Here is a 72089-nt window from a genome sequence, read left to right as displayed (position 1 = left end):
ATCTGTCTCACAATTGTATTTCATAATATCATAACTATATTCTAAGTGTAGACCATCACTCCACCCACCTGATAAGCTATCATGAACATAGCTGTAAGCAATGAACAGGGTAGCAAAGCCAGCTGTAAATCATTAATCTGAGCATTCAATTACTAATCCCATCAGCCTCATTTAGAGCATTTAAACTGACAGTTGCATATCCAATTAACTGTTGCTATAGAAAACGAAAATGCTTAGAGGTATTTGACAGACAAATCTTTACTGGCCCAGCAGGGATTTAGACTGCATTTGTTTAATTAGATTGTGACTTTACCTCAATTGAGCATTTACTGTAATCCTTGCTGAAACCATGGAATGAAATCTCTCAAGGTTAAACAGTCATCACAAAAGCACATTGCTCTGCTAAACGGTTTGTTAAAAGCACTGCACTGCTTCTTCAAGGAAAAGGCTGGCATATCCTTGCACACAGACTATGCGCAGTAAACCTTTCCATAGCTATCCACGTCTGTAAGTATACAGGGGCATACATGACTTTTCCATCTCACTTTTCTGCCGTTACTCCCTTTCTCAGTACAAGTGACTGCAAAAGATCCTACCAACCCTGTAATTCCCTACTAAATTTAAATGTATGCATTGACTTGCACTCCAACTGCAAACCTCTCATCAGACTTCATTTCAATTCCAGTCCATATAAAATTACAGGACACTGAGTTATGAAAACTATTCCTACACTCCTATGAGAATGTGCATCTTAACCCTTAGACTTAATGCCTCTGGAAAATATTCTAAATCACTTATACAGGTAATTGTTTTTCTTTCTCTCTTGAGCAGAAGACAATGGCAGCAGTGGTATAAATAATAGGTGAATTTCTCTCATAAAAGCACTTGAGGCAGATAAGCCACATAAGCCTTTCTTAGAACATGTACACCAGCATTTTTCAATCATGACCTGCAGTATAAATAGGTTTTATAGTGGGACTTTCACAGTTCTTCACACTTCCATCTTCATCTCTGCAAACAACTGGCTGATAAGGGTAGGAAATGGGGCTGAACTTTCAACTGCACCACATTTCTCCATCCAGAAAAATATTACATAGAAAATATTATGATTATTTTGTGAACACGGCGTAGCTGTCATGCTGTGACTGCTGGTGACACAGTCAATGTGACAAAGTCATTCTCAAAAAGTGATTAACTCATTCTTTGCCCATCAGCCAGAAAAATAAAGAAGCTGTCAGCTTCCATCTGAACAGAAGCAGTGGAAACTAGTCAAAGCAAAGACCTTCCATGGGAGTTCATGCATGCTTAAACTTCACTTACCCATCTGCAGATCAACAGGCTCAGGATATGGGAGGTGTTTTACTCCCAGGTATCCATTATACTGAGTTTCTCTGTAGTAATGGAGATAAAAATTACTTAAACAGGTTTCTCAGGCTAGATTAAGAGGTTCAGAAGTAATAGCTTCCCCTCTGAATTCCTCAGAGATCCCTTAGATTCAAGAAGTTTCACCATCACTGCATAAAATGAATCTGTTCACAGCGTCACTACTGTTCACAATGCATAGTGCCTTCAAATGCCTTTTAAACATACCAGTCTTCACTGTCCCAGCACCAATCCTCGTGGGCCCTCAAAAGGCTAAAGTCACTGGTGAGGTCTGGCCAAGAAAGATGGCAGCATGCTGACACGTCTAGTCTGCCTTTTTCTGTGTAAATGTGAATACCATCATCATTCAGTTTTCTCAATATCTTAGTGAAAGGAGCAATTAAATCACTAACTAAGCTTAACCTGAGGTAAAATGAATGGGTGTAGCAGTAGGTAAAGAGAAATGCTTAGAGAAAATAATTTTCTGAATAATATTCTTCACTACTGAGGACACTTTCCCCTCCAAATCCTGCACAGCTTTGAGATCTTCTTAACGATCTCTGGTTCCCTTGCACTGTTAGGTCACTCCAGATGTTTTGGTCTCCTGGTTGCACTTGTTCCTGGCATTGTTCTTCTTTCTTCGGTGATTTTCAGGCTATTTGATTTCTCAAGCTCATTAGATGCATTGAGTCATGCCTTGAGAAAGCTCCAGCTACTATAAAACATAGCAGTTTGTCTGCCTAAGTGCCCAGACACCCATCAGCACATCCCCTTTGCCTTCTGCCCTCTACTGTCACACTACTGTTGGAGTTCAGAGTCCCTGAAGGCACCCCAGAGGCCCTGATCTCAGGAAGTGATCTCAGAAAAGAGATCCTTCCTGAGCAGGAGCACCATATTTCCTTCCCATTACCCATTACTATTCGGCTCCACAGTGGCACAGTGACACTGTGTACTGTTTAATAAGGCTCAAAAAGATCAGACAACCCACCTCTGTAGTCCTAAGCACCACTGTCACTAATGTAAGAACCCATTTTTTCAGTATCCAAGAAAAAAGGCAAATTATTTGAGTACTTTCAAGTGCCATTGTACACACATGCAGATAAACAACCCATCTGAGTGAAATAGCTGAACAGCCCAATTGCTTCTTATTCAAGCTGAAAAGGGCTGAAGAGAGAAAAGAATATACAGTTCCACAGTCATAAATAATTTTAGTATTTTCAAATAATTGGGAGACAGGGAATATCATCTGACAGAAAGAACTGGTCAGAGTACAGAAGAAAAGACTTTCTGTCTGACTAACTCACAGAAGACATCATTCTGCTCCCCATCTTCTTCTGGAGAATATAGACATTCCACCCTGGGCAGCAAAGCCAGATTATTTCGTTGGTTTTTTTTTCACCACCTTTTTCTAACATCTAAACAGAATACGCAATGGTAAATTGTGCATGGAAGTACATCACTTCCATACAATTATTAACACTGACAGCATAGACTTTCCCTCCATATTTCTTGATGTAAATTGCATCAATTTATGTGAACTACCATTTTATCTCAGCTGAAATGAAGAATGTCCCATGATTCCCCATAAATTGAACAATGTGGACCAGAACACAATGTGACCTCAACCAAATTCTTTCCTTCTATGACCTGCTGATGAGCAAGAGAAGATATTTAGTATTGCTTATTCAAAATGCAAAGTACAGCAAATTTGTACATTTGCCTTTCTAAGGAAAGTATGTGGAGGATGTCACAGTGATCAAGACAAGCTGAGAATATAACAGGAAAAGCACAGTCTTACAGGCCTAAGAGGGAACATGGCTTTCTGTTCAATCTTGGAAAGAAAAATACAGTACAGTGGTGTGGAACTGCAGTTTTAAGGCTGGATAATGTATGTATGAAAACTGAGGAACCACAACTGTTGTTTTAAACATGTGAAACAATGGTAATCAGGTGGTTTCACTGGGGAGACATCTATGATCAGCATCTCCCTTTTCATTCCCATTCCAGCAAACAGGCAAGCTGGAGAACAGTGATTTATGACATAAACTAAGAAGTGTTTAACTTCATAAGTACAATCAAGTAGCAGCAGAGGAAGGGAAAAGTACTTGCTTTCCAAATCCATACCCAGGTCCTTCCTCAAGCAAGATGCTACCATCCTGGCTTGGGCAGTTAGGGCACAGGAGGGAAGGTTTAACTTTTAAATTGATCAATTTGTGCATTTGCCATGTTTCATATATTTAAAAGTTTTGTTATGATTAAAACTAATGCCAGCCATCAGAAAACTTGTTACTGGAAGCTCTCATAGATAGGTACATATAGTTGGTTTGGGGGGGGGGGGGGGGGGTGTTTGTTTGTGGGGTTTTATTTTATTTTATTTATACTTAACAAGTCCAGACGAGGTCCACAAAGTTGCTCAGAGGCTGGAGTACCTCTCCTATGAAGACAGGCTGAGAGACCTGGGTTTGTTCAGCCTGGAGAAGTGTCCGGGGAGTACTTAGAGCAGCTTCCAGTACCTAAAGGGGACCTACAAGAAAGCTGGTGAAGGACTTTTTACAAGGGCCTGTAGTGAGAGGACAAGGGGGAAATGGCTTTAAACTGAAAGAGGGTAGAGTCAGATTAGATATTGGAAGAAATTCATCACTATGAGAGTGTCGAGGCCCTGGTACAGGTTGCCCAGAGAAGCTGTGGCTGCCCCATCCCTGGCAGTGTTCAAGACCAGGTCGGACGGGGCTTTGAGCAACCTGGTCTAGTGAAAGGTGTCCCTGCCCATGGCAGGTGGTTGAAACCAGATGATCTCTAAGGTCCCTTCCAACCCAAACCATTCTGTGGTTCTGTGATTTTATACTGTTTTAAATAGCGCTGATTACTGCTCATTTAACCGAGCAGCACCGCAGGTTCCTAACGCGGTAGCAAGCGGCTCCTCCCGACACCCGACTCTGGGAAGCCACCCAGGCTTGACGCCTCTTCCCTACAGCCGGGCCCTTCCGCACACGCCCGGCGACGAAGTGCCACCTGCCCCAAGCCGCAGCCCCAGCCTCTGCCCCGCTCCCCGCAGCTCCTCGGGCCGCCTCCACCCTCCCTATAGCCAATCCCCCGGGCCGGGCCAGCGGCTGTGGCACGGCGGGCAGGCCGGTGCGGGCGGCACGGCGCGGTGGTGAGGGCGGCGGCTGCGGGGCATGGGGGCAGGCGGGGGGGGCGGCGGCGGTGCCGGCCCGCGGAGGCAGGGACAGGGGCCGTGGGGAGGGGGCCGCAGGCAGGCAGGAGGCACTTCCCCGGGCCGCAGCCCGGCTGCCTGAGGCCGGCGGGTCGGTGATGGCCGCTCTTTCTTATCCCTGCCGTTCTCCTCTATAAAGTGCTGTACAGGAAGTGGTGTGGTCTAAATGCGGGGTGAAAATCAAGGCTCATAACTCACGGGCCGTGCTTTGCTCTGTGGTTGGCAATTTGCTTTCAAACTGATACAGTTTGTGTAGTTTTGGCCGTACAGCATTGGAACATACACACGGTGTGGATATCTTCTTACTTGACTTCTGAAACGGCGGATCATACTTTCTGCTAAGGAAGACACCCTCCTTCCTAAGGTTGATACCGTGCCACCGTTTTCAGTCCTTTTCCTGGTCAGCTTATACCACCTTGCTATGAAAACAAACCATTTAGAGCCATTGCCACAACATACCTGTATTGTGCGTTACTGAACCTTAAAAACAGAGAGAGAAACTGAGCGCTCTGGGACAAAGCAGCAGGTGTGTAGGGTCTAACAGGAGGTATTTGCTTTAATCCTACTAGTACGAAGCTGGCAGCTTTCACAGAACCATCTTTAGTAATGTATTTTGTACTTGCGCAAAAGAACAGCGTGAAAGAAGTTGCTGTTCGAAAGTCAATCTTTCTTTAGTTAGTGTGTCACTGTTTTGGAGGGCCAGTAACAAACTGTATTTCTGGGTTTCTGTGACAGAAGAACAGTGTTCGTGCCTGAGAAATCATGTTCAGAAGCATCCTGAAGATACTGCAGTTCCTGAAATTACTGATTTTTTCCTCTCTTGAGAAGTTAATCTTTCTCATATTTCCTCCATGCAAAAAAAGTTTTGCTGGGGAAATAGTGCTCATTACGGGCTCCACAAATGGGGTTGGAAGACAGAGCGCCTTAAATTTTGCTCCTTTAGGAGCAACCTTGGTTTTTTGGGACACTGATGATGAAGGTAACAAAGAAACATGCAGATTAGCTCAGAAAAATGGAGCTAAATGAGTGTTTGCCTACCACTGTGACTACAGCAACAGGGAGGAGGTCTGTGAACAGGCAGACAAGGTAAGATACAGTTTCTTGCTTCTGATTTTTTGCTTCTTTTTAATAGTGTATGTTATTGATATTTTTTAGAATCTTTATCTTTTTGTCTCTAGAATCTGTGCTGTTCACTAAAGGTCAGTAAACACACAGGGCAATGACTTTCATTTTTTTGACAAGTAGCTTCTAGATGGAACTTAAACTATGATCACCATAAAGTGACTGTCTTTTAATTTGTTCTGTCTAGATGTATCCATTTCCAGTCTTTCTTGTGAGATTAGATTAAGGGTATAGTAAAAACATGCAGGAGAGGTTAGCTCCATGTATTAGCTTGTTTAGGCTTTAAAATTTCTTTAGGATACCAATTTTTTAAACCCCAAACAGTGGCAATTTTAAGGGGGAGGTCCTTTGTCCATTTGTTTAGAAAATTGTAGTTCTGTCAGGGTGATGCGGGGTCATGGCTTCAGAAATACCATCAGTACATGGCTAGTCTCCAGTCAAATTGATGAGTCAGCTTCAGTTTAATTTTTGGTCAGTCCAGCTGGAAGGTAAGGTAGAGAGAGAACCCATTTTAAATGAGACTCTTCTGCTGTGCTGACATAATGCTTTTTAAACTATTATTTTTATTATAAGAGTCCAGAAATGGGACATTAAATTACCATTATTAATTTTTACTGGTCTTTAAACTACATACTGCCTGAAAACATTTCCCAGTATAACCTCACCTGTAATCCAGTTAGCTACTCTGCTGTTTTAGCCAAGGATAAATTCTTCTTATGTTAAATTCTCAGTGTATGTACTTAATATACATGACTGTCAGGTCACATCTTCGACATTTTGTGTCTGATGGCATACATCAGAGAAATTGACTAAAATATTTCATGAGACGTGAATCTTGATAGATTGGTTTGGGATAACCTTGAAATGTAACGTTAATTTCCCATGAGTTGTCAGGGGCCTCTTTGTTTTGTGGTTGTTGCTTTTAACTTTAACTAGAACAGATTACTTTTTTTTCTGAACATGGCTATGAAAATTTGAAATAAATGGTTTTGCTCAAGAAATGTTCCCAATGAAAAGTAATTCTAAAGGGTAAGTTGGATTCAGGATCTAAGTTGTCTGGAACCACAGTTCTTATGTTTGCAGTCAGCAGTGTTATTTTACCTGTTCTTTACAGGCACAGCCAACTAACGGTGCACAGAAAAAATCTTCATTTGGGGCCATTGGTACTAGATGTTAAGAACCACAAGTGGTATTACAGCATTACCTGGGCAAGGATATATCATACCATAATAGTATTTCTGCAGACATGAACAATTTGTTGAGTGTTCTGGCCTGTTCTGACCCAAAACACAGTGTTCAAGGAGCCTGGGCAGTACGGAAGACTGTGTAAGACTATGATTATGACTCCTGCAGTTTTGTGGTCAGTACTTAAAATGTGACACTTGATCTTCACTTGAAGTGATACTATAAATCAAACAGCAATTCTTTCATAATCCCCTTTTTGCAAGGAAAAAAAATCACTTTCTAATTTACCAAGATCAAATCTCTTAAAAAAAAAAAAATAACATTTTCAGTTGGCATCAAATCCCTGTTCCCAGTTGGCATCAAATCCCCTTTCTGCTTCTTGCAAAGACATGCTCCAAAATTATTAGTTTAGGTAAGTAATTTCTCTGTTGGACTTCCCTGTCAGTGATGAACATTTTGAAATGATTTGGTTTTTCTTCATTTAACAGTCTCAAAATGTTTGTTTTGTGCACTCAAGTTACTCTCAATCTCCAAACACGTTAACTGAATCAGCCACAGAGCTCCAGCCTGCAGAATTTGCTGTGCCCATATCAGCAAAGAGCTGAACCTTTGATCTGATGCCAAACAACAGTTCTTACATACTTACATTTCCGTTAGAGAAAAAGAATTGCAAATAGCACTAACATTTTGATAAGTGAAACACAAGAGGCAAGGATACCTTCTAAAGCTTTCTGCTTATCTTTTTTGTTCAGGTTAGAAGAGAAGTTGGGGATGTTACTGTTCTAATCAATAATGGTGGTATACTGCTTGGGAAAAAGTTCTGTGACATTCCAGATGCAGATTTTGAAAAGACCTTAAGAGTCAACTTCCTCTCTCAAGTCTGGGTAATGTATTTTTTTTCCACTCCTGTGTGACTGAAAGGTACAGGCAAGTGTTTTAGTGTGAACATCACCATGGTGGCACCTACCTGGGGAACGCAGTTTGGAACAGGGATGGGAAGGACCTTGAATGGGGGGAGACACATATTTTTATCATCCTGTAACTGGAGACACACCAAATTGGCAGTCGTCCCCCTGTGCCTCAGTGATGTTAACACAAGCCTGCCTGGGGGCTTCGGTAGATTAAAAATTTATGGCAGTGTTGTGGAACATGCTCTGTCTCTAAGAGCTGTGGCTAAAGTTAGTGCTGACATGGCAGCTCCTGGTGTCTGCTGGCATCAGACTTGTAGCATCTGGGGAGGCACATCCATGGTTTAGCCGTGGACTTGGCAATGTTAGGTTTACAGTTGAACTCGGTGATCTTAAAGGTCTTTTCCAACCTAGATGTTTCTATCTAGGTTGCATGTGTCAGTCTTCAGGTTGTATTTTCATTCCTAGTCACCGTCTGCTTAATCTACAGAGAAGACTAATCTGGGCAGTATGTATTATCTTTGCTTTGTTTTCATAACTCTGAAGGAATTTGCTGTTATTTGGGATCTCAGTAGATCTTTAGGAGGGTTTTTGTGAGGGAGTGTTACTCTTGCCCCCTCTTGCATTTGTTGTTTATATGCCTGAGTGAGCAGCCTGCATCAGGGAAAAATGAAGCATTGCACTCCCTCCCTAAATGGCATTTCTCAAAGGAAAATCACTGCAGATAGAAGCTCTCTAATAATTTCGCAGCCCACAGTGCATCATTTATCCAAATACTAGAGGCAGAGAGACTGGGAGAGATGTTCCTCCTGACAGGTTTGAAGAGGTATAGGGCAGGAGGACAGTGACCGTGGGCCCTCCACCAAAAAAAAACATTTACTAGGCACACATATTTGGAGTCAAATAGACATTGCAGGACATCTCAGCTATTGAAAAAAAATTCTTACTGCTCTTGTCTTCTGCCTTATCTTCCCCTTCATAAAACATTAGAGTCCTCCTTATATAGTTAGCATCACCCACAGCAGTGATCTGAGGTTCTGGTGTTTCCAGGTAGTTTGGTTTGTAGTAGGGCCTAAAGACCACTGAACCATCCTCTTGATGTGTTGACTTCTAGCTCCCTCTTGTGTACCAAACCTTTGGTAGTAGTCTTGAATAGACAAACCATGAGGAAACAGGAAACAGAGAAAATACAAACTTTGCTGCTTTTAATACTATGATTTTAATGCCAGCAGATCTTCAGATAGAGATCAGTCAGTCAAGGAAATGCTGTCTCATTTATAATTCTAGGAATATTCTATGTATGTTTATATTATACCTACATTTATATCTATATGTATTTATGTTCTATTTGATGCAGTCTATAAATAAAGAGATAGGAGGTTATTTAGGCTTCTTGTATATTGAAGCCCCAGAAAGCAAATCAGGTTGTAAAGCCTAATTTGTAATGCAACGTTTTTGGCATGTCCAGTTATAAAGGGGTTTTTTATATGTCTCCTAAACTTGCAAGACCTTTCTTCCAGCCATGATGACCTGTAACTGTGGACACCTGGTTAGCACAGCCAGTGCAGCAGGACTGTTGGGGGTCTATAAAATGTCAGGTTACTATCCTCAAGTGCTGCTATAAATTAGATGTACATACCAGTAACTTTTCTTGGAGATCCCAACTGCTTAAGTAGTTGTACTGACATACAAACACTCGGGAAGAGCCTGCAGATAAGAATGCTGGTGCTGTATTGAAGAGGATGATGGTGGCATGTTGCCTGGGTAGTGCAGGGAGCTCACTTCAGGTGTTACTGTCTGACTGCAGCCTGCTTCCTCCACAGAGGAAGGACAATACTTGTACATGTGCATGGAATGGAACCTTGCCTATCAGTTGTCTAGTACTTCTCATGCCAGGTTTTCTGAGTCATGAGATATACGTGGTTTATACCTGGAACTATAGTTGGAAAACAGTTTTCAGTTCCAGAAGGATTTTGGGGAGAATTTCCATTAAAATTAATTTTTAAATCGACAGCAGTTTAAGCTATTTAACAGCTCCATATTTTTATCTGTTTCCCTCAGGAGAGCTGTCTGCTACAGTCCTGAGTATTTAATCAGCTGGGTCTGCTGCCCAGTGTATCCTCCAGCTTCTGTGCCATCCTGATCTCATTATCTCATTAGGTCACCTACCCTATGAGAATGTGAACTTAAGTGTAATATGTATCTCACCATGATTCACGGTGTTACTGTAGTGTTTATTTGCCTGTTATCATTGGGTCAGATTCAGTTTTGAAAAGAGGTCGTGTCCAGTTTTCATTATTTAATTGTAAGGCTCATGAGAGTGGGCCTGCCTATCCATGCATTATAACTTTTACACCTTAGCTATGCGTTTTCAGGTTGTATGAAATTACTCTCTTAGGAAAATCGGATTTTGTTCTGTCTACATTTGAAAAAGCTTTAGGAAACCACGTGTACATTCCTGTATTAAAATAAGGTTCTTAATGGCTGCAAAACAGTGGAATAATTTGGGTTGAAAGGAATCTCTGGAGGTCATTTGGTCTATATCTCCAAATAAAAGCAGACCCAACTTAGATCAGATTGCACAGGGCCTTCTGAGGGCAAATTTTGATTATCTCCAAGGATGTTCCATATGTTCATCAGACAATAAAAGTCAGACAAGATTCAGTCTTCCTGGGAAACAAAATGCATTGTAGTTGCAGGGCAAATCAGAAGAAGTAATAGATTGGAGCAGCATTTATAAGGAGGGTATTTAGATTTTACCATCAGAATTAGTTCTTACTGAAATGTGACCTCTGATATTAAAGGGTGAAGACGTTGTGAACTGAAACAATATCTGAGTATCTGGAAATAACATGTTGAATAAGCTCATCTTCTGTATCTCTCTATAGTGCACTGAAGAAAGTCCTCTGGAAAGGATTAATCTTACCTTACACAACTGTAGAACAGTCATGGGAAGAGCCTTTAATATTCAGAGCATCACCAAGATGCACAGCATTCTTAAAATACCAGTTACAAGCTATATAACTAAGTAATATCAGGGCTTAAATAATATTCAAATACATTAAATCCTGTATATGACACTTAAGAGTTTTGCTTTTGACATATTTTGGATAATTCCTCTTTCTTCACTTTTCAGATTACACTGGAAGTAAGTATGCACTCATTGGAATGATGGAAGCCTTAGCTTCGGAACTGTATCATGCAGGAAAACAAGGCATTAAAACCACAATTACTTGTACTTCTTTTATCAATACTGAATTAGCTGAAGATTTTCAAAGCCAGTAAGTAAAATTTAGATGCGTACTATTTCATTGTGAGAAATAATCAGTATCCATATTCAGTCCCTAACTATTATAAGCTTGATTTGCTTTTCAGGTCAGTATTTTTGCCCTACTGGCACGTACAACAATGTCTCTTGACGTAAGAAATCCAAAACTTGTATACAGTTAATAACTGATGTGCTATGATCTTGCAGTTAAGGAATGGTTAGGGATGCACAGCAGTATTTAAGGCAGCGTTGTCAGTAGAATGGGAAATGTTGCGGTTCTCTGCCCCCAAGTATTTCTGGCACAGTGATTACAGTTATGGCTGTCAAGAAACCATGATCTGTCATTAACAACTATGCCTTCCACCTATATTAGCAGGTACTATACTGCTCTGAATGAGAATAGCTGTTGTGGTAGTATCTGGTAGGTGGCTCTATGGTTATAGCAATGGGAGGTACCAAATTTGCCATTGCAGTAGCGATCTTGTTTTTTCAGCTCTCTGCTCCTCCTTTCAACACTTACCATCCTGTAGTAGCAATATTATGTAGAGCACAACCTTCCTCCTCACTGGAAGCAAGCCTGGTTCTGGCCTATTTAGCTGTCACCTCAGTAGCTCCAGTAGAGTCAGAGAAAGTGTGTGGAGGGCAGAATTATTATGCATAGAATAGCACATAGTATGGCTAGGCTTGGAAGTTTACAATGCTGCAGTCACTGTGGGCATCACTTATGTTGGGGTCAGAGCAGGGCTTGCACAGAAGTCATTAAAAGTCACACAAATCAAAGTGTTTTGAATTTATTTTAGTGATAGCAGGAACAAAGAGATTGGAGACTCCTTTTCAAGACTACTTACAGGGAAGAGGGAATACTCTTAAATAATTTAATTAAATTATTTCTGTGTTAGAATGCATTTCAAAAGTAAAGTTTTAGAATTTCATAATGCTTTTTTTCTTTTTTCACCAGAAACCACCCTTTTCTTCCTGTTTGTGATGCAGAGTATGTAGCCAGCAAGATCATAGATGCAATTCAAAAGGAAAAGTTTTATCTAATTATGCCTCTGAGTTTACGCTTTCTTGCTTTTAAAATGTAAGAATGTGACTTAACTTCTAGCATTGCCTTCCTTCCCTTGCCATATGCTAACATATATGCCAGGAAAGTTTAGATTAAACAGTCCTTTAGTTAGTATTCCTGCAGTCAATCCAGTTATGTCCAGTCAATCCAGTTATATATATATCCAGTCAACACAATTATGAAGAAAGAGAGGGTTTAACTTTTAATAATCTAGGTGAGTGCCATTCCTATGGACACTTCTATCTGTAATATACATCTTAAGCTATAGTTGGGTATAGAAATATTGCTGGGATGGTGCACTGGGAGCAATGCCTAGGCTAGAGCTGTCTGCTTCCAGCAGCTACTTCCACTGCTGGTTGGGCTTCCACAAAATGGCTTGGTTTGTCATTCATTTCTCCCATTTATAAGACTGAAGTGCCAAATGTGTTATTGCCAGACTTAGAAGGATTGAGCACGTATAATAAATTTATCATTTCTTTATTAAAACATTTTTCTAAAAACCATAAAGCTAACTTGTTATTTGTCTCAACAGTCTCATTCCTAGAAAAATGGTACTACTCATTCAATCTTTCCTTAAGATTGCCAACAGCTTGGATAAAGCTTTCAGTTGGAAGAAAAAGGATTGAAACTAAAATACTCTGAAGACCTCAAGTGCCATCTAATTGAAAAAAAAAAATCAGTAAAAATTTATTTTTAATCATGTTTGTTCTTTGACAGAAAATGTGCTTCTTGTACGCAACTTTGAAGCACCCTGCTGAGGCCAGATAACTGGGTTCAAGCTGTTGTGTCCCAGTTTGGGTCCCTAAATCAGCAGCTGAATCTGGACCTGCAAGCTGGTCCACACAGTTCTTTTTAGTTTCAGTGACCTTAAATTAGTAAAATTAGTTAGAAGATTATTTTCTTAAGAGCACTGTGAGGAATCTGTGCAAGAAATCTTTGGCAATTTTCTGAGTAACTTCTGGAAAACCATTAAAATTTAAAATCACATAATTCGTGTGTAAAGTGACTTACCAGCTTTGCAGGGACTCTATTACTTTCAGACACTGAAACTTCAATCAGGTGGCCTGTTAGTGTGAAACGTAGCTCTGCTGTAAACCATGGAAAAGGCATACAGACAAGAGGAATACCTCACATATTCTTGGACAATTATGGCCTGGTTTATAGGCAAAATATCTTCTTACATTTGAAGAGAAGTCACACACGTGTCCTTCAGCTGTCTTTAAATGTAATTGCAATGTAAAGGGTCTAAAGGAAAAAACTCCCCAAGGACAGGAGATCAAAGATTAGTTAAGCAAAAGTATGTGCTTGTTCTTAATTGATGATAAAAATCAATCTTCATGCAAATTTCCAGAAAATCCTAACATAAAACATTAATAATTTCCTTAATTTAAAAATAAATACATTTCAGACCAGTATAGAGAATCTACAAAGCATAGTTTATAAAACTCTACTGTAAGGAATTAGAGAACCTTGAACAGTCTTCTATTGCCCACATTTGTCACTGTATTTTTATTGTACTTAACTAACCCCATACTTACAAGCTCCCTTCCAGCTATAAATGCCCATAAGAGTGGATGTTCGAATTCAAAACCTATGTTTTTAAATCCCAGTGTTTTCAAAGTACACATACCCTCAGTAAATTCTTTCATGTGCGCTGTAGATACTACAGTGGGAAAATGTTGGCTGAGAGAAGAAAACTATCTGAAGTTTGGCTCTTTGGAAAGCAAGGTTTATTGATCTGTATTTTGAAAAACTACCTAGATGATCTGAAATTGAAATCTGCTTTTCTTCTCTAGACTGAGACAGGAACAAAGTCTAAGTTTACCATCAATATATACAGGGGATGAGAAAATCAACAGTAACGTAAAGGAAACAATGCTTTGTTTTCTAAGCCATATTTCACTTACTCCGCAGAGTCACATTGCAGAGCCTTATTCTGTATTGCTGCAATCTCATCCCAGAGCACTCTTCGGATCTATTTCTTCTGGCTAATCTGCTTGCCTCAAGAGGGAATTTGTAAAGCTTATACTTTCTAAGTCTCACAACGATCTGCTAGAGCTTCGTAATCAGCCCTAGAAATCAATAAATCATTCTTTTAAAATACCAGGAAAATATTTCAACTTTTGTTTGTGCAGAAAAGAAGTGTGATGGATCCTGTACCACAATTCTAAAACTGCAAGACAAAAACTTCCTGTTAAAGTTCAGGAGATGCAATTAGATGCTGTTCATGGTTTTTAATATAAAATTATCTTTTGTGTTTTGAAATATAATGTGCCATATAAGAGGTATTTCAGAGTTACTGACAACTCCTGAGAAATGTGTGCTTTCCTTTTTTGAGGCTTTCAGCTATTTGTGAATTCCTCCACACAAAACCAGTGTTGCAGGAGAAATTGTTACCACTAAAGCTGCAGATGGGACTGGAAGGCAGTCTTATTTTCATTTTTCCTCCTGTTTCTGTTTGGCTATGCAGTGTCATAGCCAAAGCAGGATAACCATCTGAAGTACACAGCTCTAGTGAAGACAGCCACTGCATGGGGATGGAGATGTTACATATGTTCTCCTATGTTTTTTGGTTCTTCTTTTACTTGAGAGAGAAATTTTTCCCAACCCAATCAAATTCATTTTATATTCCTGTAAGTCATCATTGCAGTTTCTCATATTCATATATGCATGAATATGTACCTATATTCATGCATATATGCATGTAACAACAGCTTAGAGACACTGAGATGTAACTTGTAGCAGATCATAGAAACAACTGGATTTTCCCATACATTCTGACAGCTTGTTTAATCACCTGAATTGTCATTATCCCATTAAATTATAAAACATTTCCAGAACAATCTCAGCCTTTCCAAAAAGACAATCACCCCCCATAAATGTCAGCCCAGAAAACTCGGTAGTTTAATGGGCTTGTTTGGATCCCAGTTTTGAAGAGTGAAAACAATCTGAGAGAGTAAATGATTAGTACAGTCAAAAGGAAGACCAATGGAAACAGATGGGGAAAGACAGCCTTACACTGAAGACCTCTGTGTGCAAGGTTCAAGATGCCAGTGTTTGCAGAAAACCCAGCCAAAAGTATCAGGATACCAGGTAAGGACAGTTCATTTCCATCAGATGTTCCCAGCCTGCACAAAGGTTGCAGATGCATTTGCACACTAACCTCTGAGTAGCATACATAAGTAAGTACTGGAACACGTTACTCACTGTGAGGAAGATCCCTATTAAATTAGTGTTAAAACATGTGCTACAGGCATGTTGCTTATTAGATACTAGGAGTTCTCAGTGTCACCTTCTCCTATTTATTGAGTGTTAATAGTGAAACTGGGAAATCTGCAAGATTGCCTAGAGTGTGAGGAACAAAAGAAATTATTTTAGTAGGACAGCTTTTATGAAAAGAGACTTCCAAGATGATAACTCTGAGCTAATTTGAGGCTAGTTTTGCATACTAACAGTGAAAAATGTATTTTTAAGTCATGCAATATCTGAAGTCTTGTTCATGAGTAACTTGTATCTTTGTCTTAGCCTCTATGTGGAAAGATGTGTTACTCACAGTTCCCACAGGTAATGGGACAGTTGTGGAGAAACAAGATTGGAGATGGAAAGCAGGAAATTCTCTGTTCTTCTGTCACTACCTTTGTCATTGACCAAAAGGTTTAATCCCACTCTTTTAATATCCCTATTTGTACACCGGGAAACACAAAGACATAAAGTATGTATAATTTTTCAGTATTTTTCACTATTACAAACTATGGAAAAAGAGGCTTCATGCTTATGCAATTTTTCAAGCTAACTCGAAATAGAATCCTGATCTCAACTTTTACACCTAGAAAAATGTTACTACTTTCTGTATTATCTCATGTTTTTTCAATATATAACTATCTAATCTTATGAGGTCGAAAGGCCTGAATCAATACAAAGAGCTCAGCATTGGTTAATATTATGGATTTTTTGAGTCTGTTTCTTCAATCAATACAATGTCTTTGTTCAATATTTCAGGATGCCACAGACTGGTAATAAAGAATGACTAGTTTAATTTAAAAAATAATTAATACAGATCTAATTGCCATTTACCATTGCACAGAACCATTGCTGAAGCTAAATAAATGACCAGGTGGCCATCCATTTCATTAACTAACGTCAGCTGACAGCACTGCCTGAGGCAACAGTGATTTAAATAGTCATGAGGCATTGCTCAGTGCTTTCATAAACTCCATGCTTCCCTGGTGTGCATTGATCAAATGTATTCTGTTGGTGGAAGTGGCGTTCTAGCAGTTGGTCTGTCAATTCCTCCATTGCTTCCTTCTCACAAATGTTATTAACACATTAACACATTAATATTTCTAATATGCATTTTGGGTGCTGTTTAAGTCAGCAATCGCCTGATTTCTTATTGCTGTCTGGTTTAGATGAATCATACCCTTGAATGCTTTCTCTGTTGCACTGTCTAAGGTTGTCTAAGTGCCTTGTGTCTACAGGTGGTCTACTTTGGGTCAGCTTAATTCCCCAGATAGTAGGGCAGCCCTCCTGTCTAATAGAAGACTCAGAAATCTCAAATTCCATTTTTTTCACTGCACCACTGTAGCAGTACTTCACTTGAAGCTTTGCTTGCCATCCCACCAAGCCGTGGGCTTCATGAGAGACAGAAAGATGTAAGGATGGAAACTGCTGTTTTATTACTCCATTTTTCAATTGCTTAGTCAAAAATCCCACAAACCTTCAAAATTCATTATTGACAGTTATCTTTTCACTGTTAGCATTTCTAATTACATATTTATGGGCTCACAAATAAAATCTTTGATGTACAGGCAAATCATCAGTTCTGTATGAAGAAATTACTCAGTAAATGTCTTACATTGTTAAATGATTTAACTTTTATCAAACTCAGCTCCTTCAAGAAGAAACATTTGTAAAGTAGCTGCAATGATGACCCCAGTTACAAACAACAGAGATGTTGATACACAAAAGACAAATCATCCAGGAATAAAATTCAAATCTTTTCCTTTATCTAACCCGTCATACCTGGTAATTAAGAACTAAGCAAGTCTTGTGAAATACTTAGATGTTCTAAGACCCTAAGAGCTCTGAGGCTCTTCAGATGCTGTCAGTTTTGCCCATGGCTTAATTCTAGGCATCTCCATATATTGCAATTTATTTTTTGTTTTAATTTTACTCTTCCTTTTGACTGTACAGTCAGACAAGTTGCATGTGCCTTGCTAAGTATCTAAAAAAAATGTTATGAACATGGTTTTAAATCCCTATGTTTTTCATTTTAGCAGGAAAGACCTAATATAATTTGCAGCAGAATCATAACACACTCTAATGTGCTTCTTGAGTTTTAGACATTACATAATGCACACAGGATTCAACTGTCCTGTAAGGAATGATACAAGGGATTTTAGTCTAGTATTGAAGGAAAGTGCATATATAATTAAAGCAAATCACTGTCGATGAAAGAGGGGGATAAATATGAATTATATGGTTGTAGCTGCTAGGCTGTGTATATCAGAAAAAGAGTTTCCCCAAACAACTTAAATTCCTTGAAATTTCTCTAGCTAAGTCACACATACTAACCTTTAAGAAGTTAATGATTATTTTCTCGCTTTTTTTCCCCTATAGTTAGATGAAATACAAATTTCATGCAGATACAAGCATATATAGTCTTCTCTTACGGTTGCACACATAAAGATACTTTCTTTTCTGCAATAGAATGGGCTGAGTAGAACTGGGTCAAGTGTCAGGAGCCTGTCTGACTGGGGTGATATGCTAGGAGGTTAAAGGAAATCAGGAATTAGATACTGCTTCAGAACAGGAAAGAGTTTGAAAGAAGCCAGGGAGTGTGATAGTCCTGAGAAAGGTCTTTGAAAGCGACTTAAAGCCTGACAGCAAATAAGCTTAAAAGTAAGAAATCAGGCTAGACCTGATGTCTGCTCTGTTATCTGAAGTCTTTCCTTATCTATAGCTTACGTTTCCCTGGAAGCTGTAGGAATAGCAGTGCCTTCACTGCTAAAGTGGTAAATCTAAGAGTCCCATATAAATTAAGAGAAAAGCCATGCCTTTGAAATACAGATATGTTTACCACCTGATAAACTGGTGGTGTTTCTCCTATACATACAATTCTTTAATATACATAGTTTCATGACAGCCGATTGCTTCCTATGCCAACTTTACAGTGACTGTCGACTAATTATTTCCTTCAGTGTGCATTTTTTAGAATCTCCTTTCCAAAGAAGGCACATATGTTTACATGAGAGTCAGAAGGCACTGCAATAACTAAAGTAAGAATCAGGAAAATATATGTAATTTATATAAGAAGCAAGTTTGATATATATCAGTAGAAGCAAGAGACCGAATTCCTATATAAGGGACAACCTCCATAATTAAGGAAGTGTGGTACACTTCTCACAGTGTAAATCTTAGGTTACTTCAGCCATACATAACAGCAATTGATGCATTGCTGGGATAAATTCTTGTCGCACGCACTTTGTAAAAGGCTTGTTTCCATCTTGGAGATAGCATCATATCTAATGATGTTAATTGATTAGTCTTAGTGGTTGTACTCCACCAAATGCAAAATACCTTTAAAATAGCCCCTTTCTTATTATTGCAACATAGATGCATTAAGATGCTTATTAACATAACCTGTTAAAATATCTAAAAGGAAAGTGCAGGAGATTAACATTAGGGGAATTTGATAACACTACACGTGCGACATTATGTTTCTTTTTACATGTCATCTTTTGGGGAAATACAAGAAAGAAGCACCCAGCATTAACTAGCATCACACGCAAAACAGAGGGGTGGTACCTATTTAGCTCTTTTAACGCACAAGCCCTCTTTTTGTCCTGGTATTTTTTACATTTCAATGAAATATTTTTTGCTTCTGGTTTGTTTGCTTTCTTATTAGAGAATTACCCTCTGTGTTTTTCATGTGCAACTTACAAACTATTTCTGAGACTCTTCAACCCCTGGGAATCTTCTCTAAGCTTTTATATCATCTATGTTTCTTCCAGACAGAAAAAGTGCTGCTGAAGAAGCAGAACTTCAGATGGGATTGAAAGGCAGCTTGCCTTCAACTGTGATAAAGATGGAGATACCCTAGTGCTCTATGTCACTGACAAAGAGAATAAAAAGAGGGATTTAATTTAGCTTGAGAAAATGCAGCTTAAGGAATGTTTGCCTACCAGCGTGGCTGCAGGAATAGGGAGGAAGGCCACACAGAAGGGTAGGATTTCTTGCTTATGTGTTGTTATTCCTTAGAAGAGTAAATCTTCCAAGTTATGTGTAATTAAAAATTGTGACATTTGGAGAAGGGGATTAAGCAAACAGGAGTGTGACCTTCTTCTAATTCAACAAAGAAGTTGTAAACACTTAAACTGTGTCTGTAATAAATCATAGAATCATAGAATAGTTAGGGTTGGAAAAGACCTTAAGATCATCTAGTTCCAGCCCCCCTGCCATGGGCAGGGACACCTCACACTAAACCATATCACCCAAGTTTACATGTCTTGGAAACTGCTTCACTTTAAAATTTCACATAAACCAGATTAGCTGCTTTAGACAAAGATCAGAAAATTGAAGTTTCCCCCTTTGTCTGTCTGAGATGCAAAGTTTTCAAAGGGTACCAAGACAGAGTAAGAAGCAGGAAAGTTACTTCTGTTTTGTCCTTTACGTTTAGTCAGATGGGTATCAGCAGCAGTGCCTGGTAATACTGTGGTTTGAGGTGGGAGGAAAGAGGTATAAACTCTTGGGTGTGTTTTTGTATCTTGTCATGCCTTTCCTTCTTTAGATACCTATCTGTAATCCGGAGCTAATAATTTATTCTGTCAACATCCACTGACAATGCTCATTTAAATTCAAGTATATAACATAGAATTGCAGCACACTTTGACTGAAGATCTCTGAAACACTTCCTTAGTTATACTAAAATCTGTTTGCCCACCTGAATGATCCCACAGCAGTATGTGATCTGTCTCAGTTAATTTTGGTTGTTTGGAAGCAAGGTGGCAGACCCATTTCATTGCCTGACTGGTTTCTGATAGCATGAATCACTTCACAGCAATTTATTTCTACCAGCAGATGAAGAAATCTGAATGGACTTCCTATCCTGAGATGTCAATTTAAATGTTTAAAAATGGAGCAAAGGAATTCCACCCTATATTCTTAGGAATATTAGTCTAAATATTTGGACTTTTACAAAACAGACAAGAAGGATATAGCTTATTTATATCCAAGTTTAAACTGTTATTAAAAACCCACATATACATTATAACCAAATACCATGCCAAAACATCACAATGCTGTTGATATGTTGGATTATTCCTTCTTTCTTCACATCATAGATTAGCAATTATTTTTAACTAATAAATTCAAACTAACTAGGCAAGCTGGAAACAATAGAAGCTGAGTTGAATGCAGCAGGCTATTAAAACACCAGGTGTCTTTCCTATGATGACTGAATTAGCTACAGGTGTTCAAATCAGTATTTTAGGTAAATGGCCTTTCTCTGGTAAAATATGCTTCACATCATTCATTGTCTGTGGAGAACAATGTCATGTGAAAGATTTTTATGCTTTACAGGATATTATCCTCAGAAATGCTATTGAAGATTAGGAATGAGCAGTTCCTACTTCTAAATAGCCTTAGTAAGTGTGGTCTTGGCTAGAAGAATTGCTTCCCTTTTCTTATTCACAGTTTCAGAAAGGCAAACGTAATGAAAAATACTGATGAAGTGGTGAAGTTTGGGTTCAAATTCTGTATTTTTTATATTTTTTTTTTTATCATACAGATTCCTAGGGTACCTTACCCCATTCTATGTTAATTAAAAATGCTGCTTTTCACTTACGAAAACTAAGCTGCTATGGAGCAGAAAATGAAGGTCCTTGTATAGATAAACAACTACCTAAAAGGTAGGGACAGCAAGTAAGAGTGAAGAGCTGATCTCCAGAGTGGACGGGGTGCTGCTTGAGGTACCCCAACAGATCTGTCCTGGGGGCCATCCTCATTTCATACATTTGTTACTCGTCTGGAATAAAGGGTGAAGTAACAAAATCATCTGACGATATTATGGACACTTTAATAATTGATTTCACTCCCTCCTCCACTTGGTACCTTTGTGCCTCAGGCATCCACAGTGCAGAGTTAGCTATCAGCTAAACTAAGGCAAACCAACTGTTCTGGGGGCTTTTCCCCAGATGAAAACTGGTCAACATTTTCAGGTTAGTTCACTGAAGGCATGGCTCCCCAGGGGTGGTGTAGACAGCGCTATGGCCAGAATATAGGAGAAACGAGGAACTCAGTGACCCACTGAAAGTCTGAAAGTAATTTAAAGGTGATTAATCTGGCAGGGAAAGCTTCAGAGGCCCTAGCTATGGCCTGCCTCCATTTACAGTGCAATACCACAGCGCTGAACAGCAGAGGGCTCAGATTTGGTGGTGGATGATTGCTATCCCTGCATTGCTCAGACTTCATTGCTGCAGTGATGGCCAAGCTGTACCCATTCTGAGTTTTTTATCTGAAGCACAAAGATCCTAAACTCTGTACTCACTATTTCCACCTACCTACACACTGGAGAGGTTCAAATTAGAAATGTGCAGTTTATTGCCAGTGATCAATATGTCATCATGCATTTCGATGACTGAAATTCTTTCCTGTTAGGGTGGTGAGGCACTGGAATGGGTTGCCCAGGGAGGTTGTGAATGCTCCATCCCTGGCAGTGTTCAAGACCAGGTTGGACAGAGCCTTGGGTGACATGGTTTAGTGTGAGGTGTCCCTGCCCATGGCAGGGGGGTTGGAACTTGATGATCTTAAGGTCCTTTCCAACTCTAACTAGTCTATGATTCTGTGATTCTAAGTACATGGGCAAAAAGGAGGAACCATATTATTTCCCCTTTGAACCTAGTACCTGGACGTAGGCCTAATTCGCTCAGCTTTACACAGGTATAGGTCGGTGCCTGTATACCGAACTGCAGAGCATGCTCTGATACAAAGGCATTGGCTGTAACCCTGCATCACACACATCTGTACACCAAGGGCATCCTCTCACCTACTTGCAGCCTGGTACCCTGGTTTCTGTCCCACATACTGTCCCATCTTCCAACAGAAGGCAGGAGAAGCCACAGCCCTAGCCTAAACCTAAACCCGCACTAGTTCCCCTGGTACCTGGGGTAACTGCCCCCCCGAGCCGTACATCCCAACACCAGCTCAGCAAGGGGTCTGGCCTGTGCCCGACACCTGCTGTAACATGCGGCCACTGTTCCCTGCTAGGCCAGCTGTGCCATGTGGGCAGCAGAAGGCATGGCCAACCCTCCCTCATCCCCTGCCACCACTGCTGCAGTGTTCTCCTCAGCTGCCGTGTTAGCCCGGCATTCATCAATAGTGGCCACTTTGTATTCCTTACAAGCACACTATATTCATAACTATTTAATTCTATTAAATCAGCATCGTCTACTCAAGGAATTTCATCTACTAATGTAACACCATACAAATGCTTGTATTTTTGTGTTTTCCCCTTGTCCTGGGTTCAGCAGTAGCAGTCATTTTTCTCCTTCCTAGTAGCTGGTGCAGTGCTGTGTTTTTGAGTTCAGTCTGAGAACAACACTGATAACACCAATGTTATAGTTGTTGCTGAGTAAGGTTTACCCCGATCAAGGACTTTCTCAGTCTCATGCTCTGCCTGTGAGGAGAGGCACAAGAAGCTGGGTGGAAGCAGAGACAGGACACCTGACCCAAACTAGCCAAAGGGGTATTCCATACCACAGCACGCCCAGTATATAAACTGGGGGGAGCTAGCCAGGACAGGCTGATCAGTGCTCAGGTCAGAGCAGGTATCAGTCAGTGGGTGGTGAGCAATTGTATTGTGCATCACTTGTGTTTATTGTTGGTGGTTTTTTTTTTCTTTTCCCCTTTTAATTTCATATTCTCTCCTTGTTATTTCCCTTATCATCATTATTATTGGTGGTAGCAGTAGTGGTTTGTGTTATACCTTAGTTACTGGACTATTCTTATCTCAATCCATGGTGTTTACATTCTTTCCATTCTCCTCCCCATCCTGCCAGGAGGGGAGAGGGAAGGGAGGAGTGAGCGAACAACTGTGCGGTTCTGAGTTACTGGCTGGGCTTAAACCACAACAACCCCTAGCATATAATTCCTAGGACACATCAATTACTTGGAAAGGAGAAAATCCTTAGCGACTGGCCAAAACAAACATACATAGTCTTCGGTTGCAGTACTCATTCCCCGAAGGAAGAAGAAGGATTATCCCAGGAAGGCACTGTAAACGAGGGAGTGCCTTCTAGTGAATAACAACATTTGTATACTGAAAGCAATACCTTTTCATGACTATTTCAAAGTCTACATGAAGTTTTCATGATTTTGAGCTGAAAATATTTTTTTTTGTATATCAGAAAAATCAGGTGCACCTTATAAAGCATCTTGGAGTCATTCATATGCTTGGGACACTTTTTGTATTCCTTCTTTAAGGTTTTTGACAACAGCCTTAATAATACCTTAATTAATTGCAAGCCTGTCAATAAGAAATGACTGTGCACACAAGTGAAATTGAGAGGGCAAATTGTTACGAAAGCACAGCAAGATATTTAAAAAGAGATGTCCAGAAGACTGCTGGATCCAGAAGATTAGACAGGGGACAGAGTCAAATTTGGAAACCTTCGGTAACACAAAATAACAGAAGTCAGTGAGCTTGCCCAGTGTTTACAGGCGTAAAGAAAGATGAACATAGAAAAATGCAAAAGTTAGGGATCACGTTCGCTGCACATCAGCAATACTAGCAGTGATGAAGATAGTTAAGAGCACATAATAGAAATAATGTTCTCCAGGGCATGTGAAAGAGGCAAATAAATCACTGATCTAATTTACATTGAAAAGTCATGTATTTAGGGTCTACTGCAGGAGACCGTAACTATTGTGCTCATTGCAATGCAGGTTTCCTTTGGCATTACATACAGAGCTGAGATGTTCTGAATGGAGGTTTTTACCTGCTGTAAACATGAGGATATCCAGGATGTACAGCAGTGTCAAAATATAGTGATGCCCCTGTAGTCCAGGTCTAACGCTCAAGAAGGCTTAGTTCTTCCTCCTCATGAAGCAGACAAAGCTCCCTGTGGAGAACAGCTACTTAGCAAATATCCTGAGAAACAAAGGGGAAAAGTATGTCCTTGTACAGACATGCAGTGTAAAAACCATAGGTGCTTTCATGCACTCGCTTGAGGGAGGCAGATATTGTGAGGCAGATGCAGACATCCACAGGCCCTGTCACTCACTGGCTCTGCAAAGCCTGCACAGCATATGGGTATATTTTACTGGCATATCCAATCCAGAGTGACCATGTGAATAACCTGGAATTAATGTGTAGCGCTCTCAGGCTGAGATACCCACTGCATGGCTACATATGTTTGTGATAAAATCTTTGTACGCTTCCTATAGTCTTCAGTCCTGAAGAACAAATGCTTCCTCCTAATCAAGTTTAGATTCAGTTTGAACACCCCATCAAATGACACTGAAATTCTTCAAGCTTTTACTTCAGATTCCGTTGGAAGGCATAAGTATTTCACAGCATGTTACAGTTCCTGATGTGTAACACAGCAGAAGAAAGAAAAAGGGCTTTCCCAGGAACTCCAGCATCCTTTTTAGTTACCTAGACAGGCAATATCCCAGGTAATGTTGAAATGGTCATGTCAGGCTGTTCCAGCAGAACTGCTCATCAGCCACAAGCTTCATCTTTAACACATTGTGTTTAATGAATGTGCTGAGAACTGTTGATCATAATTGCTGGCATGTATTCTCCACACAGCTAGGGAAAAGACGAAAGAAAAGGAAACTGAAGGCAGATAATCTGAAGTACTGCTGAGATCTTGAGTCCTCCTTGTGTATATGAGCATGCAAATTAAGTCTGCCTTCCCAGAAAAGCGTCCATATCACTGCCGGAAAAACTGAGCACAGAGAGTTGCCTTCAGCTGGCCCAGATTAGGCATGCGTTTACAGAAGGAGAACCCTGAATATTTATACATAGCACGAGTTAGTAAACATTTGAACAAGTCAGTTACTGTGGGAAAAAGTCCTATAAATTTCACCAGGCTCTGGAATAAGTGCTATTTATTCATTGTTAAAAGCTCACACTGTCTGCAGCTGTTCTGACAGATTTTATTAGGGGACAACTCTGTGAGACTGGAGAATCGATACCGAAATCATTTGCTCTAAAATAAGGAAACTTGAATGTGAAACTTCACACTTTTTTTAATGCCCGTTCCTTATTTTATCAGGTGCACTTTTTCATTTTCTACTTCAGACGTACAGTATGCCGTCAGAAAGATCATGCTTGAAGTTCAAGTGGAAAAACACAAGCACACTCTTACTTAAGCACTTAAGAATGTGTCTTTCCTCTTCATGGTCTCTTTCCTTTCTCTGCCAAATATCGATTAGCAAATATCGATTGCTAAAAACCTGGTAAAAATGTGCAACCTGATAGACTATCACGCTTATGGTCATTTCCAATCTGAGTTACCAAGAAAAAGTGTTTTCAAATCTTGTTATGCTTTAGCTGAATAGGATTCCTATAGAAACACATGCTTCGTATATATTTTTCCAGTCCCATGCACACATATATTTAGTTCAAGAATTTCCACGCGTCTCAAGCAGAATTCTCTGGCAAAATGCCCTCCGAGGGAGGAATCAACAATTCCTGGTTTCCAAAGCCTCTGTTACTGACTGTTCTCTCAACTACAGGGTTCAACTGAAGTGAGGATTCTTCTTCATCTGCAACCTGAGAAGGTCAGATAGATCATGGAGAACGGTGTCAGAAATGTAAATGCAAGATCGTCAAATTTATTACCAAAGAAGATAGTATTACAGTAATAGCTAAATAGCATATTTCAATAACTATTTTAATATGGGGGGAATTTAGATATAAGTAAGGGCTAATCAGATACTTTTAGTGACAGGAACATATAATATTTTCAGGGCTAACTAAAAATGTATCCTGTTTGGCATCTTCAAAAGTGATGCTAGTTTCTTTCATTCACCTTGCAGTCTTTCATTGAGTGAAATTATTCAGTTCATTAAAGAGTCACTCAATGAAAGAGAAATGACTGAAAACAAATGGCTCTGAAGATCTTAAATGCCAGTAATTTAGCAATCTCTGTGATTGCATCTAACCTCATTTTCTTGGTCATCTATTATTGGTGTCTCCTGTGTAACATTACAAACATAAAATGAAAATGAAAGCTGGAGACCTAAAGAAATACCATGAAGTGTGACTTAACCACTCTGAGTTTAGATCGGCTTACTGAGGATGAGGAAGGAGAAGGTGATTTCTACAATTTCATGGACTGACAGAAATTCTGTACTTGACATCTCAATTTTGCACCAAGGAAAGAAACAATGCTCATTTTTAATTACTTTGGGATTTTCAATCACCTAGATAACATCATTGTTCAGAAAAGGAAGGACTAGGACTAGACAGCTTTAAAATATTGGTACTAGCAACTTAAACTTCTTCTCTTATTATTAGCAGAATTAATGAGTTATTTAGGTTTAGTCCTTGTTTAGGTAACATTTTCTGTATAATGCTGAAGATTTTTCAGGATGTTGTTCTTAAGGTCTGCTAAAAAAAATAATGCTGTGAATATTGCTCTTTATTCTTTTGCTATTACATTATTTGTGAAACAATATATATAATATATAAATAATATTTACACAAATACGTAGAAAATTTATTTACTTTTTAAATAAAGCAAATAACTCATGCTAAATCTAGCTGAACTTGCAGATCTTCCCTATTAAATGCTAAAAGAAAGTTATTTTAGTATATATTTACACATTGCATGTAAAACAGTAAAATAAGTACTTTCAAACAAGGTTATTTTTAACTAATCTCTCTGTAAACTCTGGAAACTGTGTACTCTATTTGTCAGTAAATAGTTGAGAATCTCTCCTGTCTGTAATTTCTTGCCTTCTGTTTTGATGATGCATGGGGCTGTGGTGGGTGTATAGGCCATGAAAACATTTGAATGCAAAAAACTAAAAAGCATATAATCAAATAAAGAATCAAGTAAGAAAGAGGAAATATGCTATTGTGGAGCAGGCATGATTTCCCTCTTCTCTAGAAACTAGTTTTCTCAACGGATATAAACAACTATTAAACAAATAAACCCCCATGTTCTCAAAAAAAAACTATTGCCTTGAAGTTTCTCCTCTTTAACCATATTTACGTATTTTTTAATGAGTATTCTAAAAAAAAATCTTTGTTTTTCTACCTACTTGTGATTTCTCAAATTAGAGTGTGATAGAAAGAAACTGCAAAAGGAATTCCTCATGCTATGGCATTCAGCTGCAAATTCCACACCAGTGTGTGCAGATATGCACACAGTTATGCACAAGGTCAAATAACACACACAGTAATTTCACATTGAAATACAGAGAATGTTAGTTCCTGTCACAGAGTATTCTAGATGCATAAAAGTAACTGAAGACAATTCCAACGCAATTTAGTGTCTTGGTCTTTTATTGATCTCTAAAAACTGTAGCAGAGAGTACCTGGGGAAAATTCTCATTGCCAAGCAAGCTCTTGCCTCTGTGAAGGGCAATGGACATCTATCAGCTGTACCTGTCTTCTGCTAACTTACCTTTCAGCTGATCAATCCCAAATGCAGTCCTGCCCCTGAAGAAGCTGGAAAGCCAAGATGGCACACAAACAGAGTGGATTTTTGTAGTATGGGATAGCGGCTCCTAGCACACCAGGCAACTGCAGGCTCCGTACTGGGACTCACTGGGAATGGGTAAGAACATACAAGGAATAAGAAAAGTGCCAGGGAAAGATTCTGTGGTGACTCTGGAATTTGCTTGGACTCTAAAATAAAATAAGCTTCAATCAACAGTGGCTAGCCTTGATACTTTCTTTATTACCTAAGGTTCCAGAAATGTAATCTCCAGCCCGGCCTTTAGTATTATGAGTTAGGTTGTTTGAATTAAGCTGTGGACCTACCAGTGAAACTCCAAATGTTTCTGGACAGGAGTGCTACAAAATTGTATGTACTTTTTTTTTCTTAGAGAAAATGTGGTAAGTATCAATTAGAACTTGTGTCTCCATGGCACTGTCTGCAATGGTCAAAATGACGTATGACCAGTAGAAAAAGTGTCCCTCTACAGAGTCCATATTTATTTATATCTGATGGAGAATGAGACATGGAAATGTCTGTCCCAGGTCCTTCATGAAACTCTGACAGGAATCTCTGTCACAAGATGCACTGCACATACTTCTGTTAAGTGCACACAATTCTGTTTATCACTAAAATGCCTTGCAACTTACATGTTAAGTATATTTAGGTTTCTGCTGAATTGTCAAGACGTAGAAGAGGGAGGAAGATGAACTCTCATGAAAGGCAGAAGAGAAAAATAAGGGCACTACCTTCATTTAATTTTATTCCTTTATTAATATTTGTCTTTGCACTTTCCTATCTGTATTACAATCACTTTCATTTGTGTTCATTCATGTTTTGGTTAAGTCTGCCTAAGAGCTCTTGTCATGGATAAAGGAAGCTGTAAGCTTTACAAAAATTCTGGCATCTGGTAGAGGGAGTGGAGACTGGAATTCAGTGGTTAAGGAGTTTGGGGCTAAGCACAGAGGATAACTAGGGGTTGGTTTGTGGTTTTGCAGGGTTTGGGCCTCAATCATAAAAACTTCAACAAGAGAAAAATGTTGAGTATTCACCATTTGCATCTGAATGCATGAATGCAAATGACCTAAGACAGTGTTGCCAACTTCAAATGGAAGAACCAAGTGTGTTTGAAGGAAAGGGTGCATTTACTTTCTCAACCCCATTTACACATTGCTTAATGGAGCAGGTATCAAAGTTGCATCAGGACCAGCTTATAGCACGGGAACCAGGCTCTGAGCAATCTTCTGCTCAGCTTTGCAGGAGTTCACTATACCTCACTCACTAGCGTGGCATCAGAGAGTCATTCCAAAACACGTTAAGCAGCATGACTACTTCTTGATTGTTGCAGGTGTTTGTTCTTTCATCTTCTTCCCAAGGGAACATGATAGGGCAGTGAAGTGTCATCTTTTGATAGAGTTGGTTTGATTATAAAGATTTATGTTGCCTCAGTGTTTTTGATAGAGAAGCTCAAATAAATGTGTCTCACACTTTGAATGAAAGGTCAGGTTTGTAACTGTCCTTATATCCAAGGAAATTAATTTCACAGTCTCAAAGTGGTCTCCGAGAACATTCTGTCTCCTGAACAGACTTTTATGACAGCATTTACCCCTACTGAGGTGGAGAGAGACAGCAAAGGGAATGGTCTGCAGTAACAGATGAGTACAGCTGTCAACACTAAGCTCTGGATGCTTTTTGGCCATCATAGAAAACCCTGCTGAGACAAGAAGGACCAAATCTTGCTTTTGAGTTTTCTGTGGGAAGAGATTGTAGACTGCTGAGGACAGGTCTGATGATACACTCAAAATAAACAGCATGGCTGAGGGCTTTTATTGGAGGTGAATTGTTCTAAGTGGTGAAAAGCCTGGTGACCAAATACAACAGACTCTTGTAGACCAGCCAGGAAGCAAGTGAAGCATGAACAACTGAGTAACATGTCACTGTCTGCCAGCATGGGATGGGGTCTTCTAGCCAATCAAAGCTCACAGAAAGCATTACTCATGGGTAATGCTGTGTCCAAACTTAGCACAATCAAGGAATGTAAAAGGACTTCTAAATTATAGATTCAGTTGATCAATTACAGATGTGACTCAACTAGCTCCAAAGTAGACTGCATTTTGTGCTCCTCAGAAAGCCTTTCCTCACATCATGATTCTTTGCATGGGTTCTGTTTCACACAGCTGTTTTTCATCCTTGGGCTAACTTTGTCCAAGTACAGAGCCAACAAGACAGAAACAGCGTCAAAGTTGTATGGAGTAAGACAGAACAGTGTATCATTTACCTCTTTCTAGTACTTGAGTTTATGCCACCTGATCAGTTTAGCTTGATGATAAAGAAGATCCCAGAGAGATTGTTCTTGAACTACACATGTGAACAGTCCAGTAGTATCTAGCAAGTACTCATCACTGCAAGCCTGCAAGAGAGGACTCCAAGCAACTTAGTACATTCTCCAGCATCCTTCCCTTTCAGAGGAAACAACTTGTTTTCACAGCTGACTATCTCAAGTGTTGTGGGAGGATATGGGAGAATGTGAACATACTAAAAGGAGTCATTTCTATTTACGTAAGTGACATTTAGCCACACAAGCTAAACTTCTCTGTAGGTCAATGGCCAGGCCTGAGATCAAGTAATACTATTTCTTCTATAGAGTAAGTTCTTGCCTGTTGGAACCCAGAGGGGGCTGACATATCATCCGCACCTGAGCTCTGCAATGTCTTAAGTTACTTGATCATAATGAAGACTGAAGATTTAGTGACAGGAACAGTTAAATATAATGAGCCTGTCAGGATATTTTTTCCAATTCTTTTTCATTCTTTACTTTCTTATTCACAGCACAGACAAACTACTGTCTGGTCAAAACAGATTCTGTAGCCTTGCTTTATATTTTGCACATCTTCATTGCAATGGAATAGCAAAAAGTAATTGTATCTGTTTACTAGTGGGTAGTTGCCTCTCCATAACTACTCAGGAATTTTTTCATGGGAAAATATAACTTTCATCAGTAATAAATTATATATTCCAGAAATACTTTTTCTGCACTGTTTTAGGTGTCCATCTCCATTCATGTCATTCAATATATCTCTACCTATACTAAACAGAGGCAATACCTGTTTTCTGCAGATGCCTGACACCAGCAATACAGAATAAGAACAGAATTTCATACACTTCAGAGAAGTTACTATATTGCCTCACAGATTTATTGTTCTTTGAAGAATCAAGAAGCCTACAGACAATGGAGAAAACGTCTCCAAGAGGACATCTGACAAGATTAAAAAAATACACTGACAAGGGCTAGCAGGAAAAGCCCTTGTGTCATTACCATTGTACAAACAAAACAGGAGACACAGGAGTAAATGCCAACTGTCACAGACTACATGGAGCATCTCTAGGAACTGTGCTGAGATCCAAAGTGTTCACCATATCCAAAATGACCACAAAAAGAGGTATGACTGACAAAGAAACACAGTGTGCCGCTGATGAAGCTATAATTCATCATAAGGGATGAAAATGAACTACAGAAGAGCCTCAGGAGATTGAGTGACTAAGTACACAAATATTTCACAGAGGAAATTACATTTATGTAAACAAATGTAAAATAATAAGTGAAAATACAATCCTAACTTTGCATACAAATTTAATGATGGCACCAAATTAGCTATTACTAGTAGGGAGTAAGATTTTAAAGATATAATAGGGCAAACATCAAATACCTGTGTTGAATGACAAAAAAAAGGGAAATGCTATGAATTATTAGGAAATAAACACTGAACATGACAAAAAATGTCGTTATGCCACTGAGTAAAATCAACTGTGTTCATAACGAATACCAAGAGCATGAGTGAAAGTGCATAGCAGAAATCAAAAAGGTAGAGAGAAACCTAGCATGGATAATTCTGAACCAGAAAGTGGTATTCCTATAAAGAAGAGGTAGAATAAATAAGGATTTATAAACCCAGTGTGGAGAGAGATAGGAATATCAAGGGTAGTATGAAGAAGGTGAATAAAGAATCTGTTCTAAAACATCTGGGAGACATCAAGTGACACTCGCAACAAAATGCACTGTATGTACAAATGTGTATATCATTACAGCTTCCTATTTATCAGAAGGACAGCTGCAAACTCTTAAATAATCTTAGACACCAGATGAGCAGTCTTTATGGTACTTGAACCTACTAGCAATACTTTGATGTTTACCACTGACTGAATATTCTTTATGTCTAATGAGACACCTGAGAAACCACACTGTGTTTCTTGACTCTTTGTAGGTACATACAACTTTGGACTATTTTGTGTTGCAAAAAGCATGTGAATGATAAATAGAATGTCATGTTGCTGAGGTCTGCAAACTTAAATTCTCTTCCTCAAAAAACTGGAGTGGCCTCAGGGAACCACCCCTGGCCTGGACTGTCCTCAAAACCATGGCCATGCATTGTTTGGGAGAGTGCTGACTGGTAAAGGACAAGCCCCACTAATAATGCTACAGTATAGATGACCTTTGAAGAGTTGTCAGTCTCTGATGCTGTTTTCTTTCCCAGTAGAGATGCAGACGCTGATAGATGAAAACCAAGGGTATGATGCATCTTTGCACAGTCCTGGAGGAGCCAGGGAAGGCTGTGGTGACTGATCACTTCCTTCTTGTGATTCATGGGCCACTTGCTGTTGAACTATTTCAAAAACTCACAGTGCAGAGGTGTTTTCTATTCTTGTTTATGCAGCATGTATCTGCAAGTAACCTGGGACAACAACTGCAGGGGCTCCGTAGATATTTCTGCTTTAAATTAGCGCCATATAGACATCTATCGACAGCCAAAGAATGACAGCAGTGATTCTTTGGAAGCACTGTACAGTCCAGAGCTGTGTGAATGATGTCACTGTGTTTGGAATAATGCCTAAATCACATGAAAAATACTCATGGGCTGTAAGTGCAGCTGAACTTTGCCAGCTTTCATTTCAAGCAGGAGAATCATCTTTGTTTTTCACGGGACTTATCACAGAATCATAGATACATTCACTGGAAGGTATCTCTGGAGGTTTCTAACCCTACTTCCCACTCAACACAACACGGTCAGCCAGGGCTTTGACTATCTGAGCCTTGAAAATTGGAATGGGATTATTTTATCTCCCTGGACTCACTCTCCTGTGCTGCACTATCAGTCTAATAAAGAAGTTTTTCCTCATGTCCATCCTGAATATCTCAGGATATAGGATATTGGGTATTTTCCTAATATCCAATCTAAACCTTCCCAGCACCACTGAAGGCCATTTTGTCTTGTCCTATCACTTGCTACTTGGGAGAAGAGACCAACAGCCACCTTCTTGCTCCATCCTCCTTTAAGATAGTTGTAGAGAGTGATAGGGCTCCCCCAAGCCTCCTTTTCTCAAGGCTAAATCACCCCCATTCCCTCAGCCACTCCCCATGAGACTTTTTCTCTGGACCTTTCAGAAGCTTCTCTGGACCCACTCCAGCACCTCTCCTTCCTTGCCCATCCCATACAGGCTTATAAACAGAAACTAAACAGCACACAAACGCCCACAAATAAATTTGGAAATTAAGTTAACAGAAGATGAGAGAAACAGGACTAGCAAAGCTCTACCAAAAACATGACATAACCATACATCGTATATCTTACGGTCTTCCACAGTGTCATCAAAATCAGAATCTATGAATTTTCTTGGGAAGGTATGATCCGTCACACACTATTTTAGGCCACATACATACATATCCAGAATGTATGGCAAGAGAAAGTAACATCATACATATTTAACAGTATTATTTCTACTCTAGTATTCCAGTAAGTATTTTATGATGGCTAATCCAAAGATGCACACCTATTATAACTGAGTAAGAATTTAGTTTTGCATAGAATTCTTCTTTTAACAACAAAGATACTTCAATCTCAAAACTCATATTTTAAATACATAACCTGTTTATGAAGAAGTTTCTGTGGTTTATGTATAAAAGTTGGCCTAATACCAGTTTATGAAATAATACTAATTATGGCATGAGGAATAATGGTTATTGTAATTAAGTAAAAGTTTATTTTATTAAGTATATTCAGGAAAGTTCACGTAAGAGAAAGGCTTTTGATTCCATCAGCGTTTTACTTTTTTGTAAAACTAACTGTATAGCAGAGCCAACACATTACAGTGAGATCAAAATCTATTAGATAAAAGATTTTTTGTCCCAAAATATTTTAGATTTGACATGCAAATACTAATTTTCAGTGCTGAAAACTACCTCTCAGCTAAAACATTAATAATTTTATATCCGTTAAATCAAACACTGAAAGTAGAATAAAGTTGCCATGACTGTAACTGTTCTTATAATAGTGAATTTAAATATTTTAGATGGTAGAGACCTCTGTATAACTGTCTGCATTACTTTCATTCAATACTACTTGCAGTTTCAAGGTATAGCTCCTAAGTTTCTTAATATTTTCCATCAAATATATTCAGACCATCATTCTAAACAAAGAATGTGTGAAGTGGGGTATTCTCCAAGCATTGTACAAATTGCCAGCCTCTTGACAAGATACCTGATAGCTCTTCAGTGCCAGTACAGTCTGTTCTTACCTGATTCAGAATGACAAATGCCTCTCATTGAGCTTTGAGTATATTTGGTTATATTCTATGAGGCTGTGACTACATAATCACTTTGATAGTTTCAGTACATACCAAGTAGCACATGTGTTGAAAGCTAGATTTGCTCTTGCAAACTAGTCAAAGACCAGCATATTGCTTTCATCAGGGCAAAAAAATAGGACTTAAATCTACAATCCATTCACTAGGAACTGGAAATTTTTCTGAAGAAAAAAAATTGTACACAGAAAATAAGCAACATACTGAAGCCAGAAAAAAAAATTGAATACATCCCTATAATTCAGAAGCCAAGTTTACCGACTATAAATCTGCAGTGAAATGCCTGGAAAACCACACAGCAGTCTTTCAGCCTTGACAGTGCTTTTCCCCCCTTCTGATGCTTCAGCATCAGCAAGCACAGGGCACTGCACAGCTGCTTTGAGTAAAAAATGATATAATTTGTTCACATAATATGTGTTTCACTCAGATTTCTCCCCATCACTGTAGCCATGTCTGTATCATGCCTACGTTGTTCTTTTTTAATAGTTCTTGAGCTCTATATTCTCCACTTCTGTTTAGCTACAAAATGGCCAGAAGCAGAAATCATGACAACTGAGGCCAAAACTGTCCAAGTTTTTGCTGTATAACCCAGCAGACTCTTGCCCTGCCCTACTGGATGAAAAGCTCTTCTGGTTAATTGAGTTTTCCAGAGTCTGATTGAGCTGTGGATATAGGCGAAAACGTTGTGCTCCCTCCAATGCCATTACCTGGGACAATTACACCAGTAGGCCTTGGCCACCCCTCTGACACACCAAAGCCCATCTCTCATGCATTTACAGCAGAGCACCACATTTTTCCTATACCATGATCTCCCCGGACATGCAAAGGTCTTGTCCTGCCAAGAAGCTGCACTAGAGTTCAAGGGGCAGGACTGGGGCCACAGCACTGCTCTTGCCACCAGTGGGGGATCATCAGTAGGACCTTGTGTGGAGCTTATCACAATATCCACAACACATTAGTGTCTAAAGTAACCTAATGCCACCTTCCACACTGAAATGAAGGAGAATATTCCTCTGCCAAATCCTTCATATTTTGCTCCTGATCCTTTTAAAATCTAGTGTAATCATAAGACATTTCTGCTAATTCATTGCTACAGATTGTATTGATACAGGTGGTGGAATAAGAGTTTTCTGTGTAGATTATGTTTTGCTGTGAATTTTGCACTGAAATCAGTGCAAATTTCTATACATTCTTTAGTTAGTCATACTTATCTACACCAACAGAGGGAAGGGCTGTGGAAAGGAAAAGGAATGGAGAAGTGCCTAAAAGGCAGGCATCTTCTGGTGATGGAATTCCACCTTTCCCAAATACTCCGCTTCTTAGACAGGATTTTGCTAGTCAAGTGGCAGAAAAGATCAGACATCAAAAGTCTCCAGCACTTGTAAATCTTGCAGTTTTACCATCAGGCTACACCCATACAAAGTTCTCATAAAGATAGTGCTGAATGTGTGTTACAGTCACTCATATTCCCCTGACTCTGCTCAGACATTTATATGGCTCAAAAGACTTTCCTGAACTCATGAATTTGTCCAGGAAAACCTGTCTCTTAAAGCTGAAGAATAAGTACTAAATTTAAAAAAGCAACCTGAATTTTAACAGAACTAGATAAGACCAATGCCTTTTTCTAAAGCATAAGAAGCACTAGCATACCAATGCTATGTTCTTCTTGGAGCAACTTTGCCTTACCTTGACATTAGCAAATCCAGATACTAACTTCATTTTAATGATTAAGTTGAAAGGAATCGTTCAGGGATATGATAATCAGTCATTTCTACTCTCTTGACCACACTTCAAGAGATAAAAATGCACTTTTCCTACCATATCACAGAATCATAGAATAGTTAGGACTGGAAAGGACCTTAAGATCATCTAGTTCCAACCCCCTGACATGGGCAGGGACACCTCACACACTAAACCATGTCACCCAAGGCTCTGTCCAACCTGGCCTTGAACACTGCCAGGGATGGAGCATTCACAACCTCCCTGGGCAACCCATTCCAGTGCCTTACCACCCTAACAGGAAAGAATTTCCTCCTTATATCCAATCTAAACTTCCCCTGTTTAAGTTTTAACCCATTACCCCTTGTCCTATCACTACAGTCCCTAAGGAAGAGTCCCTCTCCAGCATCCCTATAGGCCTCCTTCAGATACTGGAAGGCTGCTATGAGGTCTCCACGCAGCCTTCTCTTCTCCAGGCTGAACAGCCCCAACTTTCTCAGCCTGTCTTCATAAGGGAGGTGCTCCAGTCCCCTGATCATCCTCATGGCCCTCCTCTGGACTTGTTCCAACAGTTCCATGTCCTTTTTATGTTGAGGACATCATCATAGAACTGCACTGTTCGGTTTGAATGGGACTAGTTTAAAGCACTGGAATTACCTGTTTTATAAGTTTTCTTTGAGATTCCTTTAGATTAACCTACTGTGATTTTACAAAGGAGAAAGTTGAAGACATGCTTTCCAGCCTGCATAGCCAAACCCAGATCCAAAGGGTCGCATTAGTCTGAGCACCAGCTCAGCCATTACACTTTCACTAGAGCAAAAGGGACAATATTATCATTGGAAAAAAATTATAACATCCCTTTGGAGGACTGATAGCTGCAATAACAATTAAGTTCAGTTTCTTTTTCTGAAACTTCTTAGAAAAAAAAAAAAAAATCTCAGTTTCCAGAACCTAAATTTGCTATCTCTTTTTTCACAGGTTTGTGGGTTGTTTTTTTGTTTGTTTGTTTGTTTGGGATTTTTTAGGAAGAGTAGTTTTTTCTCTTTTTATTTTTAAGAGCAAGATAATTCTCTTACTTGCTTTGGACTCTTGCCATCTGACTCAATTTGCTCTGCTAATTCAACAATACCCAGTAGGTGGCCTCAGTGTATAATGTATTTCTTTACTTTTTTTTTAGTATTTCTGCCTCACTTTTTTCATTGCAACAATTTTATTTTAGCTGGAATCTCCTGGGTTTTATCACTTTTTCAATGTTTCAGCAAAATGTGCATTTTTAATACCAATTCTTTTAACCATTACTCTTTTTGTTGGTGAAAAAAAAAGAAAATTACATTCTAGAGTGCAACTAACAATTTGGAAAAAGAGCATTCAAAATTCATACAGTTCTGCTCTGGTTTAGAGATACCACCCGTATACTTCTGGATTCTCTCTTTACCTGCCATTTTACATTCTTCAGGGCTTAGAGAAACATTGTTTTAGAGAATGTGACATTATCCAGGTCCACACAAACATACTCAAATGGGCTGACAAACACAGCAGATCGTGAGTCTTCAGCTCTGAATCTTCCAAAGAGCTATTGCTGAGTCTTGTGGTTCTCTCACATCTCCATCTTCAGAATTCACCTAACTTTTGAGATACAGTCAGCATCCCCTATGAACAAGGTTGTTTCCTACCTTTGTTAACCTGTGGGAATGCACTTTCAGATAAAAATTCAAAGTAACAGCAAAAGTGTGAAAAGCATTCTTAACTGATTGAAGATCTTAATCATCTTATTTCTTGTTGTCAGAAATGCTTTTTAGTTTCTGGGTAAGCAAGACTACCTGTAGCTAGGATCATTGATACAATGTTCTGGCAGCTTCTTATATTTTCAAAGACCAGAATAAATTAAACTCAAGTATTCAAGACATTCAAAGTCACGTGTCTGCCCATTATCACAAAATAGAAAATTCTGAGCTCTGCCAGTTAGTGGAGTCACTTCTGTGACATTCTGTCTTGATTAGCCTCCGTATTCACTGTACCTTGTCAAACATCATCCAATAAATCCTGTAACGTTAAGATCAGTTGTAATTTCCACTGTGACCTTCTACACTGAAAGAAGTGCCTGTGTATTTGTGACATGTATTTGCCAACGAAGTATATCTGCCTATCATGGATCTCCCCAAACTTCCTGACCCTATTTTTTTAGATAATTGATATGTAATAGTCTTTGGCAATTGTCAGTAAGCTAGTAAGACAGACAGTCTTATAGTTTCCCTACCATAATGAGGCCTGAAACCAATCTGGCTGGGATCTAGGAAATACGAAGCCTCCAAATATTTCTAGAATTGCCTCACTCACTATAAACTTTTTCAAAAAGGCAGATTGAAATGTCCTATAATAGATGTGACTGTTTGAATCAAGAAGCAGATATTTTTAGATTTGTGTTAACAAGGGCTTCCTAAGGAGAAGTTGGTGCCTAGTCCTATCATACCCTAACACCACTCTCAGCTAAGCTTGGGAATCTTCACTGCCAACAATGTGGCCCCAGTCCTGTCTTCACTTAAGGTTTCATTTACATGGGGCACTAAGAAAAATCTCTAGAAAGACAAATTAACTAGTCAATGTACATAAGTGAGGCTTTATTGCATTTTCATTCAGAAGAAAGGCAGTTTTATTTTACAGTAGGCTAAGATATGGTGACCTACGTTACAATGACTGAGAGCATCAATGTAAAGGTTTAGTGCAACTTAGCATTTGTGCATCAGCTTATTTCAAGACTCCTGAGTGTCCTGATGCAGGCAAGTCCTAAGAAAACAGCATTAGCCAAAACAAAAACTTGGGTTTGCATTTGTCCCCTCCATAGCCTGCTCTGCTACCATGGAGACAGACAGCTCTGTCAGAATCCAGTAATCTCATCTTCAAAGAAACAAAAACATTCTTGGTGAAAGAGCCTGCAAAGCTATACTGGCCCTTAATGTGATCTTGTGCCCGTCACTGAAAACTCACTTCATCACAAAAAGAAACAGAACTATTTTGTGCCACCCTTGTTTTCCTCTCATCCCTTTCTCTAAATGGTAATCAGAGCTTCTAAATTATAAGCTGTTCCAGGGGCAGCACAATTAATCGTTCCTGGACAATGCCCTGCATCTCCTCAGCAGCACTGTCACAGCACTCAGTCTCCTCTCTTGCATCTCTCCTGCTCTGCAGTACAACTCTTTCAACTCTTCTCCACCAAGGCAGGACCCAGAAATACCTTCAGTTCACCCTTGCTCAGGATACTCAGTTCACACCCTTCTTGTCTCCTCTCCATACCTCCTGCCAGTTTGGCTGGGGACTGACAGCACCCTCTCCAGATAGCACTGGAGGACTGGCCAAGCATTGGCTGCCTCTCAGAGCCCACAGTGACTCAATTCTTCCTGCATTCTGCATTTCCCTCAGTTCAACTCTCTTCACTCCTACAACTCTTCTCAAAAAAAAGTATGGAAATGTAACTTCTATGTCCTTCTGCCAAATATTCCTGATGGGATTACCAGCAGGGCAGCCAGAAGACATCCTGGTTAGTATGTCTTCTTGTGGCCAGAAATCAGGCTTCTGAGATGTGAATCCTGGGGTCTCAACCCATGCTAAAACACAACTTTCCCTGTGCTTCCCATGAAGAGACTTCACATCACTCATTTCTTTGCCTGTGTAACACAAACATGAAAACACTTATCAAAAATAATGTTCAGAAAGGTGTTGGGAGTTTAAGACACTGGTTGTATGTTCGGAGACTGCTGTTCTTTATCACTGAAGAAGAAAGAAGAGAGTAGATCTTCTAACTCAGGAACATACTGAAATGAAGAAATTAAAACTGTATTCAAGTACTTGGGGATATTTGTATTTTGGGGATATACACTGAATACTGAACATAATTTAGAGGGAATTCCAACTATTTTTAAAGAGAGAAATAGTGACACATGGAAGTTATTTTCATCTTAGCTGCAGAGACACTGAAGGCAATGCAAATTTAACCCTCAGACTGGGAAGGACAAAACTGCAGTACAGTCCACTTTCTTGAGATTTAAATAAGTCTCCTCGACACCACAGATGAGTAGACAAAGCTCGAACAAGCAATCTCAGATCTCAGCTGTGTTCCTTCCAGAAGCTGCTGCCAGAAAATCTCTTATTTCTTACATCCCTGGAGCATTTTATACCTATATGGTTATACATGATTTGGACAGCAATCACGATCACAAGCTCTTTGTTAACATACCTGTGCATAAATTACTGAGCAGTCACTGGTCTGGGCTCATTTTCCACCCAACGCACTGATTTATCCCCATCAATATAGTGATTTAGCTACTGCCATGCATTCTCTGTTTCTGTCAGATCTTGCTACAAATTCACTAGGCTGAACTCTAGAAGAGTCTCACTCTTTCATTCTCAAAGAAAAATAATCAAGCTAATCCCCTCACTACAAAGAGGCATCTCCACATGGAGCATATCAGGTACATCAATTAACCCAGAACTACTGAATCCCAAACTAAACTGGTGTCTATGGTGCATTCAGCAACAGAAAACATAAGAGGAAAAGCGCCAGCTTCTTATACACAACTTTGCCACTTGCAACAGTTCAATAGCAATTAAAGAAGGTGAGCTGGGAAAGTTGCCCTGGGCAAGGACAAGATTATCTGGGGGTAAGGTGAGCAGGGAAGTGGAAAGGAGAGGGATGTCCCCAGTATGCTGGCAGGATCTGGCAGAGTTAGACTGAATTTTTGTTTCCCTCACTGGCCCTAACATATTTTAGCTATTTCAAAGTATGATCACCATCCATGTTCTACTATAGAGAGCTGTACTATAGGGAGGAGGGATTAGACTAGAATCACACAGGAACCATGCACTGCATTCAGTGTCACTAAAACTTCTGAAGTTAGGCAATAGTGAGTTAAGTTACTCACTGAAGACACCTAAGCTCTGCTTTCTTTGAGCAACTGTAATTTAATTCACATAAATATATTTTGCATATGCAAAGAATATAGATATTTTTCTAGAATTGAGGCTCTGACACTGAATCTATCTCATTGCTAAATCTAAGCACATGTTTGCATGAGACATACTAAACCAAAGCCTCCCACACAGTTGTGCACTCAAATTTAATCTGGTACCCAGAATTAACCCTGTTAAATTTTACAACCATTTCTTTTATTCTCAGCCACATAACTATTACACAAGGTTGTACTTTCACAGGCCTACCAATGGACACCCACAACCCCCTCTTCCCTCGTACATCAGCAGCCCTAACAAGACTATGGGAGTCCACCACTTAAACATGGTATAAAACTTTGGCGTTGGCCATTCTGTATCCCTTAGAGAATCTCTCTTGATTTCTTTTGATTATATAATTGGGGTGGATCATCTCATCCCTCAATAACAGCTCTCTCAAGCTCCTCCAGCTAATCCCCATAACCCTTAATTCAGCATCATCTAAAGATGGGGACACAGACGGATACCAGCAGACAACTCCTTACTGCCCATGCCAGGTGGCAAAATTAAGGTTGCATTAGCATGTACCTTGATTCTTCACTCTGGTTTTCATAGATGAGAAAGTTACAGAACTGCAGATCCTGAAAGAGCATGAGAGACATTACTGAGCAAGTCTGACAATGTGTTAACAGATTCTTCTACAGTGGAACTGGAAGGATTACTGAGCTAATGGCCAAGCTTTGCAAATCACAAACTTACCCACTTCCCTCTCACTCTTCCACATGGAATCCTCTCTCCCCTTGTGTGACTACCCCATTCAAAAAAATTAGGACAGTTTATCTCTCATGAGCCTTTAATGCATTGTTGGCCCTGTTTTATTGGTTTAAGAGCTTATGCATGGTGTTCTTGTAAACTTAGTCATAAGCCTAACAAGCTTGGGTTTTACCTATTCAAGCTATTCTGTAGAGTACAAAATGTGTACATTTTTTTTCCATATAAAGAAATATGTTTGCATTTGAAACTGATATGGAATATGGGAAAAATTCTGCATCCTGCAAATACAGTAGCCACTTTCAGTTTTGACCTTCAGCTTGTGTTTCTGTGTTGTAAAACTGACAATATAAAACCTGGACACAGAGAAATGGGATAAGTTTTAATGGATACCTTTAACATTCAGCTTGTGAAACTGTAATGTGCTTGTGCTCAGGACTTGTAAAAGTGTGTCTAATTTTCACATGAAACACCTAGTACTGTGCTCTTGTCTTTATAGGAGAAAGCCCTCAAAAGCTGCATTTACACAATCCGTAAGCAAAGAACAATGCTCTACAGAAAAGATGTAAGAAGTTCAAAAATTACAGTAATGTGGAGCATACAACATGTCTGACTATGTGGATAACAAACAAGGAAAATAAATGTAAAAGAAAAGGAACACATTTAAATTGAAAATTAACATCTTATTACAAGCACCAACAGAAAGATAACCCCATAAGGGAAGCAAATCTTACCTTTCTAGCACATGTAAGTCTCGGAGGTGTGCAACTCTGGTAGATGTGAACACAAACTTAGGACTAGAGGAACACTGGCTTGGAAAAGAGCCCTTCTTTTCTCTTGGAACCCTTACGATTCTATGTTCCTGTGATTCTCCTTTTAACAACAGTATAAAGTTATTTTACAGGTGTATCTGTACAAGGTGATTGGATATGTTTTATTACTAAACTACATTGATCTGTATGAGGTAGATATACATACTTACACTGCTGATACATAGTTATCTTAGCCTGTATGAGGCAACAAATACATACTGCTTCAAATCTAACGTGCCCTTTTGACTTCTGCTAATAGCAACAGGGAGCCCAGAGAAAAGATGGAGAGGAACTTTTTACAAGGAGATGTAGTGACAGAACAAGGGGAAATGGCTTTAAACCAAAAAAGGTTAGATACAGAATCATAGAATGGTTAGGGTTGGAAAAGACCTTAAGATCATCTAATTCCAACCCCCTTGCCATGGGCAGGGATGCCTCACCCTAGACCATGTTGCCCAAGGCTCTGTCCAACTTGGACAGGAAGAAGAATATAAGGAAGAAGTTCTTTACTATGAGAGTGGTGAGGCACTGGCACAGGGTGCTCAGAGAAGTTGTGGCTGCTCTATCCCTGGTAGTGTTCAGGGCCAGGTTGGATGGGCTTTGAGCAACCTGGTTTAGTGGAAGGTGTCCCTGCTCGTGGCGGGGGGGCTGGAACTAGATGATCTGTAAGGTCCCTTCTAACCCAAACCATTCTCTGATTCTATAATACTTCACTCCTGAGCCTTCTCATCTCTGATGTCTTACATTCATACCCAGTTCTATCAGGCCTTAAGAGATGGTCTCCAGCAAATGGAACTGTAGTGAGGTTAGGTAAGGCTGAAAACATTCTGACAATCTTGCCTGCTGTATTTTACATGTGTTTAATTGCACAAATATGAAAGCACATGACTTCCTTATTACATTTGTCCCATTTTTCTTGGTAATAAATCAAATTAAGGCGTCATTTCATTAGGCAGTAAATATGTTGGTGTGTACTTCTCACTGTGGTTGCTGCAAGTCCTAAACAAATGAAGGAATGCATGATTACATCTATGCAGGAGGTGGAAGAACACACCAGATGAAGTTCACAGGCTACACTGATAAAGAAGAAACAGGAGAAACCATATGAAAGTGCAAATTTGGTGGAGGGACTTTCTACAAAGGGACACCAGAGATAAGATGCTGAGAACAGACAGACCAGTAATGGCTCTGCTGGAAGGACTGATTAGTCTGGGCATTACATCTGAAAACCAGACAACACTGGCTCAGCTGTTCAGGACAGACAACTGCTGGCTCAACTACTCAAGGAGCCACATGTCCTTCACTTAAGATTTCACACTTGTAGGAGGTTTAGCCATAATATTAAAATTACACACAGAGTAAATTCCTCTATGCCAGTACAAACACATCTTCTTTAGAATTAGATTCTTTTGTGAATCATATTAACCTATCAAATCTGAAATCTATGTACTGCACTGACCTTCATACATTCAATGGTCCCGAGGTGTAGATATTTTACAGGCAGTTAATGTGACCAGTATGTAAGTCCAAATATATAGAGATGAGATGAAAACTACACTTCCCAACATAATTTTTTATTCTCCGACTTTCAACATTAGAGAAGAATAAAACAATAAGAATTAAATAAGGATAAGAATAAGAATGATAGGACAGGATAGGATGTATCAGTTGAAAGGACCTACAGTGACCACGCAGTCTAACTGCTTGACCTCTTCAGGGCTGATGAAAAGTTTAAACATGTTATTAAGGGCACTGTCCAAATGCCTGCTAAACGCTGACAGGCTTGGGCTGCCTCTCTAGGAAGCCTGTTCCAGTGTTTGACCACCTTCTCAGTCATGAAACACTGAAATGTTGTTCTCTTGCATGTTTTTTTGTGTGGCTTTCTCTGGCTCCACTCAGTGTATCTTGTTACAAGATGGGCATGTGTAAATTCCAGCAACACCTAATGACTGTTGCCTCTTCAGTCACTATATCCAAGCTACAGCACTCAGAAAACTTTTAAATTTTTATTCTGTTTTATTATAGGGCCATCAGGAAATAATGTTCTAGGGAATAATTTGCTAGGGAACATGATAAATGCTTCAGAGGAAAACTTAAAAAGACAAGCTAGTTTCAAAGTGTTTATAGTTCACTTTTCCTCGTGGCAAAGCAAGTTTGCCAAACATGAAGGAGGTTTAGAGGGAAGTACATGAAATAAACCCCGGTGGGTTTTCTTTCCTATCATACCTGAACAACGGGATGTAGTATAAATATCTGGCAGATGAAGAAACATCTCTTCATTTCTTTGTTTCTCTAAAACAGAGAAAGAAAAAATAAACCAACAACAAAGCAAGCCAGTAAGCCCCTGGGTGAATTGTTCTTGAGCACTTTGCCTCTCAGCCGAATTTCATTCATGCTTATTACACATCATTCAAGCCTTAAACATCACAGATGTGGAAAACGAGATACAAGCCGTGGCAACAGGGAGCAGTAAGTCTGTTTGCAACACAGCCTGTAACATTGAGCCCTCCTGGCACCGTGGATGTGAGGGGTGGAAACCTGCTCACACGAAGTGCCCAGGTGCTTTCCCCACTCATGGAGGTGTCATCACAGGGGCACACCTAAGCCCTATCCTCAGAGAAAACATTTTGTGACCCACGTTACTATGTTGGATGCCTGTCACGTTATCAGCTGTCATTGCTCAATCGCCACCCTTGGTGCATTGCCGCTCCCCCGCCCGCAGGTATGTGAGGGAGCTTTGCACCCAGATCCGACGGCCGCTGCCAACGTGCAGGTGCCATTTTGTGGGACACGGGGCCCGACCACCTCACACAGCCTCCGCTCACCCGAGGGGGCTGCGAGCGGGCTGCGGCGGAGGCCGCCATCCTCATGCCCATAACCATTCCCATAAGCAGGCCTAAACCCTCTGCCCGCTGGCTCCGGCTGCTCCGCGCTGCCGCCTCGCCGTGGCAGCACTACGTTTCCCAGCAGCCCCGGGCGGGGGAACGGCGCCGTGGAGGCCGCGGGGCCTGCTGGGAGAGCCGTTAGCGGGGCCCATGAGGGGGATGGGGCTTGGTTGGCGTTCACCGGGGCCGTTCGGCACCTGCGGCGGCCGGTAGCGCGCTTTGCTGCAGGACGCGGCGGTGGCTCAGTCTCGTTCCCCATTCCCCCCGTGGTTTTCCGGAGCATCAACGGCTCGATGCACCATGGAAGGAAGAAGGAAGGAAGGGGGGGGGGGGGGGGGGGGGGGGGGGCGGCTGGTGTAGGTGCAAACCTAAAGGGGGAAAGCCCAACAGCCTAAAAAAAAAGCAAGACCGCTTAACTCAGCCCCCATTGCTGCTGGGGCCGGTGGCGGTAGGGCCAGTCAGCACGGAACTTTTCAGCTGGCTCCGGTGGTTTCGTGGGGGAAGCAGCCTCTTCCTTTTCAGGGCTGCGGCATTTGAGAGGTTGATTTTTAAGAATCATTTGTTAATTTATGATCTCTGTAATCACTTCACAGACATCCTGGAGAGTAACAGTTGTTAGAGGATTGCGGTGCCTATGGGCTGTGACTGTTTATGGGCACTGTTCCTCATACAAAGTTGAGACTGGAGGAGGCAGACACCATGGCTGTGTACCACTCCACAGGGACCCTTGCCCAGTTCTTCCTAACCTGAGATGAGCAGATGTATCATGCGTCTTTTAGTTTCTCTTGGCTCTTTGGTTGTTTCTAGGAAAGACCAAGAACATGAGGTTGGTAGCTGGGCCATCTCTTTGGCAATACCTTCCCAGCCAGTGTTTTCTCACCCAGTGTTTTGCCAAACATGAAAAGGCAGTCTATCAAATCACCATAAACAAGCAAAACAGGACTCTACCCACAAGTATTTGGGAGTATAAATAAGCAGATACAGACTATATAAAAATAGCTGAATCTGCAACGCTTAGTTTTGGTTTTGGTTGCTTCTAACTGAAAACCTGTGGGACAATAGTGCAGAAGCTGGCCTTTGCTCAGGAAGTTAGTGCAAATATTGTTCAAGAAGTTTGAGTGGTCTGTTGATTAAAAAGAAAAAAAAAAAAAAAAGGATGTAGTCCTTTGTTGAACATGATGGGAAGATCTTTCCCAGCTTCCTTACTGATCTTTCCTTCTTAATGTGTTTTTCCAGCTCCTCCTGGACAGGTTTCCTTTCTTCACAAACTTCACTGAGATTTTTTTTATCATACCACTTCATGTTGCTGTGGTATCACTTTGCCACCTAACAGCGTGATGCTCAGTTTCAGGCCTCAAAAGCCTGATACAGGCATTAAAATCAGACGTGAAGGGTGACAACAGTGACTTTTAAGAATATGAATCTAATATGTAATACACAAAGATACAACAGTTTATTGTAGGAAAAAATGTATTAACAAGCGCAAATCAAATAAATCTGGGCAAATTGATGTAACAAAGCCATCAAATTGTAAATATAGTAATTAATGTACATGAAAATGTAGCAGAACTTACATAAAGGATGGGAAATAAGTCTAAAAGAGCTGGACATGATTTTTTTTCTTCCTTTTATATCTGAAATGTCATTTTCCTTATACTCTTTAACTTTCTAACCCACAGAGCACTACAGAGGCAAATAACCATGTTAGTACTCAAGAACTCAAAAGTCCTGAATACAAATCATCTCCCTGGTTTGGATCAGAATTTTACATCATTGACTTGCACTGTATGTAGTATTGTGTGTACCATGCCACATAAATGAGTATCATTGAGGCATATCTAAAACCACCTGCTAGAAATCGGGCCTGTACACCCTTATCTGCTTTTGGGGAGTGGTTTAGCTTATTCCTGTATTACAACACAGTCTCCCACCCACCGCTATCATGTACACTCAATTAATTAAAACGTTGCAGATTCTTCTTTCTGTTAGCTGACTATCAGCCTTGCTGCCTCATTTCCCAAACATCACTATGGAGCTCAGATCTCTTTTGCTAGTTTTGCTCCCCTGCTGTGTCTCTTAATTTTTCCATGTCAGAAACCCTGTAATACTCTTTTCTTAGGAAGAAGTTTTTGCAAGTCCTAAATGGCAGGAAGCTGCCTCACTGTTTACTATTCAGTGAGGATTATAAATTACCTTTTTTATTTTTCCCACCTTCTCCCTTTAAATCCATCCTGACAGCCTGCAGACGTCTGTATTGTGAATGATGTTTTAGCCCAAACTCCCCAAGTAACCACTCACGAATGTATTTTCTTCACAGAGAAAGGAGATAAATCGTGTGGGCCACTTCCTCACGCAGTACAGGCAGGTTCTCTTACAAGTAAAACTACTACGAGAAATATATACCATGTGCACATAGGGCAGCATGCAAAAAACAGTGAGCAAAAAGACTAGCAGCAGTCTTTGCAGCTTACTGTGGCAGGGTACTGACCGTGTTCCTTGTGCATCAAAGTTAAAGCTTGTGCATTTGCGCATAAAATCCCAGTGACAGATCAGAACACCCAGTGCTACCAGACAAGGCCCTGATTTATAACACCACGCATACTTAATATGTGAGCATATGCTTTAACACTTCTGTATCACATTAGAATTACTTGCACCTTTTCTTTCGTCTTGCTGTTCTGAGTAAAGTGGCTCAGCTCTGGAAACAGATGAAAGCTCAGCCAATGATGCCTGCCTGCCTACCTGAGCAAGCACTCAGCTGCCACTCCCAGCTACTTTGTGCCAAAGCGTATTTGGGATCAACACACTGAACACTTCTGCACCCAGAGGTGAGCAGAGCATGCCAATTCCATTCCTACTGCAGGGAGTTCAATAAAGTTCCACACTTTGTGACTTCAAAAAGGTGATGCTGCTGCTGCCATCCACTTCTGTACTGCTGCGTGAGGGTAGGTATCAGCAAGGCCAGGTACCTGTGCTGTACCCATGTGCCCAGCGTGACTCAAAGCTCTGCAGCTCTGATAAAGAAATTATAACCAGGCATTTGCCATGTCCTCCTGGGAGGTGAAAAATGCACGTTTAGGTCCTTCACCTCGTAACCCTGCTGTAACAGAAACTGGCAGGTTTTCGTGACTGAAGGGCATACACCCCTTTTACCATTAGCAAACACCGGTTAGTCACAAGAGGTGATGTAGTCACTTACATACACAAGGAACAATTGGACTTTGGCATTAGAGGACTAACATTAACAGGCATTCCTGTCTGAGGAAAGAAGATGATTTCAGACACACCCCTGTCTATAATGCTACGTACTGCTGGGGTTAGTAACTTCTGCCCATGCAGAAGCTCTGATTAAGTTAGCCTCACTTTGCAGGCTTTCACTCCTCTTCCCACACAATCCTCTGTACTGTGTAGGCATACGGTAAATCTGATTACAGAGCTGGCCCAGATGGAAAAACGAACCCCAGTTATTTTCTTGCAGGGTTTTACTTATCAGTTCTGATGAGAGTCACCACATGCAGTGAAATGCTCAGCAAATGAAAGACAGTGTCATGACCTGACACTGACCATCATACTGTAAACACAGCTAAACAGGCTGTGAACTGTGGGGTCTGAGCATTTAATGACTAACTCGTAATGATACTTAGTGGTGTTGTGTTCCTCTTCTGTTGAGGATTTGTCCCTTTCTGAATTTGATTTGCAAGGGATAGAAGCACGCTGTTCAGTACACCACTGGTGATATTTGCTGTGTTGTTAGTAAATACCTTGGACAGATGTTAGCACAGTACATCTTACCCCCTCACCCTCACTGAACAGGACTTGACACTCTTTCCAGATGCAGTGAATAGGGCACTAGTGGGTTGTTTGTCACTTGTAGAATTCCTGTGTTTTCAGTCTGCTGATAAGGGGAACTAGAATTCAATCAACTCCTGTTAGAGGGTAAATATGAATCAATCAAAATGTGTATAATGAATGAAACTTCAGAATGCAACTGAAGTTTTCTGTGTTCAGGATGCTGATCTGGGATCGTTTGACTGGAATCTCCTTTGCCCCAGTTGTTTTTCTTCTTCTAGAATAAGGAGAAAAGGTAGATTTTGGAGAATTCTGGCTAAGTGGTGTTTGCCCTACTTCCTTCATAGGCAATGTGGAAGACATCTGACTTGTATTAGCAAAGCAGTAGTTTTCAAACTAAGACCCACTTTTCCCTGGGCAGTTGCAATGTGACTAAAGACAAATTTGTGTAGGCTGCAACTGAAATTATGTAACTGCAATTGCTAAAGCAGCTGACATTGCCACTGGAAACTTCTTGGAATTCTACAGGTTTCACAGTAGATGCCTAGAATAAAACAGTATATAGGCACCAGTGGTATCACCTGTACTTCCTTTTGTACTTCTTGCCAGTTAAAAGAAAGCAGAAAGATCAGACTATTTACAAGCATGTTACACTATTTATCTTCGACAGCTAGGGTATGTGGAGGATAAATAATGCTTTGATATCAAAATATTTATCACATTTTGAGTGTTCCAATAATAAAGAAAAAAAAAAGCTTTTAAGAGAATATGGCTCCAACAGCACCAGGGTAGTGGTGGTGTTTATTATTATAGTGAGGATGAGTACCCTATCACCATGCATTTGCATTTATCCAGCTTCGAGCAACCATTACTCTCTATTTGCTTTATCTTCATTTGTTGTGACACATTCATAATCATGCCGAAATGGTACGGAAGTCAGGTCAATGTAATAAAGAATCTATCGCAGATCTACATGAAGCATAAATAGCACTTCAGTGTGCTACTGGTTGCGTTGTTCCACTACAGGTGCCAATATCTACCCAACAACAAATGTCAAAGGCTTTCTGGAAATTAAAGTAGACCAAAATACAGTATAGCCCTAGGTAAAAAACAGTTACAGACTAGCAGTACACTCGGGAAGCACAAGTACTGCAGGCAAGCAAAAGTGAGAGCACTTACAAAGTTGTTCTTATGACTGAACGACTTTGGCTTCCTTTGAAAATATCCAGCTTAATGTTACCCAAAGCACACAAACAACACCAGTCCCAATTCTGCACTCCTGGAATTTTGCCAGCACTCACAAACTGGTCCAAAATAATGTGTGGCAAAATGGAGACATATGAATTAGGGTAGTTCCGTTTCTGGACTTGAATCAAGAGTAACGATTCTGCCTGGGTCTTCTCTGACCCAGGACTGTGGAAGACACTAATGTGACTCTTTAAAAAGGGTTTCTTTGCCTGAAGGCTAATTTTAGCCTTTCATCATACAGACGAGTAAACTGAAGATATTTGGCGAGTTTCATTTTGTCAAGTTTTAGTCTGTTAGTTTATTACTTGCAGCAAGCCTTTGTACAAGCTAGAGAAAGAAGCCAGGTCTCCTACCTTCCAAGCTTCAACTCTGATCATAAGGTCAGCTTCAGTGTTAAATGTTATTAATTTCCAAGTATTACTACAAAGCACATTCTGTTTACACCTTTTTGCAAATTACATGAATGGCTTGTTGGTTTGTTTGGGTTGTGGTTTTTTTTTTTTTTACACTTCCTTGTTTTAAGCGAGTCACTGTAAACAATACAACCCACAAAAAGAAAGCAGCAGCCAACACTGTATTTCATCACTGTTGCTGGGTATCATTAGGCTCCTGAATTTACTGCTTTACTACAGTAACATAGTAACTCCCACTATTCTAATCCAGCAGTTAATTTTTCTTCTCTGAAGAGCTCTTGAGGGTGCAGCAGTTTTTAGTCAAGCACCTAGACTCTGACCCAAAACTGTGTACCTGAAAGACCTTTTGACCTCTTTCAACAATAGAATGTGCAGGGGAAGCAAGAAAAGTATTTATTTAAACAGCACTGCACCTTTCAAGCCCTTGCTCTTCTTGACTGTAGGGAGTTATATGTTCCAAGACAAGCGAGTAAAGCAACGTACTCCTTTGCCAGTATGTATCACCCAGGATGCTCTCCATCCTTTCTCCTTGGAAGTGTTTGTGCACACGAAAAGTCTTAAAATTTCTTTGGAATTACTGGATCAAGCGTCAGATTTTTGAAGCTGCCTAAGGAAGCTTACATTACGAATTGCTGTTTCATATGCATTAATTTATTAAGCAGTATACTAAATCTGGTGTTTCATAAGCAAGTGTTTGCTTAATTCATCAGATGACAATAACACTCAAAAAGCTGTGTTTCCATACTTCTACAGAAGTATACCAGCCACACAAACATGCCAGTCTTCAAAGGAGGCATATTAATCCATGCCAAGAAAACACCTGCAGTCATATTTTTTTTGTGGTGTGTTTTGAGGTTGCTGAAGGTTGGAGAACATGCTCCATCCTTGGCAGTGTTCAACGCCAGATTGGACAGCTGCCCATGGCAGTGGGGTTGGAACTAGATGATCTTAAGGTTCTTTCCAACCCTAACTATTCTATGATTCTATGTGCTGATCACTATCAGTGGTGCACCGATGGCAATATCACACCAACCGGACTCCCTGATTCCCACCCATAAGTTGATCCATAGACTGGAGAGTAAAGGAGTGATCAGCAGGAACCACTCACCCTTTAACAGCCCCATATGGTCAGCGTAAGTCTAATAGAGAGTGGAGACTAACAGCTGACTATCGTGGCCTGAATGAAGTCACACCACCATTGAGTGCTGCCATACCGGACATGCTAGAACTTCAGTATGAACTAGAGTCAAAGGCAGCCAAGTGGTATGCCACGATTGATATTGCCAATGCATTTTTCTCAATTCCTTTGTCAGCAGAGTGCAGGCCACAGTTTGCTTTTACTTGGAGGGGTGTCCAGTTCACTTGGAACTGACTGCCCCAGGGGTGGAAACACAGCCCTGCCATCTGCCATGGACTGATCCAGACTGCACTGGAATAAGGGCAAACTCCAGAACACCTGGAATACACTGATGCTGCCATGGTGTAGGCAGTACCGCTGCAGCTGAACTCAAGACCCTTGGCTATACTAGTATTCTTGACTATAGGTAGAACACATTTCACAAGCCCAAGTCTCCTTCACACCCTGGAAAGGGTACCACCCTGGAAGGGCCACGTTCACCCCAGTGAAACCCCTTCCGTGCAGCATGGCTTCACATGGCCAGGTTATCTCATCATACCCAAAGCATACCCTCGGGTGCAGATCTTACACAGAACAAGCACACAAAGCATAGCGGCTTGTTTACACGAGCTTCCCTAAATCCTATACTTCCCAAAGCTCAGTACTGCCAAACCGGTTCCTCCAGATTTCCTCCGAGGCCGCCGCGTGCCCTATCCTCACTCTGGCACCGTTCCAGCCGCCACACACGTCTTTCTGAGCTCCTCGCCGCACAGTAAGGATCGTTCCTGCACCAGCCCCGCAATACGCATCTAGCCCAGCCACACGAAACCCGCCTGCTCCCAGCGATCATCTCTCCAACAGAGACTCTTCTCTTCAAGATCGAAAGCACGTTATAAATGGTGCTACCTTTAAAGTGGAGACAGCTGCCCGATAACCCCCGCCCAACACGTTGCTTCGTCCTTGAGCCCTGAGCCCTTCCCCCGGCCTTAGCCTCAGCGAGGAGCCAAGGGGCCCCGTAAGCCCCGACCGCCGCCCCAGACAGCAGCTCCCCTTCCCAGCGGCAGCGGAGCTCCAGCTCGGCTTCCCGGCGCCGGCAGCGCATCGCCCTTTCTCTCCGCCCCGCCCCCGGGCTTCCGGTCAGCCCCACGCCGGGGCGGGCAGGCGGTGTAAAGGTTGGCCCGTCCTCCCCACCCGGTTCCGTGGTGGTGCTTGTTTCCTCCTGCTGCAACCTCTCGCTCGCCGCGGGGCTGCTAGCGCCGGTCAGGTGGGGTGCCCTCTGTGTCCTTCAGCTCCACAGCCAGAGGTACCCGCGGCTGTCCCGGTGCTGGGGAGGTGGGGAGCGTGGGTCCCGGGGGTGAGAGAAGGTGGTGAGCGGGTCACCGCTGCTCAGAGCTGCCCGTGCGGTTTGGGGCTTGGTGGTGTCAGTGCGGTTAGCAGAGGAGAGTAGGGCTGCCCAGCGGCTTGCGGGTGGTGAGGAGGGTATCGTGGCACAGGACCAGTACGGTTCTGGGGAGACCCAACCCTAGAGACGCAATGAGTAAATTCATGCTTGCCAAACTCCACTCAGATGACTGGGTGAGCAACCTTTAATCCCTTTGGGTAGTAGAAGTGTTTTGTGGTTCAGGTGCCAGCCTTAATGCTGCCCTTGTGTTTCCTGAGCACTTGGGAGTCTGCAAGAGCCTCTCGGCTGTAAACATTAGCACACCTACCAGCAAGTCTGTGCTGGCAAAGTTATTTGTGCTTGGAAAGAAATCTGTGTGATAAGCTATTGTAAATCCTCTGATGCTTCACTACAATATAAAAACGCTCCATACTTATGTCTGTTTGTGTGTAGCATATTAAAAAACAATGCATGGTATCAGAAGGGATCTGAGATCTTTATTTGTGCTGATGGTACCCTTGGTTAATTCACCTGTAAACAGATCCCTGCTTGCTCCAGTTGAGGAGCCAAAATCAGCCTTGGCTAATGTAATTGTCTATGGATATGCTTGGTTACAGTAGCTGTGTAATTAGCAGTGCTAATGCAGTGAGAATGGAGGACACTTGGCCCAGTCAAAGCTGGGCTGGCAAGAGATGTGTCAGTGGGAATTAAGCATCTCATTGAAGGATGCGGAGTTGGTGATCTAACAGAAAGTCCCCTGTGGTCTGTATGCCTAAACCAATTCTATTTCTCTAAAAGAAAGTCGGTACTTCCCTAAGATTTAATCAGCCTCTGCCCTGTGCAAACCTAATTCATTATTATTTTGCTTAATAAATTGCTAACCCAAGTTCTAAACTGGGTTTAGGTCAAATTGTGTATTATATTTTGAAGGTAATTGCTGCCCTTAGTTTTCCATAGGGATTAACTACAACATTCTTATCTATTTCAGAGATACCAGTCTGCTTTCAGAGTGTGTTGAGTCAGTGTACTCAAGTTAAATTCAGCAACTACTTATTTATTGCTTCTGTTTTAGGTCCAGCAAAGAACTCTGTTTCCAAAAACTTGCAGGTTTCTTGATGCACATGAAATTTAGTAACACTTTTCCTGTACAGCTCTGGTTTTGTTTATATCTGTAGCAGCTCTATGTGAGCTTACTGCAGGAAATGTCAATGTTGGCTCTAGAAAAATATTCCTGTGCTGATTTGATGTTTCTTCCATTTCTTACTGGTGTTACTGCCTCTGCACGCATTTTGTCCCTTTTAAAAAGGGAACAAAAAAAAACCCTTATCCTGTGGCTTCTCTTCAGAAAGAACTTGTTTCCCTACCCACTAAGGTTTGATGAATGCTTTTCTGTTATTGGAATGTTTTTGTTATGTCCTAATGCTTCTGACAAGAAAACTCCCTGAAGTAATTTGCTGTGTTTCAGCAGAGGCCTGTCCCTTTTCAGGTCTTTCCTTGCTTCCTATGTATAAAGCCAGAGACTCATGATAACACCTGTATGTCCACATGCTGAATTTCATGAACTTTGCTCAGAATAGCAGAGATCTAAGTAACTTATCTCTTTGGTACTTGTCAAACATGATTACCTATACACATAGATAGCAGTGTTAACTAAGAGATGTGCTCAACCTGGGAATGAAGTGCTAAAGGTTGAAGTGTAAGTCCCAGTGTGCTCTACATTTAGCTGAGAAGGAAGATATTAATCCATAGTTAAACCACAGTTAGTCAACAATTAAAACATGCTTTAACTGTAGCATTCATATACTGGGAAATAAATAGCATTCTTTCAAGGACTTAAATTCCTGCTTTGTGTAAGCATTACTGACGAGTACAGATTTTGAAGTTAACGCATACCTGAGATTCAAGCCCATGACATTTGCTTAATGCAGGAAGGTGAAGAGAAGAAACTCTATAGGTTTGCAGTGTGTCCCTAAACAAAAAACTATTCAGTTTTAAAAGTAGGCTCTCCTTCATAATAGTAGTACTGGTAGTTTGTAAGCAAATAGTGACAGCTAGGTGTGGTTTGGAGGTTTTTAAGCATATTGTATTCTGAAGCTTCCTATGCTGGCAGTTTGTCAGCAGGGTTGAGGCTGTGACTTGGTCTGCATATGATTTCTTAATTACAAGGAGTGCCTACAAAGTAAAAATGTCATAGTTCTAAAAGGAGAAATTTTTCCTGACCTGAAGAACTAGCCTGTGAGCTCTAAAGTTGTTTGATCAAGCTGTAAGGTTTGATTGGTAATTGCCATGAATTTCTGCTTAAGATGTTCAGGGTGTAGCCATCACTTTTTTGAGTTCACATGCTGACAGAGCAGAGATGTAAACCCATGACATGAGGAGTAGGGAATTGCTGAAGCAGATGAGGACAGGTGTCTCCTGCCTCTGCCAAATGTTAAATCAACTGTATGCTGTGTTCTGGAAGGCAGTTGAAGCAACCTGGTGATGATACAGGAAGGACAAATGTGTCTGATGTGCAGATACAAACCTATATAGCTTTTTGAAGCAACGCTCAGAAGCAGGCTACAGGAAAATATGTAGAATGGATCTGAAAATGCATTTTGAAATACTGATGTTCCTTTTTTTTCTCATTAAGGCTTAACCTGTCTGAAAAACATTTTCTTTTACCAGGTATCTGAAGAAATATTCTCAAGATGAACTTCTTCCTGGAAACACTCAAAGTCACTGGACTACTTGTCTATTACTTGCTGGAGTCACTAGTGTTCTCAATTGTGCCTAAACGGAAGAAGAGTGTTAGTGGTGAAATAGTATTAATAACAGGAGCAGGAAGTGGCATTGGGAGACTCTTATCCTTAAAGTTTGCCAACCTTGGAGCCACAGTGGTTCTCTGGGACATTAATCAAGAGGGGCTTAAGGAGACAAGTAAACTGGTCAAAGAAAATGGAGTGGTGAGAGTGCACTCCTATGTCTGTGATTGTAGCAACAGGCAGGATGTCTACAGGGTAGCTGATCAGGTAAGCATCATTTGTGGCTTTGATGCTATTGTAAGATGAGTGCATGCACATATGTATGGTAAGTTTTGGTGACTTCAAAGCAAGAGATTAAAGTGGATTGATTCAGAATGTACTTCACATGCTACCTTTTTCAATAATACTGGTTTTTAGAGTTGACTTGTGTACGTCTGCTCCTTTAAAAAGGGCTGGTTCTCTTTTTCAGTAGCTCATTTCAACTGAGGAGCTTCTCATTCATTCAATTACTGAGCAAGATCTTACTGGTGAAGTGCAGAAAATCGGTTTATTGAAGCTAAAGCAGTGTTTAAAGTGCTGGCAGGCTTTTTACCAAAAGTAAACCCTAAAGACCATACATTGTAAAAAGGATTAACTGCTTTGGCAGTTTTCAGATAGCTCCATGGCTGTGAATAGATGCTTGCAGGCCCACTTTATCAGCATTAATAAATGTATCCAGAAGTCTTACATATTTCATACTTTCCTTTCTGAAGAGCTTTGTAAATATAGCACGTGGTTAAATATTTTGGGCAGACAAGTAGAACTGCCAGAAGCTAAAATTGCTTAACGGTTTCCATTATAACAACCTGTCTTCATTTGCTTAACATGTTGCTAATCTTAACTGCTGGACTGGGAGACTTCCACAGTGAGTGTTTGCCTGAGGATGAATTCTTAAAAAAACAATAAAGATTCAGCTGTCTTCAGGAACATCTGTTGGCTGCGGTGGTGTTCCTCTTTTGGTGCTGCATAAGAAGCTTCAGCCTTCTGCATTTTTATATCTGCAAAAATGACTAGAACAAACTTCTTGATAAGAGGAGCTTGTGCATGACTTAAAGCTTGTTCGAGGGTGATGCTGTTGGTTTTGTAATGCTGGTCACCCTTGGTCCCCTGTGCAGCCTCATTATGCTGCCTGAGTTGCACAGCTGCTGTCCCTGTGGAGCAGTTGCACATGTCTCACCACAGCCCTGCAACTGTGCTTCCTGCTCAGCTGGAAGCAGTGGAGGAGGAGGGAGTATTCCAGTGTGAAGGACACTGGAATGAAGAAGGTAGAAAATAACCTTCAGTTTTCAGGACTCAAGGGCTAGCCATTCTGTCCCATGGAGGAAAGTAATAGCAGAGCCATTCTAGCCAAACAGAAGAGGGTGTAGCAGAGTATGTAATACGGATTTGGGATGACAAAACCAGAGGTAGACAGGAGCCTAGCACAAGAAGTGGTAAGAGGGTCTCAGTGCATGATTCCTCACTAAAAATCTTCTGTCAGCAGTTCATTAACAGCTAATCTGCTAATAATCCTCCTGCTGAGCCACATAGAAGAAAAGACCCTACTATGGTTATTTCAGAAATGTCATGCCCTACTGACAACTGATGTAGAATCATACTGACAACTTTCCTATCTTAGTTGACAACAAGACTCTAGTATTGGTGCTTGGTGCCACTGTTCACTTAATGCAGTGCAGTAGACTTTGGATCATAGTGTTCAGTGTTGGGCTTTGCAAGATGAGGCAGCATGGTTCCAGGTTTTGTTCCCCCCGCCCTGTGATTCAGCTTCACACAAAGATTTGGAGTTTTGCAAGACTATAGTGAACTAAATTCATGCACACAGGGCAGGATATGGTTGAAAACTTTGTGCCTATTAAAACAATCTCAAAGCCAATACAAAATGTATGTATACCTTAAATACCTGCTTCTGGTACTTCATGAGCCACAGAGAGACCTGGAAATAGCCATTCCACTAGGAAGAAAACCAAAAAGCTCTGCACATGGTGGTGTCCTTGTTCCTTTCCTGTACCACCAGGATGAACAACAGTTTTTGGCTGTCAGGAAACTTAATTATAATATCCTTGTTCCAGAAGTACCCAACCCCAAAAGGAATGTGGCCTTCTTTGACCTACTCCTCCCTCCCTTGACTTCAGCTGAACTTTTAAGAATCTAGAGCTTTGAAAGAGGGAGTAACTCTATGGGTATTTTGATCCTGCTACTTTTGAAGAACCAGAAATCTTTTCCTCATTATGTTGCAAAATGACATCTGGGTTCACATTTACTTCCAGGATCCCCTGCATATTATCTCTTTTGCTTATCCATTGTCTTTTCTGCTTAGTCAAGATGACAGCTTGCAGCCAGTTTTCCTCTTTTCTCAGAATGCTTTCCTTTGCAGAGGAGCAACAGTAGAAGCATGCTTCCTGGTGGTATTTTGCGCTGCCTATAGAACACCCGGTGCTTTCTTCCACCTCTTGTAGGCAGTTTGGAGGGGTTTGTGGTTCTTAGAAAGCTGTTTTGGGATGGTCTTTGGGAACTGTGGTAACTGCTCACTACTAAACTTCAATATAAAAGCATAAATATAAATGCAGAAACAAACAAGAAATAGTGTTTGTACCTCAAAAAGATGTTTAATAAGATCAGCTGGAACATACTTTCCTGCACTGCACAAATGGGGAGATTTAGAGCTTTGGCAAGCTCACCTCTTCCAGCAATTAGGGGAAAGGCTCAGTAAAGGTCTCCTAGACTTTGCCTCAAAGCAGAGTGGGGAAGCCTGGGCTGAGTGTCTTGACAATCAGCAAAAGACTCGAGTACTGTGCAACTTCAGCCTTCAAGTTGTATGGCAGCACTTTTTCTGTGCTCAAGTTGCTCTGTGGAAAACATAAGAGGGTTTGAATATAATGCAAGGAACCTCCCAAGTGAACGTTTAGATATTGGAGCACTCATGTATATTTGATGTACCTCATCCTGGTGAATTTGCATGAGGATCTATGTACTGTGCCTCACCGTGTGGCATAAGAATGGCCTTGTGAGCAGGATTGCCTGTTGGTTTTAAGATGGTTCACTATATCGAAATACTTGTGTTAATTAAACTCTCTGCAGTAGAAACTTGTCTGGAACAGTCACAGCAAGAAGCAGAGCTGCTGAAAGCAGAAGCCTATGTGGAGCTGTTGGGCTTCATACCTCCAAACTAATTCCAGTTGTGAGCTCGGCTCTAGAAAGACATCGGGTGGGAACATGCAAGAACCTGAGATGTTTGCATCTGTAACAAGCATAAGAAGTTCAAGTTGATACATGTTATGTTTCTGTTTGTTATGTTTTCATATGTAAAACTTAGAAGGCATATTTTGTATTTATTGCATTATATCTCGAGGCTTTTTGTTTTAGGTTAAAAAAGAAGTTGGCGATGTTAGCATTGTAGTCAACAATGCTGGTGTTGTAACTGGGAAGAGATTTATTGATTCTCCAGATTCACTTGTGGAAAAAACTATGGAAGTGAACATAATGGCACACTTCTGGGTAATACCTGTACTTTGCATATACGTGCTAAGACATTGGTTAAACATGTTTTCAGTGTTAATTTTGCCTTTTGGAATTGAGAGAAATATGAAAGGATATATAGATCCTTGTAACTTCATTCAGAAATGATATGAGAAATTGCTTTCTATGGAAGTCTGTAAAATAAGAGTGCAAGAACAGATCCTTTGGGATCTTCTGGGGTATGTAGATAGAAGCAAAACTGTTTCATATTTAGAAATGCTCTTAAGATTGAAGTTTACCATTTGCTGAATTCTGAAGCTAGTCATAATCTCAAAATTAATAGTTATAATCTCAAAATCAATTGACATGAAGGAGGCTCAGCCTAAAAGTTGCTGCTGTCTGCTAACAGGGAAGTGTTCAGTTCTGCTTGTGTTCTAGTTGCTTTGTGGTTATAATAGTTTCAGCAAGAAATACCACATGTTCAGACAATGCTCTTAAGTGGGGCTTTTGTCCAAAATGAGTAACTTAATGTGCTTTTTCTTCCAGGGAAGGCAGGTCATCTATATGGTGTTCCTATCATAAATAATTGCAAAGGAGATATTAGAACATAGAATCATAGAATAGTTAGGGTTGGAAAGGACCTTAAGATCATCTAGAATTAAGATCATCTAGAACATGCTTCAGTTTCTTCATAAATAAATTTAATCACAAAGATTAAATGAATTTAATAGAAGGAAAAAGTGAAACTCAGAGTTTTGCCGTTTTACAAAATTCACAGTGAACACTTAATTCTCATTTGAAGCATTGCAGTGCTGAGCTTTAGGCTGAAAGAAACTTAACAACTAGCTGAAGCTGTATGTTTAGCTTTCAGCAAGTTACGTCTGTCTGTGGTGTTGAGGACAAACTGGCACTGGTGGGGCCTGGAAAGTCCCAGCTTTGTAGCTGAAGGTTGGAGTTCAAACAACAAACTCCTTCCCCCTTATTTAAACTGTAGGGCGAATTTCTTTATAAACAACACCTTCAGAATATTATAGCACATATCTTACTTAGTAACATATTTCATTGCAACTCTGACTTCTGTTGCAGACTTACAAAGCCTTCCTCCCAGCAATGATAGCCTCTAACCACGGACACTTGGTTAGTATTGCAAGTTCAGCGGGACTGACTGGAGTCAATCTTCTTTCAGGTGCTGTATTAAAGCTGTTATTCACCTAGAAAATTAGTCTGATTTAAACTCTACAATCAGTACTCATGAAAATAAATGCTGATTTTGAGTTTCTGTGTCTGCGTACAGGTCAAGTAAATGGTCACACTTTCAAACTAGCTGACCTTAAGCAGACCATTCCTTTCAAATGAGTTTTCACTCACAGTGCTGTGAAATAGGGTTTTCTGCCAAGGCAGTTAGAGGATCTAGGAGCCATGTAGAGCTTTGGAAACCAAGAACTTCAGTGGTACTAAAATTAACCCACAGGTATTTGGTAGGGAAGAGGCCATTTGGTGGTTTGGTTTTGGCAAGTATGTTCCCAAGCTAAGCAGAGCCCTGTACGGGCTTCCCTGATTCAGAGAGCTACTAAAATCCAGGTGTGGTGCAGAGGTGTGATATCTCATTTTGCATTCTCTGTCTCAGCCATTCATTCAAGACAGCCCACACAACGATGGAAAGAAAGTGTTGAGATTAGGGTAACTCAGAAGGCATTTTGAAAAATGTATGCAAAGGGGGAGGAAAATGAAATAAGGTGACATAGCAGTAAAACAAGTGTAGCTTCAAGGCATTGATAAGACAAATCGAGTTTGGAGTTGAAACCACATTAGAGTCTTGAAAGCTTGAGTTTGATGCAAGAAGCTAGTGCATGAATTCAAAGATAAGGTCTGGTATGAAAAGGTCATTTCATTTGCTGTTGTTCAGTAGAGAGTGGAAAGGTGATTTGCTGGGATGTGGTGAGAAACCCTTTGTCTGCCAGTCTAGAAACAACAGTTAACTCAGGAAGGGGAAAGTAAAGGAGTGAGTCACATCAAAGTCAAATTTCATTTGTAACTTAAACCTGAAAACAGTTGCTACTCTGTTGTAAAGTATTTTATTATTGGACGGTAATTTCCTGCAGGTACTGTGTATATATAATTTCTGTAGTAAAGTGTAGTAAAGTTGATACTGTTAAAAAACAAACGCCAATCTGTGGTGAGATAGTTTACTTGCTAGAACATAGTTTTGTCCCAGTTCTCTGTTATGTTACAGCTCCTGTGTGTGTATTCAGTGGCAGGACTTACTGAACCTGTTTAGTAAAGTTTAATTAGTAGATTAAAATGTTTAACTGCAATGTTTTGTTTATTTTACAGATTACTGCGCAAGTAAATTTGCAGCTGTTGGTTTTGCAGAGTCAGTTAATCTAGAGATGAGAAGACTGGGAAAGACTGGTGTTAAAACCACAATTGTGTGCCCTTACTTCATAAACACAGGGATGTTTGATGGCTGTAGCACTAAGTGAGTAAACCTGTGTGAGGTTTTTAATGCAACTTACATGATTAGTATTTTGCATACTCCTATTTCCTTATGAAATTCATGATCTAGGCTTTTCTCTGCTTGTGTTATTTTTAGGGCCTCAGGTGGGTGTTAACAGTGCTTATCCAGTGAGTGGGCAACCCAAATGGCAAAGCCCTTGGTACTTTGATATTCATGTAAGCTGAAATGTGAAACTTAGTTGGTGTCCTTTCCTCTGCAGAAGCCAAATGCTCCAGCTGCCCTCTCTGTTTTCTAAACCCCCATTTGCCTCCTGAAATCAGTGGCATAGCTTTGCTAGAATGTTTGTATAATGACAGAATTTGAGGAGCTGAATAAAAGCCTGTTGTGTCTTAATATGAGGACTGCTTGTGTTACGAGAAATCATGCAAGGGGAAAGTAACAGTGGCCACTCACTCTCTACCGTAATGAAGGTTCTATTGTTCATAGGATTTGTGGTATTTATTTCTTCTTTTAGTTGACTAGCTGCAAAATTGAGACTTTTTGAGTAAAATATTTGCTTTCTGAATCCAAAGCAATTTGTTACAGTAAGAAATGCCTTCTCTTCCAGGTGGCCACATGTGCTTCCCAATCTGGAGCCTGAGTATGTGGCTGAGAAGATAATCACCGCTGTTCGGCGGGACCAAGAAATATTGCTGCTACCGCGTGTTCTTTATTTCTTTTTTGCTTTGAAAAAGTAAGTTATGCCTCTCCTTTCCCTCTCTTCTGCCCAGGTCTGTTTCAGCTATGTGCTTGACTAAAAGTGCCAACCAGGCTTCCACTGGGACAGAACTTAATGAAAATTCACACCGATGTTTCTGGAGTTCTGTCTTTTTTTTTTTTTTCCTCATCTCTAGGGGTTCACTCTACCCTTGGACCACAGAACAGTGACAGGAATGTCTGACTTTGACCTGCTGACTCCATTTGCTGTAGTTTTACTGTGGGCTGTAGAGACTAGGCCTGCTTCTTAGTAACTGCATATCTGGTGTCTTGCTCTAGCATTAGGGCACTTCTGACTGGTGCAAGCCAGACTGGGGAATTGATCTGCCTAATAACTCAGGCTGCCAAGGGAGTGTAAGGGATATTTTGAGAGGACCAGTGGTAGTATATTCTAGAGAGAATACTGTCTTTGCTAGTATTTGCCAGGTAAAACTAATTCTGTGATAAAAATGCAGAACTCTACTAATGTCTGTTCTGGTTTGTTTATTTGTTAATGTTCTTTCTTCAACTTCCCTGTCTTACAGCATCCTACCAGTGAAAGCTTCTGTTCTCCTTATGGAGTATTTTGGAACCCTCCATGTCATGGATAACTTCAAAGGTCGAGCAAAGAAGGACTGAAAAAGCACAAGATTCAGAGACCAGCAGCTCTAAAGTGGACCTTGCTGAAGGTGGTGGTGGTAGGAAAGAACTGTTTCTCTAGCAGCTGTGAACTGAAGGAGCCTCACCTCTCATTAGTAACAGGTTTTAAGAAAATTGCTTTTTAGTTGGCTCTTAATCAGTAGCTTTCACTCAAACTATTCATTTTTAATCCAGTGAACTGTTTTCTTTTCACCTTATTGTGAAAATACATTAACTGAAATTAGTCCTTTCAGTTATGTCTGCTGTAATGCCTTAAACATGATCCTGCATCACAGACTAATACTTGGCACTTCTGTGGGAGAAGGGACTGAGAAACCACATGTATTTGGCAGGGAGCCAGGAAAGCCTCTTGTGGACCTGACTTCTCACTATCATTCACTGAAATGTGAGGAGGGGCAGCACTGCTGGTGCTGTTGCCATTCGCTGGTAAGCTGAGAAATTCAAGAGCTTCCTGAAACAACAGATTTGAATTTATACAAATGGAAGCTTTGTGAAATGAAAATATGTTCTGTGTTGGTGCAGAAACAGAAACATATATCAATTTTTGGAGGTGGTGATCTTGGGACTCACAGAGGGATTGCTGTGAAGTCCTAACAAGAAGATGGCATGAAGTGGCAGAGCATCTCAGTTGTGACAGCATCGTGTCTGACAGCATGAAGTACAATGCAGCTCCTACAAAGGAATCCTTGGTTTCATGACCATTGTTTGAAACTTCAAATAGTCTCTAAAAAAAAATGACTGGGTTCCAAATTTGACTGGAGTGGCTGCATTGGTTTGACTGTTGCTGATTCAAAGACAGTACAGAACATGGTATTTTGTCGCCTGTTGTTTCTTTACCATGTGAGTTCATGTTCCTGTGGTACAGAAATCTTACTATCCTGTAATGCTTCAAAGCACAGAGAATGTAATTTTTCTTGTCACTAACTTGATCCTCTGAGTAAAACTGGGAAGGAAAACAACAACAAAAAAGTAGCAGCTGAGATACAGGCTCTATTATTATTTACTTTATGGATTTGGAAATCATACCCCAGAGCAATAGGCAGCTGCTTGGAAACTGGTCTTCATGGTGATGTGATCTCATCTGAGGAAGGAGCCAAGCAGATTCCTCTTTTCTGGTAACTTTCCTGGGGCAGTTGATGCTCACCTGTGTGGACTGTGTGCCTCAGTAAGCAGCTGTCCAAAACCCTAAGCCTTCTAAAATAAATCTTTTAACAAAATAGCTTCTCTGACTGAGTTCTTCTTCCCTGTGACAGTCCGGTTTGGGTTCACAGCTATCAGATATTCTAGTGGAATGCAGAACTACTGTGTCTCTGGTGAGGCTTATGAGGATCACTGAAGTTTCAAAAGGTGGGGGAGCATTACAGGCAGTGGCTTTTGTCCACTCACTGTGTAACACCCTTTCTCTGTAATCCTAGGTATCTCCGTCTTAACAGATTTTTTTTCTGCTTGCCAAAGCCACCAAGCTCACATCCTGATGTTATGAAGATAGCATATACCTGAGGAAAATAGCTTTGTCTGGGGCAGAAAAGTAGAAAACTCCTTCACACCTTCTTCACTTGCCCTCAGCAATATTCACACTAGGAATAAGAATGTTCTCATGCTTGGGACACAGATGGATGAAAAAGGTATGACAAAGGCAAAGGCTGTGTGCCAAGGTGCCTTGCAGTGTTGGGTCTGCTGGGTACTTACTGCTTGATCAAAACAAACCTTGATTATTGGTACAGCTCTGTTGAGAGATGTCGCCCTTATCGAAGGTGGTGTGTCTTGAGGTCCAGTGGCAGCATTCCTGGCTGTGGCACAGAAAGGAAAATTAACAGAGCCAGAACATGAGCAGCAGCTACAGCACTGCTGGCAGATGCCTCCAATAGCAAAAAGAGGTTTTGTCTGTTGGCACCATAAACTTTATGCCATGAAGGTGCCATGATTTAGGCTGTGAAACCTGTGGGGAGGAATCAAGTCCATGGGACCTGATGAAATCCATCCACAGCTCCTGAAGGAGCTGGCAAATGAAGCTGCTAAGCCACTGACCATCGTATTTGAAAAATCATGGCAGTCAGGTGAACTTCCCAGTGACTGGAAAAAGGGAAATATAACCCCCATTTTCAAGAAGGGGAAAATGGGTGACCCCGGGAATTACAGAGCAGTCAGTCTCACCTCTGAGCCTGGCAAAATCTTGGAGCAGATTCTCCTGGAAGGCATGCTAAGGCACATGAAAAACAACAAGGTGCTTGGTGACAGCCAGCATGGCTTCACTAAGGGGGAATCCTGCCTGACCAATTTGGTGGCCTTCTACGATGGGGCTACAGAACTGATGGACAGGGGTAGAGCAGTTGATGTCATCCACCTGGACTTGTGCAAAGCGTTCGACACTGTCCCACATGACATCCTTGTCTCTAAATTGGAGAGACATCAATTTGATGGATGGACCACTCAGTGGATAAAGAACTGGCTGGATGGCTGCACACAAAGAGTTGTGGTCAATGGCTCAATGTCCGGCTGGAGACCAGTAACGAGTGGTGACCCTCAGGGATCGGTGTTGGGACCGGTCTTGTTCAGCATCTTTGTTGCTGACATGGACAGTGGGATTGAGTGCGCCTTCAGCAAGTTTGCTGATGACACCAAGCTGTGTGGTTCGGTTGATACGCTGGAGGGAAGGAATGCCATCCAGAGGGACCTTGACATGCTTGTGAGGTGGGCTGATGCCAGCCTCATGAAGTTTAACCATGACAAGTGCAAGGTCCTACACCTGGGTTGGAGCAATCCCAGGCACAGGTACAGGTTGGGCAGAGAAGAGATTCAGAGCAGCCCTGCAGAGAAGGACTTGGGGGTGTTGGTTGATGAGCAAATGAACATGAGCCGGCTTCAGTGTGCGCTTGCAGCCCAGAAAGCCAACCGTATCCTGGGCTGCATCAAAAGGAGCGTGACCAGCAGGTCGAAGGAGGTGATCCTGCCCCTCTACTCTGCTCTTGTGAGACCTCACCTGGAGTATTGTGTGCAGTTCTGGTGTCCTCAACATAAAAAGGACATGGAACTGTTGGAACAAGTCCAGAGAAGGGCCACAAGTATGATCAGGGGACTGGAGCACCTCCCGTATGAAGACAGGCTGAGAAAGTTGGGTCTGTTCAGCCTGGAGAAGAGAAGGCTGCATGGAAACCTCATAGCAGCCTTCCAGTATCTGAAGGGGACCTATAGGGGAGCTGGGGAGAGACTCTTCATTAGGGACTGTAGTGATAGGACAAGGGGTAACGGGTTGAAACTTAAACAGGGGAAGTTTAGGTTGAATATAAGGAGGAAATTCTTTCCTGTGAGGGTGGTGAGGCACTGGAATAGGTTGCCCAGTGAAATTGTGAATGTTCCATCCCTGGCAGTGTTCAAGGCCAGGTTGGACAGAGCCTTGGGTGACATGGTTTAGTGTGAGGTGTCCCTGCCCATGGCAGGGGGGTTGGAACTAGATGATCTTAAGGTCCTTTCCAGTCCTAACTGTTCTGTGATTCTATATATCCAAACATACATACATATATACTTCAATTATACTTACATGAAGTATAATATTAAAGTTTTGTTTGGAATCTGCCTGTAATATTTACATTCCTACATGTAAACAAACAGTTAGAGCTTCTGTGGTGCCTAATGAAAGTCTCCATTTGTTAAAGCTTCATGCCCACGTACTCCATGAAATCTGTTTTAGAAGGCATACTTTGCCACAAGACTGATCTCCAGAATTCATACATTTTCACACCAATAGATCTATTAATTTTTAAACTCTAAACCAAATACAACATAAACGAAGAATGACTTGAGGTGAGGAAGGGACTCAGAAGAGGCGGTAGCTAAAATAGACTCTTGCAGAGACTATTTGAGATTAGAGAGTGCTAAAAGGTTTTGTTTGGTCCTAGTGGGGAACTAACTACCCTTCTTATTCTTTCCCTGTTGCATAAGCAAGCAAGAAGCTTTGACTTTGTTGGGATGCATTGACAATATCTGTTAATCAGGGGCAGAAACTTTCATCAACCAAATATTCATGCACTGCATCAGTAATGACTTACTAGCACTTCAAGATTTCTGGAAATTCCTTGGCTGTCATCCTATTACCACTCCCAAGTTGGACTATAAGGAGACTTGGATAGAAAATACTAAAAACCTTTTATTTTGTCTGTAGAGAAAGGACTGCTATAAACTGATGGATGTTATGTTAGAGCTTTTTAAAGACTACCAAGATGAATTGATTGAGAAGGGAATAAGAAATCTAATAAAAGAAATAAGATCCCTCTTAACAAAAGCCATGGGAAAATCTGATGGGGAAAAAAAAATACTACCTGTAAACTTACATACACATATATTATGCTTAACTTTATTTTACAGTTAATAGAATGGTAAATAGTTGACTTCACTAGTCTGAGAATTCCATCACTAAAATGGCTGATAGTTTGAAAATGAATTGAGAAAGATCAATTCATTGGTCTTTGTGATTTTGTATTTGCCTAAAAACCAGCAAATCACAGACAGTACAATGCTGACAATACTTGTTTGGCTCTAAGAAATATTTGTGTGTGCTGTCATGAAACTGAGCACACAGCAGTGGCTTTCCACTGAGGTTGGAATGTTATTAAGAGTACAAAATATTAATGTCATTTAGAGATGTATGTGTACCCTTGCATTTGTTTTTCTGTAAATATTTGGATATCTGCATTCTGCAAGTGGTGATGTTCTGGAACCTCAAATATCATTAAGTCCAATGTCTGCTATTCCAGACAATGGAATATTGTTTAATATGAAAGATGTGGGATGTTAATGAAAAAATATGTGAAGGAATGCCTTTGAGTAAACATATCTGTTTCTCAAACAACATGCTTATCATAAGACTAATTTGAAGGCTTATTGAGAGACAGTAAGCATGAGCAAACCTGGCATGCTGGTTCTTTCCAATGTTAACAAAGACTTGGAGATGATCTCACAATGGCTGCTTGCTTGTCAGCAGGAGTGGTTGGTGCTACTGTCGCTGAGAACAGGCGGCTGCCTTACACACTAAACTTTGACTATTGAAGAAGGTACTGATATTGAAAGAAATAGCCAAAAAGACCCATTGAGCACATTAGTTAGAAATTACTGTGGTAACTAGCATTGATTTGTAACTCACAAATAGTCTCTGTTTGTAAGGACATTTAGACTCACTTGACAGTGACAATAGGTTCTCCATGTTTTTCTCCCTAGCAGCTGGTTGTACATGTGCATTCCCATAGAGATGTAGAGCCTGGCAAAGTTTTCCATGTTGATTTTAGTTTTAGTTCTGTCTTTCTCCACTATTATCAGTCCAGAAAACAGTCATTTGAAACAGCAAGATTTCAGAATATTTTTCTAAATCACATTTCCTTTCAGGAACAATCTGGTTGGAAATACTCCATTACTTTCCATGCCACCAACTGGAAAACAGTGAAATGTCCATGATCAGTATTTCTCCAGTTACACTGTACATTAGCTATTCACTGATTGGTTTTCTGTTTAAGAAAGCTTTACAGCCCCATCATGAACACACAGTTGCACAGGGAAGCTTTTTATTGAACAAGATCTCAACAGGGATTGTTGAAGTCACACTAAAATCTGTGCAACCACCTCTAATTGCAGCGAGTCTAGATGTGCAAGCAGGAAATTCTCCCAGCTAGGCAGAAGAAGACAATTTTATTGCTAGTCTGCCTTGACAGCTCATGGTTGCTTGAGGAAACTGAGCCAAGCTATCGCTTTTAGCATTGCAGGTGATTCACCAGCAGCTGAATCATCCCTGTCCAAGGTTATTACATCCAAAACCCAGGGAGGAGGGGCAGCTGGGAAAAGGAAACACAACAAATCTTCCTCCACTAATTCATGCCATCTGGGAGTGACAGCCCATAGGCCTGCAGCTTTATTTGCAAAATATTGTTTACAGTTTTTATTACAAAGTCCATAGGGAAAAAGACTTAATTTTATTTAACAGCTCATCATCATTACACAAACTGTTGTTCTGGATTCAGCTTCAGAAAACAGGAAGCAGTACTCATAAGATTGGTTTGTCAGGCTGTTTTTTTGCAGACTTTTGTTGTTAAAGGAACAATTAGATGGGAAAATTGGAACTGAACTCACTGTCATGCAACTGGAGTCTTTCAGTGTTAGAGGTCTTTCTGGTGAGCCACAGAGGATATGAGCTGTCGCAGAGTCTTGACTCACCACTTTGTTTGGTGGCAGCCCAGGCTTACACAGGAGGTCTCTTGACCTAAATGTTCAAAACTGAACAGAAGGGCAGCAGTCACAAATGGTTATCTGTGAGCAGATGCCATGTGGTGCCTGTAGCTCACATGTTCCAGTCCTTGCACAATCACTTTGCTAAAGTGTGAAATTGCATAAGACCAGTCATTAACCCTACAGAAGCTGTTCCTGCTGGGTTAGCAGATCTGATGAGCTAGTGAAAGATCCAGCAGGTGTGAGACCTGGCAGAAGGCTGAAGATGAGACTGTCTTAAGCAAGGGGATGGGGTAAAGGCAGCAGGGTCTATGCCATCTGACAATGGTGAGCTGTTAGCTACAATTTAACAAACCTCACAACATTCCGTTTACTGATTTCACATACTACTTAACAGAAAAAAAAAAACCAAAAAAAACAAATCAGTAATATTTAGTTGCTTTCTGTCTCCTGAAACCAACAATTAAAGACCAAACTTTGCAAGATAAAAGTACACAGTGGATTATTCATTAACCCATAGTGAAGGAAAAGCAAATTCACAGGCTGTGTAATGCTTCAGAACACTTGGCTACATTCAAAATATGTCTCGAAAAACACTTTGATCTGTAGTTTCCATGGAGAAGGATCATCTACTGTACTTCCACTCTGACCATGCAGTGTGGGTTCAAAACAGTTCCTACCGTCAAGGGTGGGGGTGAAAGGAGTGGACACACTTGTCTTCTCAATGGAAAGGTAAACTTTGGCTTCACCTCAGGACAAGAAAACTGGATTAGAACTAGGCTCCAGGTTCCCAGATTAGCTCAGTTTCTATGAAGGAAGCATGAGTGAAGGCAAAATATTCCCGTATCTTGCCGCTCTTTTTCCTCAAACTTTCCCAGACAGAAGGAGTCAGGAATTTAGCATATGGTGCAAGTTCTTAAGGTATAAAAACATTACAAATGTGATAGGAACAGTTAAAGGTGAGGATTTGAGATGTAACAAGTGGTTGGGCATTTCCATACTATGAGTATGGCCTGAGACATAACCAGAGGGCCAAGAATCACAAGGAAGACACACTGCCTAAAATCACAGCTTTCAATTCTGATAGCTTCATCTAAAACTCACAATGCTTGAGCCTGTTATATATTTATTTTAAGGCAGATTTTACACTGGCAATAAAGCCCCTCTTCTAGAGGATTTTTTTGCTTTTAGGTAAAAACATAGTTGCATTATTAAATACTAAAATCTGCAAATACTCTTCAAGTATTCTTTTTCTTCCATTCTGTTTCCGCTTGCTTGAATTATCCTCACAAATGATACCTAGCTTAATAATATCCAAATAGTTTACACAGGTCTCAGAGAAAGGGGGGAGGAATGTTTGCTCCTAGTTTTGAGAGCTAAAATGTGATTTCTTCTCCAGAGGGAAAACATGCCCATGACCATACACATGCAGTGAACACTGACATGTAAATGCCTTCATAGATGTGTGCTGGTTTCCTCTCTGGTGGTGGTGTGTGGCTTTTTGTTTGATTTTTAGGGGAATGAGGCCTAGAATTTTGAACAATGAAACCATTGGTATAAGTTTACCTGGAAAAATACCTGTCTTCATAATAGGATTAGAGATGGCCTCTCCAGAGGAGCCATTATAGTTGTGATCCTTGCATCACTTTTTTTTTAGCACAGCTGGCAGAATGTGATTTGTGTGAGGAATCTGACAGTTGTTTTTCTCTTCTGATTAATAAAATCAAAGGTGTCCTTGGTAGCAGGGCAAAAATCAGGGAGGACATAAGGAGCAATGAGCTACTGCCTGATGTCTTTTTTGATTTTATCTCAAGAATTAGGTTTTGTAGTACCTGAGGAAGAAGGTTCTGAGGATATGATCTGGCTTCTCGGTAACAGAAAAAAAAAAATACTTTGGCTTCCTATTACTGTCTTTACTGAATCTAAATACCTTTTAACTCTGCTGAGTTGCCAGAGGCTGTGGGCTCTTTATTTCAATGTTTATATATGAAGCAAATCTTCACCCATGCTGCTTGCTTCACCCCCAGATAAGTTGTTAGGAGCAGATAACACACCTGCTAGTAAGCAGGATGTCACACCTGGGTCTCTTTCAAACAGCTTTGATTCTGTTCAGCAGAGAGAGAACATTTCACAAGGTTATCCTCATTTACAGCAACTTGTGACATTCTGAGGTTCATTCAAAAGAAGAATGTCTAAACTCCTTGATGCGAACAATGTGTTTTCTTACTTGTAACTGGTATTTGAGAGTTTAAGAGTTTCCCATCCATCTCACAGAA

At 40.6% G+C, this 72089-nt stretch overlaps 1 protein-coding gene, 1 long non-coding RNA gene and 1 pseudogene across 2 annotated transcripts; 2 read left to right on the top strand and 1 right to left on the bottom strand.

Annotated features, from left to right (window-relative positions):
- Nucleotides 1-5338: 5338 nt before the first annotated feature.
- LOC130592817 (epidermal retinol dehydrogenase 2-like) lies at nucleotides 5339-12776 on the top strand (annotated as a pseudogene).
- Nucleotides 12777-25221: 12445 nt separating this feature from the next.
- On the bottom strand, nucleotides 25222-33716 carry LOC130592816 (uncharacterized). Its single transcript, XR_008970671.1, has 2 exons — nucleotides 33109-33716; nucleotides 25222-25905 (listed from the first exon to the last, which is right to left on the bottom strand). It is a non-coding gene; the product is annotated as an uncharacterized LOC130592816 (long non-coding RNA).
- Nucleotides 33717-53369: 19653 nt separating this feature from the next.
- SDR16C5 (short chain dehydrogenase/reductase family 16C member 5) lies at nucleotides 53370-64416 on the top strand. Its single transcript, XM_057397835.1, has 7 exons — nucleotides 53370-53433; nucleotides 56179-56522; nucleotides 59658-59789; nucleotides 60837-60936; nucleotides 62085-62229; nucleotides 62816-62941; nucleotides 63489-64416. Exons 2-7 carry the CDS (start codon nucleotides 56202-56204, stop codon nucleotides 63580-63582), a joined length of 918 nt encoding a protein of 305 aa, XP_057253818.1. The 5' UTR covers nucleotides 53370-53433; nucleotides 56179-56201; the 3' UTR covers nucleotides 63583-64416.
- Nucleotides 64417-72089: the final 7673 nt, after the last annotated feature.

The sequence above is a fragment of the Pezoporus wallicus genome, unplaced genomic scaffold (genome assembly GCF_028554395.1).
Source record: "Pezoporus wallicus isolate ANWC-B61680 ecotype Strahan unplaced genomic scaffold, APGP_CSIRO_Pwel_v1 contig_227, whole genome shotgun sequence".
In the NCBI taxonomy this organism is placed as follows: domain Eukaryota; kingdom Metazoa; phylum Chordata; class Aves; order Psittaciformes; family Psittacidae; genus Pezoporus; species Pezoporus wallicus.
This window is presented reverse-complemented; position numbering and strand designations above follow the sequence as displayed.

Coding starts and splice junctions, on each gene's coding strand:
- SDR16C5 (XM_057397835.1), top strand. CDS start 56,202: ATGAACTTCTTCCTGGAAACACTCAAAGTCACTGGACTACTTGTCTAT. Junction 59,790..60,836: donor ACATAATGGCACACTTCTGG/GTAATACCTGTA, acceptor CTTCTGTTGCAG/ACTTACAAAGCCTTCCTCCC. Junction 62,230..62,815: donor TTTGATGGCTGTAGCACTAA/GTGAGTAAACCT, acceptor CTTCTCTTCCAG/GTGGCCACATGTGCTTCCCA.